Source organism: Etheostoma spectabile, unplaced genomic scaffold (genome assembly GCF_008692095.1).
Source record: "Etheostoma spectabile isolate EspeVRDwgs_2016 unplaced genomic scaffold, UIUC_Espe_1.0 scaffold00006964, whole genome shotgun sequence".
NCBI lineage: Eukaryota > Metazoa > Chordata > Actinopteri > Perciformes > Percidae > Etheostoma > Etheostoma spectabile.
Genome location: NW_022603437.1, coordinates 20,028 through 92,116, shown reverse-complemented (window position 1 = coordinate 92,116; position 72,089 = coordinate 20,028). Strand labels below are relative to the sequence as shown.

The 72,089-nt window shown below is 40.9% G+C and overlaps 4 protein-coding genes across 4 annotated transcripts; 3 read left to right on the top strand and 1 right to left on the bottom strand.

Moving 5' to 3' along the window:
* The first annotated feature begins 20,029 nt into the window (after positions 1-20,029).
* On the top strand, positions 20,030-20,956 carry LOC116678304 (olfactory receptor 11H4). Its single transcript, XM_032508267.1, has one exon. It carries the CDS (start codon positions 20,030-20,032, stop codon positions 20,954-20,956), a length of 927 nt encoding a protein of 308 aa, XP_032364158.1.
* Positions 20,957-39,911: 18,955 nt separating this feature from the next.
* Positions 39,912-40,844, top strand: LOC116678307 (olfactory receptor 142-like). Its single transcript, XM_032508270.1, has one exon. The coding sequence runs from the start codon at positions 39,912-39,914 to the stop codon at positions 40,842-40,844; it is 933 nt and encodes a 310-aa protein (XP_032364161.1).
* An 18,666-nt stretch (positions 40,845-59,510) lies between these two features.
* Positions 59,511-60,443, top strand: LOC116678306 (olfactory receptor 4D1). The gene has a single exon (XM_032508269.1). The coding sequence runs from the start codon at positions 59,511-59,513 to the stop codon at positions 60,441-60,443; it is 933 nt and encodes a 310-aa protein (XP_032364160.1).
* Positions 60,444-65,580: 5,137 nt separating this feature from the next.
* LOC116678305 (olfactory receptor 10A6) lies at positions 65,581-66,513 on the bottom strand. Its single transcript, XM_032508268.1, has one exon. The coding sequence runs from the start codon at positions 66,511-66,513 to the stop codon at positions 65,581-65,583; it is 933 nt and encodes a 310-aa protein (XP_032364159.1).
* Between the last annotated feature and the right edge of the window lie 5,576 nt (positions 66,514-72,089).

Genomic DNA, 72,089 nt, shown 5'->3' with positions numbered 1-72,089 from the left:
GAGCAGGCCGTCTGGATAATAAATGGGTCCCAGCTCCCAAATGCAGACAGATTGTGGACATTGATTATTATCATCTTAACACTTCATATTAACACTTCATATTAACACTCATCCAAGCCAGTTCTTCCCTGGTCCCACCTCACTGGCCTAATGTAGGAGTTGGTAAAAGACTCCACAGATTAGGAAAAACACTATACATATATATGTATAGTGTTTTTCCTAATCTGTAGAGTATAAATATATAGTTTATAGATTGATAGATAGATAAAAGATAGATAAAAAACATTTATTTCAAGAAAAGGGAAAGAAATGTCAATGTGCTGGAAAACATTCAGATATTTATTTAATACTAAATAAATTCTTCTTTTTGACACATTCATTGTTTTAAAAAAATTAGAGAACACCCCCCCCCCCCCCCGGGGGGGGAAAGACAATGAAAATAAACTATTAACAATTGGCCGTTGAACAAACAATAAAAAAAAACTAACGTTTCATGGCAAAATGGAGCTTCACTCCTGGATCCTGCAGGTCGTTGTTACTCAGGTCCAGCTCTCTCAGACTAGAGGACTGGGAGCTGAGAACTGAGGACAGAGCTCCACAGCTTCTCTCTGACAGGTTTCACCCACTCAGACTGAAGAGGAATTAGCAAAACATTAAAAACATGCACATTTTTGTCTAAATAAAGAAAAAAGAGCATTTAATCTGAATAGTTATGTGCACACACAGAGCTTTGTTGGAGGCTTTGACCACTGGCAGCAGCCTCAGAAGAGCCTCCTCTGAACCAGAGTATTTCTTCAGGTCAAACACGTCCAGATCTTCTTCTTGGTTTTGGACCTGACGAGAAAAGTTAAACAAGACCACACACACAGACACACACACACACACACACACACACACACACACACACACACATAGTGTGTTGCACTATCTTTGTGGGCATCATTGACATGTGCATTCCATCTCTTATTTTGAATTTATGGTCAATAAACCTCATTTATAGGAAATTATACCTAATGTCTGAGTTAGAAAAGCAGAAATTAGGAATTATTGAGACTAATATTAAAGGAATGGATGTTGATGATAATCACAGACTGGAATATGTCAACTTTTACTCAACACTATTTATATTAATACTACTTTATATATAAATACATATAATACTAATACTATTTCAACAACACTTCACTTTGTTTTACAATGCTATAAAATATAATAAGGCCCAAAATTAATGAAAGTAGAGAGTTGTACTTGGCAAAGAGCGTTGGAATCAATCATGTTATTTTGGGGAATTAAAAAGAACATTGATATAGGACAACATGAGGACAACATGGGGACAACATGAGGACAACATGAGGACAACATGAGGACAACATAGGGACAACATGGGGACAACATGATGACAACATGAAGACAACATGAGGGCAACATGAAGACAACATGAGGACATCATGAGGACAACATGAGGGCAACATGAAGACAACATGAGGACAACATGATGACAACATGAAGACAACATGATGACAACATGATGACAACATGAAGACAACATGATGACAACATGAGGGCAACATGAAGACAACATGAGGACATCATGAGGACAACATGAGGACAACATGATGACAACATGAAGACAAAATGAAGACAACATGAAGACAACATGAGGACAACATGAGGACAACATGAGGACAACATGAAGACAACATAGGGACAACATGGGGACAACATGATGACAACATGAAGACAACATGAAGACAACATGATGACAACATGAGGGCAACATGAAGACAACATGAGGACATCATGAGGACAACATGAGGGCAACATGAAGACAACATGAGGACAACATGATGACAACATGATGACAACATGAAGACAACATGATGACAACATGAAGACAACATGAAGACAACATACCGACAGAGAGGGGACAGAGAGCGGTCGGTGGGGGGTCAGAAGTGTGATGTCATGGTTCCTGTATGGTTTGACAGTAATGAGACCCCCGGCAGATCTCTCTGTCATTTCCAGCTTCTGCCACTTGGGTTTGGTCTGTCGAGGCCCCTGACCTTCCACACCCGACCCCAGCGGTTCCTCCCACAGGTGAGGAGCCACGTTACTTCTTCAGGCTGTACCCGGCCGGGCTCCGTGGCAAACCCGGCCACCAGGTGCTTGCTGACGTCAAAAGGGATGCCAATAGTCCTGACCAAGCGTGTTATAAGACGCTAAAGGAGAGGACCAAGCGTGTTATATGACGCTAAAGGAGACGACCAAGCGTGTTATAAGACGCTAAAGGAGAAGACCAAGCGTGTTATATGACGCTAAAGGAGACGACCAAGCGTGTTATATGATGCTAAAGGAGACGACCAAGCGTGTTACATGACGCTAAAGGAGACGACCAAGCGTGTTATATGACGCTAAAGGAGACGACCAAGCGTGTTATATGACGCTAAAGGAGACAACCAAGCGTGTTATATGACGCTAAAGGAGACAACCAAGCGTGTTATATGACGCTAAAGGAGACAACCAAGCGTGTTATATGACGCTAAAGGAGACGACCAAGCGTGTTATATGACGCTAAAGGAGACGACCAAGCGTGTTATATGACGCTAAAGGAGACGACCAAGCGTGTTATATGACGCTAAAGGAGACGACCAAGCGTGTTATATGACGCTAAAGGAGACGACCAAGCGTGTTATATGACGCTAAAGGAGACGACCAAGCGTGTTATATGAAGCTAAAGGAGACAACCAAGCGTGTTATATGACGCTAAAGGAGACGACCAAGCGTGTTATATGACGCTAAAGGAGACGACCAAGCGTGTTATATGACGCTAAAGGAGACGACCAAGCGTGTTACATGACGCTAAAGGAGACGACCAAGCGTGTTACATGATGCTAAAGGAGACGACCAAGCGTGTTATATGACGCTAAAGGAGACGACCAAGCGTGTTATATGACGCTAAAGGAGACGACCAAGCGTGTTACATGACGCTAAAGGAGACGACCAAGCGTGTTATATGACGCTAAAGGAGACGACCAAGCGTGTTATATGACGCTAAAGGAGACGACCAAGCGTGTTATATGACGCTAAAGGAGACGACCAAGCGTGTTATATGACGCTAAAGGAGACGACCAAGCGTGTTATATGACGCTAAAGGAGACGACCAAGGTGTATATGACGCTAAAGGAGACGACCAAGCGTGTTATATGACGCTAAAGGAGACGACCAAGCGTGTTATATGAAGCTAAAGGAGACAACCAAGCGTGTTATATGACGCTAAAGGAGAGACCAAGGTGTTATATGACGCTAAAGGAGACCCAAGCGTGTTATATGACGCTAAAGGAGACGACCAAGCGTGTTATATGACGCTAAAGGAGACGACCAAGCGTGTTACATGACGCTAAAGGAGACGACCAAGCGTGTTACATGATGCTAAAGGAGACGACCAAGCGTGTTATATGACGCTAAAGGAGACGACCAAGCGTGTTATATGACGCTAAAGGAGACGACCAAGCGTGTTACATGACGCTAAAGGAGACGACCAAGCGTGTTATATGACGCTAAAGGAGACGACCAAGCGTGTTATATGACGCTAAAGGAGACGACCAAGCGTGTTACATGACGCTAAAGGAGACGACCAAGCGTGTTATATGATGCTAAAGGAGACGACCAAGCGTGTTACACGATGCTAACGGAGACTTTTAGCATCAATAACAACGACAAAGGCACCTGACCAAGCGTCCGTATTTTACGAGATGGGAGTGAGGATGTGTTGATTCCACCGATTAACCGGATTACATCATCAGTTAAGTTTATGTCCTGGAGGCTAACTGTAGCACAAAGGGATTCTGACAACATGCTTCAAGACCTGGGTGCAGTGTTTACGGGGTAAATGGACTGTTTTTATAAAGCGCCTTTCTAGTTTTAAAGACTACTCAAAGTGTTTTTCCATAGTCCAGGAACCAGTCACCATCCACACACATTCACACACCGTACAAGGTGCCACCTGCTCATCAGATACACACTCACACACATCTATAAATAACAGAAAGTAGGTGATCACATATGTATAAATAAATCTTACATTCATCTGCTGTCTCTGCTCTAAAACTGAGATGAAACTCTGCGTCAGCTTCTTTTAAAGTCTTCTAGTCAGAGGGGGGGGGGGGCACATCAGCAGTCTGGCCTCATCACCCCGGGACACATCTAACTGACGTCTCAACTTCTACTCTCAGCGTGTTAAAAAACATCATATGTCAGTTAAACAAAAAATAAACAAATATGAATTGATTTAATAATAAAGTTATATATAGAAACTTTTATGCAAAAAGCTGCAATTCAATATCCATCCATCCATCTTCAGCCCTTTATCCGGTATCAGGTCCTAGGGCAGCAGCTCCAGCAGGGGACCCCAAACTTCCCTTTCCCAAGCCACATCAACCAGCTCCGACTGGGGCGGTCCCGAGGTGTTCCCAGGCCAGGTTGGAGATATAATCTCTCCACCTGGTCGACCACAGTCCCCCATCATCCTCCAGGACGGATCTTCTCAATCCCTGGGGCTTTGCCACTGTGGAGTTGTTTGACTACCTCAACAAGTTCCACCAGTGTAACTCACGACAATCCCCCATCATCCTCCAGCTCTGCCTCTACCACAGATGACGTGTCAGCTGGATTTAGGAGCTTGGATGATTCCCCCCTTCCCCCTCCTGAGGTGGCGAACACTTTTCCAGAAGCACATTGGTGCTGACCAAAAGTCCTTCTTCAGGTCTTCTCCAGGTCTTCTCCAACACCCGCTGCTTTACCTCTGTCACAGCAGAGGCTGCAGCCCTTCGGGCCCGTCGGTATCTTGCAACTGCCTCCGGAGTCCTCCGGGATAGCATATCCTGGAAAGACTCCTTCAGTCGGATGGCTTCCCTGACCACCGGTGTCCACCAGGGAGTTCATGGGTTACCGCCCTTTGAGGCACCTAAGACCCTTAGACCACAGCTCCCCGCTGCAGCTTCAGCAATGGAAACTTTGAACATTGTCCACTCAGGTTCAATGCCCCCAACCTCCACGGGGATGCCCGAAAAGCTCCGCCGGAGGTGTGAGTTGAAAGTCCGTCGGACAGGGGCCTTCTCCAGACGTTCCCAGTTTACCTGCACTACCAGTTTGGGCTTACCAGGTCTGTCCAGAGTCCTCCCCCATCCCCTGACCCAGCTCACTACCAGATGGTGATCAGTTGACAGCTCTGCCCCTCTCTTCACCCGAGAGTCCAAAACATACGGGCTCAAAATCGATGAAATATAAAATCGATCATTGACCTTTGGTCTAGGGTGCTCTGGTACCATGTACACTTATGAGCATCCCTATGTTCGAACATGGTGTTTGTTATGAACAATCCATGACTAGCAAAGAAGTCCAACAACAGACAACCGCTCCGGTTCAGATCAGGGAGGCCGTTCCTCCCAATCACGCCTCTCCAAGTATCTCCATCATCACCCACGTGTGTGTTGAAGTCCCCCAGCAGAACTATGGAGTCCCCTACTGGAGCCCCATACAGAACTCCATTCAAGGTCTCCAAGAAGGCTGAATACTCCGAACTCTTGTTTGGTGCATATGCACAAACAACAGTCAGATTCCCCCCCCATCACCCGCAGGCGTAGGGAGGCGACCCTCTCGTCCACCGGGATAAACTCCAACGCAGCAGCGCTCAGCCGGGGGCTTGTGAGTTTCCCCACACCTGCCCGGCGCCTCACACCATGGGCAACTCCAGAGCTGGACAGAGTCCAACCCCTATCCAGGAGTATGGGTCCAGAACCGAGACTGTGCATAGAGGTAAGCCCCACCAGATCTACCTGGTGGCGCTCCACCTCCCGCACAAGTTCCGGCTCCTTCTCCCACAGAGAGGTGACATTCCACGTCCCCAGAGCCAGCCTCTGCCGCCCGGGTCTGGTCTATCAAAGCCCCTGACATTTGTTGCTAAAAGGTAAGAAAGGTAGTAAAGTCCAGTCCAAAAAACTGGCTCTTTGGAGCAGATTAGAGCTCAAAACAGGCGCCTGATCATGCAATGCTATATATGTAAAAACAAGAACTTTAAACGGGGTCCTAAACATGATGGGAAGCCAACGTAACAAGGATAAGACAGGAGTGATGTGGGACATCCTGCTGGACCTGGTGACCAGCCTGGCATCACATTTCTGGACTAGATGGTCTGGGAGGACTTGCTAAGATAGGTGAAAATGGAGTTCTAGTAACTCTAAGTTTAGCTGAAAGAATCGTGCGGGTTAGTGATTTCATATGTTGGTCAAAAAGCATTCTGATCAAATATTACACCAAGATTTGAGAGTTTGGACTGTACCGCTGAAGAAAGGGACCCCAGAAACTATACTATGTAACTATGTAACAATAAGGATTCGGTCTTATCTTCATTAAGCTGCAAGAAATTGTTGGCCATCCAGTCCCTAATGGAAGAAAAACCTTTGAATAGCACTGACACTTTGTTAGTCTCTTCCAGATTAAAAGAAACACACAGCTGGATGTCATCAGCATAGAAATGATGACAGATATTTGCAAAGAGCTTAATTATGTAGCCTAGGGGAGGCTTACACAGCGCAAATGAAATCGGACCTAACACAGAACCCTGTGGCACCCCACAAGAATGGGCAGCAGTTTCAGCGAACTAGGCACCAATTGACACAGAAAAAGTTCCATCTGAAAGATAAGAGGAGAACCAGTCCAGGGTCCCAGAGATCCCAACCCTGTGCTTAAGTCTTTCAAGCAAGATGGCGTGGTCCACCTGAGGATGTCTGCAGAAGGCCCCTGTCTGACACATCTCTGGCATCCCTGTGGAGGTTGGGGGGATTAAACTCAAGGGGGCGATGTTCAAAGCTTCCATTGCTGAAGCTGCGACAGGGAGTTGTGGTCTAAAGGTCTTTGGTATCTCAAGGGGCGGTAACCCTTAAACACAGCAGTAGACCCCGGTGGTCAGGGAAGCCGTCCAACTGAAGGAGTCCTTCTGGAGGCAGCTGCAAGGTATTAAGGGGCCCAAAGGGCTGCAGCCTCTGCTGTGAAAGAGGCAAAGCACTGAGTGTGGATGAAGTTCCGGCACCAGGGTGATACTGGACCCCCCCCCCCCCCGCCACTCAGGAGGGGACACGGGGAACCATCATGTGTGTGTAGTCAGGGTGGGATGTGGTTGATCTCAATTGAGGAGGTAAAACATCGCTGAGCCAAAGGGGGCGGAGAAAAGCCGGATATACTCTGATCTCCTTATCTAAACTGATGTTAGAAGCTTTCATACGTCAACACGTCCACTAGGGGGGGCTCAGTCTAAAGAAAATAATCGGTCCTGTTTTAAGGACCTCGTGTTGCCGTCCCACATCATGCCAGAGTCGTGTCCCGCCCGCTGCGTATGAAGGTAAATTAGGTGCAAAAGCGAGAGCGCGTAGATGCGAAGTGAGCACTTATAAAATATGACTTGAGAGCTTGTAAAAAACATCTGTACTCTGTGTTTTTTTTGTTTTTCTTTCACTTGAGTCACTTTACCAACAACACAACTCAGTGATTCCAACCTCTGGAATCTGTCGCTGCAGCGTGCTCTCTCCATCACACAGCGGCGAGTCTGCGCTCTCGACTTTTGCAACACTTCTTGCGAAACATTTAGTGCAAAACTAATTTTTACCTGTGGACTTAGTCTGTGGAGCTCTGAGCCAACAGGACGTTAGCTAGCTAGCTTTGGCTAACATGCAGCCAGCCCGCTTCTAAATACTGTAAATACCTTTTAATTATCGCAACACTTATAACGGTCCAACTGATGCACCGGCGGTGAGCTCCAGGTCCGGCAGCCGCAGACGGGCCGCCGTCTATGGGGCTCGGCCAGCGTGGAAACATCGCTAGAAAGCTCCGCTACCGACCTCGACGTGATTGGATCTCCAGCGGGACACGGAGAGCTCCAGAACCGGTAGCAGCAGCATATCCCCCCCCCCGGACCCCACTGCCAGTGTTGGTGGAATAGCAAGCTAGCGAACTAACCCCGCTTGTAAATAAATACATTTTAGTTATCCTAACACTTTTAACAGTCCAGCTAAAACACTGCTGGTGAGCTCCAGGTCCTGCAGCCACGGAGGACCGCCGTCAGTGTGTATAACGCCTGACTTTTAAATTAAATTGTACTTATTTGTAAGTGTGTTGTTGCTTATTTCGCTAACGCTAGCTTGCTATTCCACCAACACTGGCGGTGGGGTCCAGGGGGGGGGGGATATGCCGCTGCTACCGGGTCTGGAGCTCTCCGTGTCCCGCTGGAGATCAGATCACGTCGAGGTCTGTAGCGGAGCTTTCTACGCTGGCCGAGCCCACAGACGGAGGCCCGTCTGCGGCTGCCGGACCTGGAGCTCACCGCCGGTGCATCAGTTGGACCGTTATAAGTGTTGCGATAATTAAAAGGTATTTACAGTATTTAGAAGCGGGCTGGCTGCAAGTTAGCCAAAGCTAGCTAGCTAACGTCCTGTTGGCTCAGAGCTCCACAGACTAAGTCCACAGGTACAAATTAGTTTTGCACTAAATGTTTTGCAAAACTCGAGAGCGCAGACTCGCCGCTGTGTGATGGAGAGAGCACGCAGCATATAATATGATATAATATAATATAATATAATATAATATAGCATGAGAAGCTGCAGCGACAGATTCGAGAGGTTGTAATCATTGAGTTGTGGTTGTACTGGAAAAGTGACTCAAGTGAAAAAAAAACACGAGGACAGATTTTTTTCACAAGCTCTCAAGTCATATTCTACAAGTGCTCACATTGCATCTACGCTCTCACTTTTGCACCAAATTTACCTTCATAGCTGCGCCTTCTCCCCATCAGCAGCTGCAGTGGCAGCCTAACATCTGGGAGCCTTATCGAGGTTTACTACTCGGTGCAGCGGTCGAGGGTTTGACTCCGACCTGCGACCCTTTGTTGCATGTCATTCCCCCCTCTCCCTCCTTTCATGTCTTCAGCTGTCCTTTAAATGTAACGGACGGTTGGTGAATGGCGGACCCAAAACACAGAGGCAGAAACTGAGGATATTTACGATGATTTAATGAAATACTCAAAAAAAACGCAGCACCACCTGGTGGAGAAACGTTGCGGTTCCTGATGCTGGATCTGGTCTATCAGACCACACGGGACCGGACAGAAGCTCAGCAGAGACCACACATCTAGGTCCCAACTCAGGATTATTCTCATTGTGGATTATTCTGTTTATTATTATTTTTTAAATCACTGATTTAAAAAACATGGATTAGGTCCAAAAGCCCGAGACGTTTGGTTTTGACATTTTTCAGTTTAGCGTCACAGAGGAGTGAAGAAACTCACTCAACACGACTCATCTAACAGGGACTCCAGACCTTATTTTCCATAAAAAATGACTCAAAACAATTTATCAATTATCAAAATAGTTGGCGATTCATTTAATACGAGAGACTATTTGAATAATAACAAGATTCCTCGTTTTAAATCTGCGGCCATTTGTTCCCAGACAGAGTCTCTAACATGGAGCTTTAAAGTTGAGACGGTGCTAATTACCAAAGGAAGTTGAGTTGATGTGTGAGTGATGCAACCTCTCCAGGTGTTAGGAGACGTTACATCACTGCAGCTCACTGATGAAGTCCCTCAGGTCAAAGGTCATTCCAGCCTGTCAACACCTCTGGTCCCTGAGGTCTCTTCACCTTCGCCACAGTCTCCACTCCTTCCCTCTGAAGGTAATTACAATCAGAGCTGCTGGCCAGGGGGACCAATCAGCACGCTCCTCAGAGACTGGGGGGGGGGGTGTTAAGGACCTCCCATCAGATTGCTCTGTCTCAACCTCAGGATGGACAGAAACATAAGAAAATATAGTACTTTTACTGGTGTAATTGAAATTTAATATTCATGTTTAAGTGTAGAATCAGAGGTCACTGTTGGGTTGAACTCTGCAAATATTAAAAGAATTTCTATAATCAGCAGGGCCACATGAAGTCTGCGAGCAGAATTCTGCAGAAATGTTTTGAAATATTTTCACAAATTCAAAACTAAAACTGAACTCAGAGTGTTAACCCCCCCCGAAAACTGTAGAAGAAGTGTGCAGACTGTGCTGGGCCCGACGACCAGGGACGGGTCCACACCACTCCTCGGCCCCTTTCACCCAGAACCTCTCAGCTGGATCCACGGCTGGTGGATCACATTTAGAAATCGGAATATAATTCATAGTAGTAGTAGAGCAGATATGTCAAACTCGAGGCCTGATGGCCAAACCTGGTCCCTCTCAGATTTTGATCCGTCCTGCATGTAAGATAAGATAAAACCTTTATTTGAAATTGCAGATATCAAATATAAATTTAGGTTCCCATTAAAGTTTGGCCGGCCTGGATGAGCCAAACCAAAAAGACGGGAGACTGTTTTCAAACTGTAACAATGCAAAACTCAAAGAATTTGGAAGATTTGACAACTGTGAGTCTAAGAAACGTTGACCAAACTGTAATAGAGGATATATTTGGGGGGTGGTGATGATGCAGTGGATATGACACACGCCTTTGGTGTGGGAGATCTGGGTTCAATTCCCACTGTGATAGATCAACCAATATGCCCCTTAGGCTAGGTGACTGTCCAAGAGAAGCATGGCCCATCAGGTGTCAGATCCATGGAAAAGAGATGGGAAACTGGTTTCCCATCTGGTTTGCAAATAACATTAATGACATCAAAGGGGGGGCAGGACCAGGTTGATGGACCAGAGTCTGGTAAGACCAGGTGTCTGGTAGGACCAGGCTAATGGACCAGAGTCTGGTAGGACCAGGCTAATGGACCAGAGTCTGGTAGGACCAGGCTAGTGGACCAGAGACTGGTAGAACCAGGCTACAGATTCACTCAGGAGGAATTGAAGTTTCACCAGAAACATGACTAAATGAAGACTCAAATGCAGATTCTATTTTTTTCTTCTTCTTAGTTCTGACAGTAAATTAGTTAAAATCACTCTAATATCAGCGTAGGAAAAACCAAACGTCAATCATCGCTTCTATCATCAACAAATGATCTGATCGCAATCGGCACAAGCCTGATTCTGCACTAGGTGCATTCATTTGTGTTTTTAAGTTTAGACTTGAAAAATGGACTTAAAAAATTCTTCATGAAGAGTCATGCGGAGAGTGGGTGTTTGTCCTGTTGAAGAAGTCCTTCCAGGATATGTTATCCCGGAGGCTTCCGGAGGCAGTTGCAAGGTACCGACGGGCCCGAAGGGCTGCAGCCTCTGCCGTGACAGAGGCAAAACAGCGGGTGTGGGAGACGTTCGGACAAGACATGGAGAAGGACTTTTGGTCGGCACCATGGTGCTTCTGGAAAATCATTCACCCCCTCAGGAGGAGGAAGCCGGGAATCATCCAAGCTGTATACAGTAAGGATGGGACGTTGTTGACCTCAACGAAGGAGGTAATATAGTGGTGGAAAGAGCACTTTGAGGAACTCCTAAATCCGACTGACAAGTCCTCTGTGGTGGAGGCAGAGCTGGAGGATGATGGTGGATTGTCGTCAATTTCCCTGGTGGAGGTCGCTGAGGTAGTTAAACACCTCCACAGCGGCAAAGCCCCAGGGATTGATGAGATCCGGCCAGAAATGCTGAAAGCTCTGGGTGTGGAGGGGCTGTCTTGGTTGACACGCCTCTTTAACATTGCGTGGACGTCTGGGACAGTGCCTAAGGAGAGGCAGACCAGGGTGGTGGTTCCCCTCTTCAAAAAGGGGGACCAGAGAGTGTGTGCCAGTTACAGGGGGTATCACACTTTTCAGCCTCCCTGGTAAAGTCTACTCCAAGGTGCTGGAAAGGAGGGTTCGGCTGATAGTTGAACCTCAGATTGAAGAGGAACAATGCGGATTCCGTACTGGTCATGGAAATATGGATCAGATCTTCACTCTTGCAAGGATCCTGGAGGGAGCCGGAGAGACTACACAACCGGTTTCAATGTGTTTGGTGGATCTGGAGAAGGCGTATGACCGGGTCCCTCGGGAGATACTGTGGGAGGTGCTGCGGGAGTATGGGGTGAGGGGGTCCCTTCTCAGGGCCATCCAATCTCTGTATGACCAAAGCGAGACCTGTGTCTGGGTTCTCGGCAGTAAGTCGGACTCGTTCCAGGTGAGGGTTGGTCACCAATACTTTTTGTAGTATTTATGGACAGGATCTAGCTCTCGATCTACCGGTCAGTGTTCGTTCCTACCCTCACCTATGGTCCTGAAGGCTGGGTCATGACCCAAATAACGAGATCCAGGGTACAAGCGACCGAAATGGGTTTCCTCAGGAGGGTGGCTGGGGTCTCCCTTAGAGATTCGGTGAGAAGCTCAGTCATCTGAGAGGAGCTCGGAGTAGAGCCGCTGCTCCTTCGCGTCGAAAGGAGCCAGTTGAGGTGGTTCGGGCAGCTGGTAAGGACGCATCCTGGGCGCCTCCCTACACAGCAAAAATTGGAGTGTTGAAATTTCAGTGTTAAACATTTCCGAGTTGATTTTCACTCCCAGAGTGTAATTTTAACACATTTTGATTTAAATGGTGTTCAGTGTTGGAGTTATTTGATAGAGTTGATCCGGTCAGTGTTAACCATAGAACGTTTTATACAGTCTATGGTGTTAATCAACTCCGCAGAGACGTAATTAAGCTCCGCCCATGCATTTCACTTCTACGGTTGGAGACAGAGGGGACAAGCCGGCGCCATTTTCTACCTCCCACGCAGTAATACACGGTAAGTCTAATTACCTCAAACTTACTGAAACAATTATCAATTGCTGCTAAGAATTTAGTATGAACAATGAAACTCTACAGAGATATGTGCCTTACAAAACCGTGTTTGTTGCCAGAACTGAACAGCAATTTGTCCTGGTGATTAGCTAGCTAGCAGTGTATGGTAAGATAGCTAACAGTTTGTTACCTAAACCATCTCCAACTTTATCAATGATGATTTAACAAAGGAAAAGCAAAGCGTTATGTGTTTTTACTGCATAAAATCTAGTTCGAGGCTGGAGCTAACGTCTTTTTCCCCCTTCACTTTGAACATCAAAGGGGCGCAAAAAAACATGTCCCAACACGCAGACGGTGTTTCACATGGTTAACTTAGTTGTCTGTGTGACCAGCATACCACTGTATTTGAGTGTACCTGCAGTGCTGGAAAAAGTACTTATTTACTTGTAAGTAAAAGTATGTATACCAGTTAATTGTACTGAAATTACTAAATTAAAGCTAAGTAAAAAATTAGCATAAAATCATCGGGCTGTGACTGATATTAACATGTATTAAACATTTAAGTGCATCATTAAATACTGATGAGACAACGCATAAGCAGCCTTAATATCTCAGTCACAGCCCCATTTTCACTGCAGGTCACAGAATCTGATGGGTCACCAAAATGGTGTAACACTGTCAACTTAGCTTTATTTTTGTTTATTTTTACTGTTTTTCTAAAATGTTAATTACTTTGTCAAGCTTCCTTGCATGTCTCAGTAAAAATGCTGGTCCAGGTGAAGTACAGCCAACAGCAGAAATATGTGAAGCTGGATGAGGATGAAGGACCGTTTGACTTTATGCAATTCCATGAAAAAGGTTAGCATGGCTTAGGAAAACGGATTTAAACCACATCCATTTCTTCACATGCCTTTGTCAAACTGTTTTGTATTGTAAATGGGGTTCAATTTCTAAACATTTTCAGTTCTGTAATTTGTGCTTCATAGAGTGTAAACGTAAATATACACCAACAGTATATATAAAACACCAACAGTCAAAAAAAGCCATTCATCAATTTTTTAATTGGATTTAAGAGGGAATGGATTGTGCTCTACATCTATTCAAGGATTATACAGTAATGGATGTATGTATTTAGCGTGCACAGTTATTGGCTATGAGAAAAGAACCGGTGCTTACATCAAAGGCACATTCAGTTTGACCTTACTATCTTTTCCAGTCATTGAGAGATTTTGCCTGCCACCTGATGCAAAAGTTATATACAAGGATGCAACAGGGACAGAAGTTGATGCAGAAATATTCAGCGACCTCGTTGGACAGGAAATGGGTGCTGACAGTTTTCTCAGATCAGGGTGAGATATCAAGGCAGGTATAATAAAGCACTCTACACCTTACATTATTTAATTATTTTAATTTTTCTATTCCTGTAGAATTCTCTGATTTCTCCTTGTCTTCTGCTTCTGAGACGTCTGACTCAAGCTTCAGCTCAAGTGCATCAACTATAATCCTAGATGAAGTCCCTAGGAAGAGACAAAGAATTGAGGATACATGTGATGCTGTGTCTGCTAAACAGGTTTCTTAATACTTTCACATTTTTTCACTCTGAGAAAAAAAGCTGTTTATTACCATGTTTGGTATTCTAATGTTCATGTTTTATTAGTTGATTGAAGCTGTGCTAAGAGGCAAGTCTGGGGGTGAAGAAGTACTACAGGAGTACCAAACAACAGAAACTCTAACAGATGCTGCAAGAAGAAAAATGGTTAACATCTGGTGGCTGACATGATTGACAAACATGGGTAGGTTGTTTACTTTATATTTATTTTTGCCAAATATCTGCATGCCATTGTATAAATGTACTGATTTAATATCTCCTCTCAGGTACCACCCCACTAAAGCAATCAGAGAAGATTATGCACGTGGGATAGTGATGTTGTTCCCTTCCCTCAAGGATCCATACTCCAAGAAGGGCTATGTAATAGGCATTTTTATTGTTAACACTTTCATGTCATGTTGTGACACAAAACTGTGGACAATATTGATATTTGATTCTGTGAGATTTCTCATAATGCATTTCTTTCTTTTTTTCATTTCAGGAACACTTCTATGATGCTGCAAGCAGCACAGGATACATTTCTTGGCGTCTGAAAACAGTCCAGAGGAAGATTCGTCAAGGATCTGCATTGCCCCCAAATAGCCCAATTGACTTTTCTCCAGGGGGGCCAAATTTCCAAAGGACTGTTAATGTTGAAAGGCAGCTTGATGGTGATGCTTGCCAAGAGGCCATGTCTTTGCTCAACCATACCACAGACAATTCTTGGTTTTCCAGAAGATGAGGGAGACCTTTCAGCACCGTCAGAAGCTTGTTAATGACCCAGGCAGAAGTGTTGATATCCTTCCAGCTTCCCAAGATTCCTGGATACACAAGGATTGGTACGTTGGGATGAGATGTTTATAAAGGCCTGAAAATTGAAAGTATTTCCTAAAGTAGTAGTAGTTAATATCTTCTTTCTTAAAGGTGGACCAAGCTTCACTCTCCTTTGATGACGAAACATCCTCCAGGCTGCTCAGAAATGGGATTTGTTCTTCAAGCCAAAGGTCATGAAAGAGGCTAAGCGGCTCACCTCAACACCAGAGTTGCGACGCTTGGTGCAGTCAGCAGAAAGTCCCCCAGGAAGTGATCTTGATGATGCAACAAGTAAGTTATTTAATTAATAAATCTGGTATAATTGCAGTTAAACTATAACTGCAATAATATTCATTTCTTTATTTGCTGCATCTCTGAACGTTGATCTGATTTTGGGATAAATGTGACTAATAGATGGATAACGGTTTACAACATTCTCGTGATGCCTCCCTGTACTCATTCAAACTTAAAGTATTCCATTTGAAGAGTTTTCATTTAATTCTTGTGACTCTTTGTCCTCAGCCTATGACCAAGACATGGCTTCCCTGTTGTTGCTGTTACATATGCTTCCACCACCTCCAGGGGGACTGAAGTCTCCAAAATTAGTGCATGTGATGCAGTTGAGAGACTTGTTGTCTTTCATAAGGTAATTATATAATTAAGATGATGATGATAATTTCTCATGTCACCTTCTTAGCCACAAATGTAAATGAGGGTTGTTAAAAAGTGGATGGAATTGTAAGAAGTCATCATTCCCATCTAGCACTAGCCAATGAAAGATGTTTGAATAATCTATTCTATAATGTAGTTTTCTCTTGGCTGCACAATTTTTTTTGTCTAATTTTCAGTTTTCTGATCTCAACCCTAGTCATGCTGCAGTTTGGAAGAGCATCTCCGCAACCAGCGGGTCAGCAGCCGTACCCTCCTCGCTGTTGGGCGACAGAAGAGCAAGATCGACAGGTTCTACATCACCATGGATAAGCGTCTCATCCCATGCAAGGCAAACCGCTCCCTTGGGGCATTTGATGAACTTTCAAAGCACATTTTGTGTTTAATTTGTCTTACGATGTGGCACTGTGAATTTTTACACATTCCTGCAGACACACAGTGTTAACATTGATGGGGGAAAATGAAGGAGTCACCCAGAGTTAAAGACTTGAGAGCAAGACTGCTTAAACCAGCCAGTAGCACTCTCACCCTGTGAGTAAGACGCTATAAATGTTGACCTGTTTCATGTGTCAGAAAAATTATCCCAGCAGTCAGCAGTTGATTTCACATTTAAGAGTTGAACATGGTTACTATCCTGGACCAAGTCAAATTGTTTTGTTCTCAGCAAGGCTGTAGGCATCAGTTCCTAACATATACAGGTTTTCGGAAGCACCTTAATAGTGTTCATAGCAATGTTCAGCAAATTGCTCAAACTTCAACTGCTGCATGTTCATCTAGTGAGCCAGTTGCAACTTCATCTCAGGCACATGCTTTGGAGGACAATTTTAATCCAAAATCAATGTAGCTCTTCCAGTGTTTCTTCTGAGAGTAATGATTCAGGACTTACTAAAGATCCAACTAAAGAAATGTGTGCATCCATCGTGGCCAAATTACAGGGGAGTGGGATTTCCAACAGTTTGGTATCCTCAATTGTAGGAGATTTGGAAGAACTAACAAGTGAGATTCGCTCACAAGCAAAGCATACAGCTATTTCTGCTTTACCTATAACTGACCCCACATATCTAGTATAAATGAATCTTTTGAAGATATGAAAACCCGTTTACAAATCTAAATACAGAATGGAAACGAAAAAATACTTCCACCAAAAATGGGGAGTTGTCGAGCCATTAGAAATAACACTGGGAGTGAGATATGACAACAGGCGAAATCAGAAATCTGGTACTTATGATCAAGTACCTGTGAAAGATACTTTTATATATGTGCCGATTTTAGAAACATTGAAGTTCATGTGCAGAATCCAGACATTTGTGTTTTGCTAAAGAGAGATTGTAGATCAGAGCCTGACACTTACACTGACTTTTTGATGGAAGTTATTTTAAAACCCACCATTTTTTTACAGCTAATAGACATGCATTACAAATCCAACTATACTATGATGATTTTGAAACAGCCAATCCCCTTGGCTCCAAACGTGGAATTCACAAAATGGCTGTTTTTTTTTGTAAGAAACTTGCCCCCTAAATTTAATTCGGTTTTGATGAACATCCATTTGGTAACACTTTTTCATACACAAGATCTGCACAAGTATGGGTTTGATGTTATACTACAACCGTTGATAAGTGATTTGAAAAAACTAGAAAGCCAAGGGCTAAGTCTTCCATTTCAGATGAGAAGGTATATGGTACAATCTGTCAGATCACTGGAGATAATCTAGGGATGCACACAATTCTTGGTTTTAATGAGTCATTCAGTAGCCGTCATTTCTGTCGCCTTTGTTTGATTGAGAAGAATGATTGTCAAACGGTATACAGTGAGGATGATCCAAAGGTGATCCTTCGTGGAAAAGATATGTTTGAAATGCACTGCCAGTCTCTCCAGGAAAACCACAATTGAAGTCACTTTATGGTTTAAAAAAGGTCTACACTTAATTCATTGAAGTATTTTCATGTTGTAATAACTATTCATTTGATATCATGCATGATCTTCTTGAGGGTGTTGTTCAGTATGAGATCAAATTGCTTTTGGATATCTCACACAACACTTTATATCAGAACAGGATTTGCTTTCCAGGATTTATGGTTTTGATTATGGATTTTTAGAACAAAAAAATCGTCCTACAAAGATTATTTTGGAGAGTGCTGGCAATGGCATTGGTTTGAATTCTATTCAGACATTGTGTCTTGTGAAGAACATCCCACTGTTGTTTGGTGACATTATTCCTGCAGGAAACAAAAACTGGAATTTGTTACTGTTGTTACTTCAAATAATGACATAGTTTTTTCACCTTCTCTCACTCTAGGTATGACAATATATTTAAAGCATTTGATTGTTGACCACCACAAACTATTTAAGCACTTGTATCCACATAGAAACTTGATACCTAAGCATCATTTTATGATCCATTACCCATCTTCTATAAGGAAAATTGGTCCCTTATTATATACGTGGTGTATGAGGTTTGAGGCCAAACACAAGCTGTTTAAAGATTGTTTTAAAAATTTCAAAACGTAACCAAATCACTTGCTAAAAGGCATCAGATGGCCATGCTTATCACTGGGAAACGTTAACCCTCAAGCAAAATGAGTATGGGCCAATTAAAACCTTTTTCTTCAGAGATGAGAATCTGATCAACAATGAAATGTTTGAAACGATCTTGTCAAAGATGTTTTCTCGACTAGTTGGGTTAAAGTTGATGGTGTAGTGTATAAAGCTGGACTAGTTATTTGCAGTGCAATGGAAGAAGACATGCCAGTCTTTTGTCAAATAAGTGATGTACTTCTGGTTGAAGATCAAATTTTCTTTTGACAAACAAGCTGTTTACAGAAAATTTTGATGACCACCATCATGCATTCAGGTATTACAAAGTGCGGAAAGATGTCTACTTAAAATGTCTGAGGTTAAATTCATAAACCGTTTGATATTCAAAGCTCATACAATCTTTCAGATGATATATGTACATCATACCTTCATTCACAATGTTTTAGTTCACTTGACTGCAAGGGACAAATAAATGTTTATGAAAATAATTGTTTATTGTGATTACTTCTTATTAATATAAGTATATATTTAATACATTTTACAATAAATTTTAACATTTTTTCAGAGTAAATAATTGACACTTTAGGGAGTGAAATTAACCCTACCCAAAAAGTTAAAAAGAAATTAACTCTGAGCAGTGTACTTGTCTAATCCCTCAGTGTTACTATAACTCTGTTTCACGAGTTAAAAAAGGAACTCTGGCCGAGTGTTAATTGTTTAACTATTTTGAAAGTGTTAATTTAACTCTGGAGAGTGTGGACCTATATAAACCCTCAAAAAGTGTTGAAATCAACTCTGTGGGAGTTAATTCAACACTGGACTTTTTGCTGTGTAGGGAGGTGGTCCAGGCACGTCCAGATGGGGGGAGGCCTCGGGGAAGACCCAGGACTAGGTGGAGGGATGTCCAGCTGGGAGGAGGCCTCGGGGAAGACCCAGGACTAGGTGGAGGGATTATATCTCCAACCTGGCCTAGGAACACCTAGGGATCCCCCAGCTGGAGCTGGTTGTTGTGGCTCAATAAAGGGAAGTTTGGGGTCCCTTACTCGAGCTGCTGCGCCGAGACTGGATAACGGATAAGCGGATGAAGATGGATGGATACTATGTTATCAACTACAGCCATATGTCATGGAAAGAATTAATCAATTCATCTTTCTTTATCTTTTTGTTTAACTGACCTGTGATGTTTTTTAACTCGCTGAGAGTAGAAGTTGAGACGTCAGGTAGATGTGTCCCGGGGTGATGAGGCCAGACTGCTGATGTGCCCCCCCTCTGACTAGAAGACTTTAAAAGAAGCTGACGCAGAGTTTCATCTCAGTTTTAGAGCAGAGACAGCAGATGAATGTAAGATATATTTATACATATGTGATCACCTACTTTCTGTCATTTCTAACCTGAACGTGGTAGATGGTAAGATGGAGAGTGTGTTGTTGTGGTAATTGATGTCTTTACTGTCTGCAGGCTGAATACTGCGTGTGTGTTGTTGTGATATTGATGTCTTACTGTCTGCAGGCTGAATACTGCGTGTGTGTTGTTGTGGTAATTGATGTCTTTACTGTCTGCAGGCTGAATACTGCTGTGTGTGTAATGATGTGAGTCTATGATAAGAGAACATTTGACATTTAAAACTAATTTGATTTCTGCAGATCTACAAAGTGTAACGTTGTTCATGCTGTGCTAACTAGAAAGGTTGTGTTGGGAACCAAACTCTAATATGAAAAACTCTACACAGGTTTCATATTTCATTTTTGGAGCATACTTTGATATTGGACTCTTTAAATACTTACTGTTTGTGATCATGATGTGTTTTTATGCTTTAATTATCTGTGCCAATGTGCTGCTGGTTGTGGTTATCTGTGTGAACAGGAGCTTACATGAACCTATGTACCTTTTTCTGGTCAGCCTGTTTGTAAATGAACTGTATGGTAGTACAGGGTTGTTTCCATTCCTTCTGGTTCAGATCCTCTCGGACATTCACACTGTTTCTGCTCCCTTCTGCTTCCTGCAGATTTATTGTTTGTACTCTTATGCAACTACACAATTTCATAATTTATCCATAATGTCTTATGACAGATATCTTGCTATCTGTTATCCTCTGCAATATAACACACGTATGACATCTAACAAGGTTGCCGTGCTTATTGCTCTGACATGGTTATTGTCATTTGTTGGAGTTTCTGTCACAGTTTCTTTAAGTTCCCCTTTACAGCTGTGTGGGAACATCATTAAAACAGTTTACTGTGATAACTATGCTATTGTCAAACTGGCCTGCTCTGACACCAGAGTGAACAACATTTATGGACTCTCTTACACTTCTCTTGAAGTCTTTGGTCTTCTCATTTTAATCCTCTACTCCTACATGAGGATCCTTAAAGTGTGTTTTTCTGGTTCTAAGCAGACGAGACAGAAAGCTCTCAGCACCTGCACCCCCCACCTCGCTTCCACTATCAACTTCTTCTTTGGTTCTTTCTTTCAAATGTTACAGAGTAGGTTTGATATGAGCAGTGTACCTGTGATGTTACGTAATGTTTTGTCATTATATTTCCTGACCTGCCAACCGCTCTTTAACCCTTTAATGTATGGACTGCAGATGTCTAAAATACGTATCCTGTGTAAAAGTCTTATCTTTGGTAAAATATAAACTGACGTGTAAGAGCATCTTGCTGGTTGGTGACCTCTGTGAATACATTTTTTGGATAATGATGTATGAACTAGAAATAACGGCCATCTGGGAGAAGCAGGCAGGTGTTTTTGCGAGTGACGGGCTAATGATACGTCACCTTTCACCATCACAGCCCCAGACCTCTGGAACACGCACACATCTGGATCTGACCTGACCTGGACAGGTCTAGATGATCCAAGCCCTCCCCTGTAATAAATCAAATGCCCCTGCTGTTATGTGCTTCTTTACTCTTTCACTTGCTATTTATGGGCTTTATTGTAACGTGTCTTTGGGTACGTTGACAAGTGCTTTATAAATTAAATGTATTATTATTGTTCATGCTGGGGGGGAGAGGATGCATGTTTATTAATACACAGAAGCCATGTGTCAATTATTTTTAAATACAAATTGCACTTGAGAATTTAGATTTTGTGTATTAGAATAATATCAGAAATAAGGAAAATAGAAGTGAGATGAACAAACAATGAAAATATCTTTTAAATATAAAACAGATGACATTATTTCATGACATATTTATATTAATTTGAAGGCAGTGGGCCACTGTTGTGAAAACATAAATATGAAAAGTTATTACTACTCTTACTAATGATCTATGGGTCCATTTTTCAAAGTACTGTCCCGGGTCTTTTTGTGTATTTGTCATCTTTAGAATATTTCTTGGCTCAGAATGAGACTTTAGGGGAGAGACATATTAAGAGTGGGGGGGGGGGGGTCTGGTGTTCTACCCAGAGAAACATTAAAAACTTTATTTCTTGCATCCTGATACATTTGAATCCTTCATCATTGAAATCGTTAATTATATTTTTAAAAAGAGCAATAAGGAAAAATTCATAACACTGGATATTTGGAACACACCAATTCATTATTTTAAGTCTAAAGCATTAAAATTACTTGACCTATTCCAATCTCAAAAAGCAGTAATTACGTTCAAGGTGAGAAATAATGTATTACCTGGCAACATACAGACAAGAGTTTCTGAAAGAGAGGGGGGGGGCACCTTAAGGGGAAAATCCAATTTCATGACTCCCAGTTTCCAAACTACAAGGACAAGTTCTGTTTATCTGACAGTGGCACTAATATGTGGAATAAACTAAATAATGATTTTATGTCTAAACATATTCCAATTCAATCAGATGTGTAAAGAAATTATATTCCAGAAACGCAGTGCAAATAATAACTTGGGCTCATATTGAATAATTTGTAGTATGTGTATAAATATCGTTGTGTATTAAAGACAGATTGTTGTTAACAAAGAAAGTGTTTCTGAACATCAATGACCTTCAAAACGGTGATAACTGAAACAGAGCTACAGTGGTGTGAAAAAGTGTTTACCCCCTTCCTCATTTCCTGTTCCTTTGCATGTTTGTCACACTTAAGTGTTTCGGAACATCAAACCAATTTAAACAATAGTCAAGGACAACACAAGTAAACACAAAATGCAATTTGTAAATGAAGGTGTTTATTATTAAAGGTGAAAAAAATCCAAACCATCATGGCCCTGTGTGAAAAGTGATTGCCCCCTTGTTAAAACATACTATAACTGTGGTGTCCACACCTGAGTTCAATTCTCTAGCCCCACCCAGGCCTGATTATGCCACACCTGTTCACAATCAAGGCATCACTTAAATAGGAGCTGCTTGACACAGTAAGGTCCCCCAGAAGATCCTTAAAAGCTACACATCATGCCGAGACCCAAAGAAATTCAGGAACAATTGAGAAAGAAAGTAATTGAGATCTATCAGTCTGGAAAGGGTTATAAAGCCATTTCCAAAGCTTTGGGAATCCAGCGAACCACAGTGAGAGCCATCATCCACAAATGGAGAAGACATGGAACAGTGGTGAACCTCCCAGGAGTGGCCGCCGCCCAAAATTACCCCAAGAGCGCAGCGACGACTCATCCAGAGGTCACAAAAGACCCCACAACAACGTCCAAAGAACTGCAGGCTCACTGCCTCAGTTAAGGTCAGCGTTCATGCCTCCACCATCAGGAAAAGACTGGGCAAAAATGGCCTGCATGGCAGAGTTCCAAGGAGAAAACCACTGCTGAGCAAAAGAACATCAAAGCTCGTCTCAATTTCTCCACAACACATCTTGATGATCCCAAGACTTTTGGGACAACATTCTGTGGACCGATGAGACAAAAGTGGAACTCTTTGGAAGGTTGTGTCCAAGTATATCTGGCGTAGAAGGAACACTGCATTTCATAAAAAGAACATTATACCAACAGTAAAATATGGTGGTGGTAGTGTGATGGTCGGGGCTGTTTTGCTGCTTCAGGACCTGGAAGACTTGCCGTGATAAAAGGAACTATGAATTCTGCTGTCTACCAAGAGATCCTGAAGGAGAATGTCCGACCATCTGTTCGTGTACTCAAGCTGAAACAAACTTGGGTTCTGCAGCAGGACAATGATCCTAAACACACCAGCAAGTCCACCACCGAATGGCTGAAGAAAAACAAAATGAAGACTTTGGAGTGGCCTAGCCAAAGTCCTGACCTGAATCCTATTGAGATGTTGTGGTGTGACCTTAAAAAGGCCGTTCATGCTCGAAAACCCTCTAATGGAACTGAATTAGGACAATTCTGCAAAGATGAGTGGGCCAAACTTCCTCCAGGACGCTGTGAAAGCCTCATTGCACGTTATCGCAAACGCTTGGTTGCAGTTGTTGCTGCTAAGGGTGGCCCAACCAGTTATTAGGTTTAGGGGGCAATCACTTTTTCACACAGGGCCATGATGGTTTGGATTTTTTTTCACCTTTAATAATAAACACCTTCATTTACAAATTGCATTTTGTGTTTACTTGTGTTGTCCTTGACTATTGTTTAAATTGGTTTGATGTTCCGAAACACTTAAGTGTGACAAACACACAAAGGAACAGGAAATGAGGAAGGGGGCAAACACTTTTTCACACCACTGTACAACACACCGTACAGTATGTGTACATAAATGTACTGCAAGCAGAACTAAGTACTACACAGATAACATCTGCCTCTGCACCACCAAAGAAAACATAAAATAACTTTAAAATATATGAATATATACATGCATATGACACTGTTGTTAAAACCCACGCAATCGACATAGACACACTTGCAGCCGGGATCTTGGAAATTTGTGATCAGTACTGTATGGTGATGTCCCATTTCATAGAAGGGGTTTTACCCCTAGCCCTTACCACTCGGTTTCAAGGGCCAAGGGCCAGGGGTAAGACAAAGGGGTTAGGGGTAGGACAAACAGGTAGGGGTAGGACAATGGGGTAGGGGTAGGGCAAAGGGGTTAGGGTAGGGCAAAGGGGTTAGGGTAGGACAAAGGGGTAAAGGGTAGGACAAAGGGGTACGGGTAGGACAAACGGGTAGGTGTAGGACAAAGGGGTAGGGGTAAGGTGACCAGATTTATTAACGGCTGGATGTGCCAGAACTTTCTGAAATTAAATGAAGGAAAAACTGAGGTGGCTGTTTTTGGAGCAAAAGAGGAACGATTAAAAGTCTGCGCTCAGCTTCAAACAACAATGTTAAAAACAACAGACAAAGCCAGAAATCTGGGTGTAGTCATGGACTCAGACCTGAACTTTAACAGCCTCATTAAGACAATTACAAAGTCAGCCTACTATCACCTTAAGAATATATCAAGGGTTAAAGGACTTATGTGTCAACAGGACTTGTAAAAACTGGTCCATGCTTTCATCTTCAGTAGACTTGACTACTGTAACGGGGTCTTTACAGGTCTCCCTAAAATATCAATCAGACAGCTGCAGCTGATTCAGAACGCTGCTGCTCGGGTCCTCACTAAGACCAGGAGACTGGATCACATCACTCCAGTCCTCACTAAGACCAAGAGACTGGATCACATCACTCCAGTCCTGAAGTCTTTACACTGGCTTCCTGTGTCTCAAAGAATTGATTTCAAAGTACTCTTGCTAGTTTATGAATCACTTAACGGTTTAGGCCCAAAATACATTTCTGATCTGCTACTACACTATGAACCACCCAGGCCTCTCAGGTCATCTGGGACAGGTCTACTTTCTGTCCCCAGAGTCAAAACTAAACAGGGTGAAGCAGCTTTCAGTTTCTATGCTCCTCATATCTGGAATAAACTCCCAGACACCTGTAGATCCGCTGCTACTCTCAGTTCTTTTAAATCAAGGCTGAAGACTTTTCTTTATGATGCTGCCATTCTTTAAATGACTGCTCATTTCTTTAACGAACAAACACGGGTGAGTGACGCACTGTTGGAAAAGTACACGAAAAATCTGCTGCAAGGGGCCAGATAAAAGCTAAAAGTAAAAATATAATTGATATTTTCCTTTTGTCAGGGACAGAACTGAGTGAGTGTACCTGGGGTACACTGTTGGAAAAGTGCACGAAAAATCTGCTGCCAGGAGCCAGATAAAAGCTAAAAGTAAACTGAGTGAGTGTACCTGGGGTACACTCTTGTAAAAGTGCACGAAAAATCTGCTGCCAGGGGCCAGATAAAAGCCAAAAATAAAAATATCATTGATATTTCCTTCTGTCAAGGACAGAACTGAGTGAGTGTACCTGGGGTACACTGTTGGAAAAACGACCAAAAAATCTGCTTCCAGGGGCCAGATAAAAGTTATGCTGCCTTTCTTGAAATGACTGCTCATGTCTTTAACGAACAGACACGGGTGAGTGACGCACTGTTGGAAAAGTACACGAAAAATCTGCTGCAAGGGGCCAGATAAAAGCTAAACGTAAACTGGGTGAGTGTACCTGGGGTACACTGTTGGAAAAGTAAACAAAAAATCTGCTGCCAGGGGCCAGATAAAAGCTAAAAGTAAACTGAGTGAGTGTACCTGGGAAACACTCGGAAAAGTGCACAAAAAATCTACTGCCAGGGTCCAGATGAAAGTGCACGGAAGATCTGCTTCCAGGGGCCAGATGAAAGCTAAAAGTAAAAAGATCATTGATAATTTCCGTCTGTCACGGACAGAACTGAGTGAGTGTACCTGGGGTACATTGTTGGAAAAGTGCACGAAAAATCTGCTGCCAGGGGCCAGATAAAAGTGCACGAAAAATCTGCTGCCAGGGTCCAGATAAAAGCTAAAAGTAAAAATATCATTGATATTTTCCTTCTGTCAGGGACAGAACTGAGTGACATAATTTCCCCAAGCGGGGAACAGTAGATGTGTTCTGAAACAATTAAATTTCTTATGCTGCACTGTAACTGTTATTCTTGTGTTTTATGTGTCCTAATGTTTCTATTTTGTTTTAGACTGTCCATTCATATGTTTTCTCTTTAAATTTCTTATGCTTCACTGTAACTTTTATTCTTATGTTTTATGTGTCTATTCATGTGTTTTATATACTTATAATTTTTAAGTGTTTGTACTTGTGTTTTAATTAACTGATTTTGTGTGAAGCACTTTGAATTTCCTTGTTGCTGAAATGTGCTCTACAGATAAAGCTGCCTTGCCTTGCCTTGCCTATGTAATTTATGTAATAAAAGATTGATACTTGCCCTCCGTGTACAGTATTGCCATTTAAAATAATGTGATACTATCCTGTATTTTTTTCTTCCCCACCCAGACTTGAAATGTTCTATATGTGTTTAGAAAGCTTACTTTTATGCTGACATTGATCAAACATAATTTTTAACAAGACCAAATATCAAACGGCCGATATATCGGGGGAACTACTTTAAAGTGTCTTTTTTCTGATACTGATATCGGTATTGGAACAGCTCTAATGGAAACCATTTAATTAACTTCTACAAAGTTTCCTTTTCGCTGACGTCAACCAAACAGAATCTTTCAATGGGACCTTTCCATAATGACCTCATCCTGCTGCTGCTGGGGGGGTCCTCCTTATTAAAAAGGATAAAAGACGTCGTAACAAAGGTTCAGCTCAGTTAGGACGGACTCAGTCTGACTACAGTGGGTATAAGCTCAAATATACACAATGTCACACCTGTTTTATTACTAATGTGTCACCTGAACATCATGTTGAACTAAATGGATCATTTGGGGGTGTTGGTTTAAACTGTTTCCATGATAATTAATATGTTTCATACTACATTGATGCATGTTCATGTGTGCTTGGTGTTTAACTCCAAATAACTAACCAGTGACATATAGTTTTACAAATTTAGAACAAAAGTTATTGTAATAATTTGTCTAATTGTTGTAAAACAAGGTGAGGACCATGATCAACTCTACACAGGTTTCATATTTTACACTTGTTGCTTACTTTGACACCGGGGTGTTTAAATACTTATATTTCCTGCTGATTTTGTCCTTATATGTCTTCATAGTGTGTGCCAATGTGCTGCTGGTTGTGGTTATCTGTGTGAACAGGAGCTACATAACCTATGTACCTTTTTCTGGTCAGCCTGTTGTAAATGAACTGTATGGTAGTACAGGGTTGTTTCCATTCCTTCTGGTTTCAGATCCTCTCGGACATTCACACTGTTCTGCTCCCTTCTGCTTCCTGCAGATTTATTGTTTGTACTCTTATGGAGGTAGAGAATTTTGGACCTTAGCCATCATGTCTTATGACAGATATCTTGCTATCTGTTATCCTGTACAATATCACACTCATATGACATCTCAAAAGATTGCCCTGCTTATTGCTCTAACATGGTTTTACCCTTTACTTATCCATATTTTGATAGTGTATGGTCTGACTGCTCCTTTACAGCTGTGTGGAAACATTATTAACAAAGTGTACTGTGATGGCTATAATGTTGTCAAGCTGGCCTGCTCTGATACAACTGTTAATAACATTTTTGGACTTGTTTACCTGTTTACAGTAATCTTTGGTCTTATAATTGTAATTCTTTTCTCTTACACGAGGATCCTTAAAGTGTGTTTTTCTGGTTCTAGACAGACCAGACAGAAAGCTCTCAGTACCTGCACACCTCACCTTTTGTCCCTGCTCAATTTTTCCTTTGGATATTTCTTTGAAATAATACAGAGTAGGTTTGATATGAACTATTTACCCAATATGTTGCGTGTTTTTCTGTCATTGTACTGGCTTACATGCCAACCACTCATCAACCCTTTACTGTACGGACTGAAAATGTCCAAAATACGCATCGTATGTAGACTTCTGCTCTTTGGGGGGAAAAGGTAACTTAACATGTTACCTGGCAACTAAGAGCTCTGCTCATCATGAATAATAAGAAATACATTTAGTTAATGAGATATATCTGACAGTACTTTTGTCAACAGTATCTATATAATGTGACAACCTGTAACTATGTTTTAATAAAACACAGACAACAAGGATGAGTTGAATGATTCAGCAAAAGGCTTTCTTTAAATCACCAGCAGGGGATTTATGCAATGTTCTTTATTTGGATTTTTGTAATATTGTTTTAGTCATTTTATTGTCACTCCTGTTGCCACTTTCCTCCTCTGTTCTGCAGATATTTAAATCAGCTCTTTTCCTTTTGCTCCAATGTTAATACTCATAAATAAAGCATTTTTATACACACTTATGAATGTTTTGTTCATAGTAAATAAGGCCCTCAAAAATAATGTTCATAAATAGATGTTTGACAATTAATAAATATAGCAAAAATAAATTGTAAATTAAATAATTTTCCCTTCATAAACTATCTACAAATCTTAGTAATGTCTTTGTTTATCTTTTGTAAAGCAGAGTTCCTATATTCATTCTAATCAGTAAAGCATTTGGAGATACATTTAGTAAATGGTTTATCAATAATAAGTTACCCCATGTGAAACTTTTACTAGTTGATTTTTTTATATATTCACGACTGATGCATTAATCACTTGTAAATTAAATAATTTACTATTATTAACTAGGTACTCTGGAATTTACGTATAAGATTGGTGAAAAACTAGGAAGTTAATGATTAACAGACAGTCTAGACCTACATTTTTTCATAAAATGTTATGATCTAGAAAGAATAATAATAATAATAATAATAATAATAATAATAATAATAATAATAATAATAAATTGAATTTATGTGGCGCTTTTCCCAAACTCAAAGCCTCTCATAAGTTAATTAACTGGGGTGTTATTACATTTATTCCAAATACTTCCCAACAATAAAACCCATGACTACTTCAGGAGTTCCTGCTAGTTAGTTACCTACATGCTGTGAGTCCATCTGAAGTCAGGATCTGCTGCTTTACAAAGCATTTCTAAATGAGTTGCTAAGGTTACCAGAACCTGGACACACACATGCATTGTTCAATTTGAACATTACTTTATAAATATGCCAATGGAAATTAGTGTGTTAATGCATCTTTAACAAGCACTTACCAACACATGGATTCATGATGAACTCGTGAGGTACTACTGATTAGTGTACTACACGCTTTTCAAAGCATTTGAAAATGAGTTGCAAAGGCTAGCTGTTACAAACAAGACACAAGTAAACAAGTATTTGTATCCCTGATTAGACGTAGTAAGAATGTACATTTAGGAAATAGCTCGTAGTAGTGTTATGTATTTGAATTTGGACCAGAACCAGAAGAGAACTAGATTGTTACGAACCAATTCAATTCAATTCAATTTTATTTATAGTATCAATTCATAACAAGAGTTATCTCGAGACACTTTACAGATAGAGTAGGTCCCAACAGTTCTAGTTTCCTCCAGAGCAAGCAACAGTGCAACAGTGGCGAGGAAAAACTTCCTTTTAGGCAGAAACCTCGGACAGACCCAGGCTCTTGGTAGGCGGCGTCTGACGGGCTGGTTTGGGTTAGAATGAAGAGTGGAAATAACAAAAATAGAAAAAATAGTAGTTTGTAGCAGTTCTTTGTAGTAGTTCATGGCTTAGCGGGTCACTGTGGGCACTACAAGGCACAGCAGGATGTAGCTGTGCACCGCAGAGTGTAGCAAGATGAACATGGCATCGCAGAACGTGGAGGTGGGGTTAGGATCAGAAAGGTCAAAGTGGGGGATGGGATACAAACCCTGGTTAGGGTAGGGGGAGAAACAGTTGGGGTTAGGGTCAGGAAGGTCAAAGTGGGGGATGGGATACAAACCCTGGTTAGGGTAGGGGGAGAAACAGTTGGGGTTAGGGTCAGGAAGGTCAAAGTGGGGGATGGGATACAAACCCTGGTTAGGGTAGGGGGAGAAACAGTTAGGGTCAAGAAGGTCAAAGTGGGGGATGGGATACAAACCCTGGTTAGGTAGGGGGAGAAACAGTTAGGGTCAAGAAGGTCAAAGTGGGGATGGGATACAAACCCTGGTTAGGGTAGGGGGAGAAACAGTTGGGGTTAGGGTCAAGAAGGTCAAAGTGGGGGATGGGATACAAACCCTGGTTAAGGTAGGGGGAGAAACAGTTGGGGTTAGGGTCAGGAAGGTCAAAGTGGGGGATGGGATACAAACCCTGGTTAGGGTAGGGGGAGAAACAGTTAGGGTCAAGAAGGTCAAGTGGGGATGGGATACAAACCCTGGTTAGGGTAGGGGGAGAAACAGTTTGGGTTAGGGTCAGGAAGGTCAGAGTGGGGGATCGGATACAAACCCTGGTTAGGGTCGACAACTAAGACGAGAAGCAGGTGGGCCGGGTTAGGCGGACACTGCGACTCCTCACTCCCTTACAACATTCAATTCTATGTCCTAACTATAAGCTTTATCAAAAAGGAAAGTCTTAAGCCTACTCTTAAATGTGGAGACGGTGTCTGCCTCCCGGACCCAAACTGGAACCTGGTTCCACAGGAGAGGAGCCTGATAGCTGAACGCTCTGGCTCCCGTTCTACTTTTAGAGACTCTAGGAACCACCAGTAACCCTGCATTCTGGGAGCGTAGTTCTCTCCCAGGGTTGTAAGGTACTATAAGCTCTTTAAGATAAGATGGAGCCTGACCATGAAGAGCTTTGTAGGTGAGAAGAAGGATTTTAAATTCTATTCTAGATTTCACAGGAAGCCAATGCAGAGAAGCTAAAACAGGAGAGATGTGGTCTCTTTTCCTGGTTCCTGTCAAAACACGTGCCGCAGCATTCTGGATCAGCTGTAGAGTCTTTATGGATTTTTTCGAGCAGCCTGATAATAAAGAATTGCAGTAATCCAACCTAGAAGTAACACATGCATGGACTAGTTTTTCTGCATCATTTTTAGACAGGATATTCCTGATTTTTGCAATATTACGTAGGTGAAAAAAGGCGATCCTTGAAATTTTCTTTATGTGGACATTGAAGGACATGTCCTGATCAAAGATAACTCCAAGATTCCTCACAGTGGTGCTGGAGGCCAGGGTGATGCTGGAGGCCAGGGTGTGGGGGCCAGGGTGATGCTGGGGCCAGGGTGGTGCTGGGGGCCAGGGTGATGCTGGGGGCCAGGGTGATGCTGGGGGCCAGGGTGATGCCATCCAGAGTAACTATCTCTTTGGATAGTGCGTCACGAAGGTGCTTGGGTCCGAGAACAATAACTTCAGTTTTATCTGAGTTTAACATTAGAAAATTACAGGTCATCCAGGTTTTAATATCCTGAAGGCACGTTTGAAGTTTAGCTAACTGATTAGTTTCATCTGGCTTGATTGATAGATATAATTGAGTATCATCTGCATAACAATGAAAGTTTATGGAGTGTTTCCTAATAATACTGCCTAAAGGAAGCATATATAAAGTGAACAGGATTGGACCGAGCACAGATCCTTGTGGGACTCCATGACTAACTTTGGCGTGCACAGAGGATTCATCATTAACATGAACGAACTGAGATCGATCTGATAAATAAGACTTAAACCAGCTTAGAGCAGTCCCTTTAATGCCAATTAAATGTTCCAATCTCTGTAATAAGATATGATGGTCAATGGTATCAAATGCAGCGCTAAGATCTAATAACACAAGTACAGAGATAAGTCCTTTGTCTGAAGCAATTAGGAGGTCATTAGTAATTTAACAAGTGCCGTCTCTGTGCTATGATGAACTCTAAATCCTGACTGAAAATCCTCAAATAAGCTGTTGCTATGCAGAAAGTCACACAGCTCTTTGGCGACTGCTTTCTCAAGAATCTTAGAGAGAAATGGAAGGTTGGATATAGGTCTATAGTTGGCTAAAACATCTGGATCAAGGTTTGGCTTTTTCAGAAGAGGTTTAATTACAGCAACTTTAAAGTGCTGTGGTACATAGCCTGTTAATAAAGACAAATTGGTTATATTCAGTAGTGAAGTGTTGACTAATGGTAAAACTTCTTTAAGTAGCCTAGTCGGGATGGGATCTAAGAGGCAGGTTGATGGTTTAGATGAAGCCTAGTCGGGATGGGGTCTAAGAGGCAGGTTTGATGGTTTAGATGAAGAAATAATTGAATTAAATTGATAAAGATCAAGTGAAGCAAAGCAGTCAACAACATGTATCTGGTTTTACAGCTGTTTCTAGGGTTCCTGAGTTTAGAGATAAGCCAGTTAAAGGCAGTTCTTGGTGAATTTTGCTTCTAATAGTTATATTTTATCATTGAAGAACCTCATAAAGTCGTTACTACTAAGAGCTCTGGGAATACTTGGCTCAGTAGAGCTGAGACCTTCTGTTAGCCTGGCTACAGTACTGAAAAGAACCTGGGGTTGTTCCTATTTCCTCTATCAATGACGTAGTACGCTGCTCTGGCATTACGGAGGGCCTTCCTATACGTTTTAAGACTACTTGCCAGATTAAACGAGAATTTCCAGTTTGGTGGAGCGCCAGATCTTCTCAAGTTTCCGTGATATCTACTTTAATTTGCGAGTTTCAGTATTATACCATGGAGCTAACCATCTTTGTTTTATTATCTTCTTTTTTAGAGGGGCAACAGAGTCTAGAGTCATTCGTAGCAAGCCTGCTGCAATATCAACAAAATGATCGATTTGGGAGGGACTAATAGCATAGGAGTCCTCCGATACTTTGGGACTTGGTAATGAATTAAATGCTAACGGAATCGCATCCTTAAATTTAGCTACAGCACTATCAGATAGACATCTTGTATAGGAGGTTTTACCTAACGGCGTGTAGTTCAGCAGTATAAACTCAAAAGTTATCAACAGTGGTCAGATAGGAAGGGATTCTGTGGAACACTATTAAATGTTCAATTTCACCCCATACACCAGAACAAGATCGAGGGTGTGGTTAAAACGGTGAGTCGGTTTATGTACACTTTGAGAGAAGCCAATAGAATCTAATAGAGAGATAAACGCAGTACTAAGGCTATCATTCTCATCGTCCACATGAATATTAAAATCCCCTACAATAATAACTTTGTCCGTTTTTAGCACTAGGTTCGATAGAAACTCTGCAAATTCGGATAAAAATTCAGAGTATGGGCCAGGTGCTCGGTACACTATAACAAATAGAACTGGTTCAGAGTCTGGACCAGGTGCTCGGTACACTATAACAAATAGAACTGGTTGCATTGATTTCCAACTTGGGTGTGAAAGACTGAGAACAAGACTTTCAAATGAGTTATAATTTAGTTTAGGTTTAGAGCTGATTAGTAGACTAGAATCAAAGATAGCTGCAACTCCACCTCCTCGGCCTGCGCCTCGAGGAATGTGAGTATTAATATGACTGGGGGGGGTGGACTCATTTAGACTAACATATTCTCCATTACTCAGCCAGGTTTCAGTAAGACAAAATAAATCAATATTAGAATCTGATATCAATTCATTTACTAGTACACCTTTAGAAGAGAGAGATCTGATGTTTAAGAGTCCACATTTAATTCTCCTATTCTTTTGAACTATTGCACTTGTGGTTTTAATTGTTATGAGGTTTTCATGCACAGCTCCTCTTCTGTTTACCTTTGATTTAAATAATTTTAATGGTCGGGGGGCAGACACCGTCACTATGGGATTTTTACTAGGTAACACCTGGAATAAAGGAACCAGAGAACAAAACTCCAATAAAGAGAGTAGGAAACCAGGATAAAGTTTGAGAAGCGTATTATTATACACAGAAATATGGAATTCAAGTATACAGATGAAACACAGGTATGAAAAACAACTAAAATAATAAAATGTGTACAAAAAAACAGTTCTTTCAGTTCTATGAGTTAAGTTGTTCTTTGGTGACAAGAGTTCAGAGGTGTTCAACATTGGGGCCCATATGAGTTTGGTTTCTGTTTGTCCCCACACCATGAAGAAGGAATCCACAACCATGAAGAAGGAATCCACATTTTTGAGTTCTGAGTTCAATTTCTCTAGCCACACCCAGGCCTGATTATTGCCACACCTGTTCACAATCAAGGCATCACTTAAATAGGAGCTGCTTGACACAGTAAGGTCCACCAGAAGATCCTTAAAAGCTACACATCATGCCCAGACCCAAAGAAATTCAGGAACAATTGAGAAAGAAAGTAATTGAGATCTATCAGTCTGGAAAGGGTTATAAAGCCATTTCCAAAGCTTTGGGAATCCAGCGAACCACAGTGAGAGCCATTATCCACAAATGGCGAAGACATGGAACAGTGGTGAACCTTCCCAGGAGTGGCCGGCCGCCCAAAATTACCCCAAGAGCGCAGCGACGACTCATCCAAGAGGTCACAAAAGACCCCACAACAACGTCCAAAGAACTGCAGGCCTCACTTGCCTCAGTTAAGGTCAGCGTTCATGCCTCCACCATCAGGAAAAGACTGGGCAAAAATGGCCTGCATGGCAGAGTTCCAAGGAGAAAACCACTGCTGAGCAAAAAGAACATCAAAGCTCGTCTCAATTTCTCCACAACACATCTTGATGATCCCCAAGACTTTGGGACAACATTCTGTGGACCGCTGAGACAAAAGTGGAACTCTTTGGAAGGTGTGTGTCCAAGTATATCTGGCGTAGAAGGAACACTGCATTTCATAAAAGAACATTATACCAACAGTAAAATATGGTGGTGGTAGTGTGATGGTCTGGGGCTGTTTTGCTGCTTCAGGACCTGGAAGACTTGCCGTGATAAAAGGAACTATGAATTCTGCTGTCTACCAAGAGATCCTGAAGGAGAATGTCCGACCATCTGTTCGTGTACTCAAGCTGAACGAACTTGGGTTCTGCAGCAGGACAATGATCCTAACACACCAGCAAGTCCACCACCGAATGGCTGAAGAAAACAAATGAAGACTTTGGAGTGGCCTAGCCAAAGTCCTGACCTGAATCCTATTGAGATGTTGTGGTATGACCTTAAAAAGGCCGTTCATGCTCGAAAACCCTCTAATGCAGAGGTCACTAATAGGCGGACCGTGGTCCGGATCCGGACCCAGCAGCCGTACTGTCCGGACCCGGATCAAAACCAATACATTATTGTGAATTATTGACTTTTGACAGAGCGTTTCTAATTTAACCTGCGTAGCCTTTCTGGCATTTATGGTACTGGTTCAGCACTCTGGCACGGCCCAGGAAACTCACAGACCAATAGTATGCGTTGTAAAGCATGTCACGTGACGCTATTAAGCCAATCAAATCTGTGCATTCCGATAACCACTGCAACTCGAGCGAGATATGCACACACACAGGGAGAGACGAAGCGAAAGACACCCAGTTTTACATGGCGTGCTCTAAAAAAAGAAAAGTGGACAGCGAAAACAGAGCTTTCAATGAAGAATGGACAGATTCTTACATGTTCATTCTTCCCACGGGCAGTTCAAAACCGGTATGTCTCATATGTTCAGAGACTGTCGCAATTATTAAAAGCAGCAATGTGAAGCGCCACTATGAGACAAAGCACAAATCTTTTGACCAAATATATCCACTGACATCGGGACCGAGGGCACAGAAAATAAACGATCTAAAAGCCCAATATGATCGATCCAGCAGAATCCTGACGCATTCATTCACTGCTCAACAACGTGCTAATGAATGTTCCCTTAAAGTTGCCTGGATTTTGGGTAAACATAAGAAACCATTTACTGATGGAGGGGTTGTCAAGGAGTGCATGAGTGCTGTAGCTGAAACCTTACTTGAGGGAAAACAAAAAGAAGACTTGTGTGAAAAAATCAAGCAAATACCTATGTCAGCATCATCAGCCACAAAGAAAACAGAAATATTACCCAGGATGTGCTGGCTCAGCTGGATGAAGCGATTCACAAGGCACCATGCATAGGCTTAGCTGTAGATGAGTCCACTGATGTGTCTGACAATGCTCAGCTGTTAGTTTTTGTAAGGTTCTTCAACAAGGACAAAGAAGAGTTCTGTGAAGATCTGTTAGGTGTCACACCCTTCAGACCAGTACAAGAGGAGAGGACATCTACCTGGCCATAAAGGAGATGTTAACAAAGAGGGCAATAGAGCTGAATCAAGTGGTTTCAATAACCACAGATGGAGCCCCTGCCATGGTAGGGAGAGAGAGAGGCGCTGTGGCAAGAATGAAAGAGGACAATCCTCAGCTCATCTCTTACCATTGCATAATTCATCAATCAGTCCTGTGCTCCACCCTGTCAGCCGAGTTTGCTGAGGTGATGAACACAATGATGAGAATGATAAACTTTCTCAGAGCATCCTCTTCCCATCAGCATCGCATGCTCAGGGAATTCCTCAGAGAAGTTAATGCAAATGCTGACGACCTTCTGCTACACAACAATGTAAGATGGCTCAGCAAAGGTAGGGTGTTGGAGCACTTTTGGTCCATCCGAGGGGAAATTGCAGCTTTCTTGGCACAGCTGAACAGCCAGAAGGCAACAACATTTTCTCTCTTTTTGAAGAATGTCAAGAAGATGGATATTGTGGCATTTTTGGTTGATATCACTTCACACCTGAATGAACTGAATTTAAAGCTACAGGGCAAGGACAGTTCAGTTTGTGACCTGATGACAGCTGTCCGCTCCTTTCAGAGGAAACTTGCGTTGTTTAGGGAAGACCTGCAGGGAGACTGTGCACACTTCCCAACAGTGAAGGAACAGGTTCAGGGTGAGAGAGATGTGTCTTCTTTTGTTGACTTTGTTGGCAGGCTGATTGTAAACTTTAGCAAGCGTTTTGACAGCTTCAGCCTCGGACAGCAGCTCACCCTGTTCATTCAGATCCCATTACTCATCACAGATGTCAGGGGGTTCTCAAATGAAGTCACAAAGCTCTTCAAGTGGGCAAATGCTGGGCCTCTCCAGATGCAACTGGTGGATCTCCAAGCAGATGTGGCCTTGAAAGAGCATTTTGGAAAAACTAATCCTGCCACTTTCTGGCTTCAAATGGTCTCAGAGACCGCTTTCCCAGGTCTGAGGAAAGTAGCCGTGTACATCTTTACCATGTTTGGCTCCACATACAACTGTGAGGCAGCTTTCTCCACAATGAACATTATTAAAAGCAAATATCGATCCAGGCTCACTAATGAGCACCTACACATGTGCATGAGAATGGCCCTGACACCTTTCCAGCCCAGATTTAAAATCCTGGCAGGACAAGCGAGGGCTCACTTTTCTCACTAAGGAAGATAAAGTGGGGAAGTGGGATATAAAAGGAAAATAAAGAGAAAAGGAGGTGTTAAAGCTGTTGACATTATAAATTTGTTCAAACTTAAGATGTGAAAGGGAGTTAACTAAAAATTAAAAGGGACACTCAAGCTATACTTTTTATTTAATTTTTATAAAAATTTAGCACTTTATTTTGAGATTTATTTATCATTTATTTTTAAATGCAGCCTTTATTTTATTAGAGTACTTATTATTTATGATCCCTACAGTTCAATAAATAAACTGACAATAAATATTGTTGAAATATTATTGAATTGTACTTTTATTTTGACAGTAGTTTGTTGACTAGGATACTTACATATTTTCATACAACTATTAAGCTGTGGTAGTGAATGATAACGCAAGTTAGTCATTGTGATATTGTGGACCTTTGCGTGACAAAATCTTCTCTATCTGGACCTCTTAGAAATTTAATTGAATACCCCTGCTCTAATGTAACTGAATTAGGACAATTCTTCAAAGATGAGTGGGCCAAACTTCCTCCAGGACGCTGTGAAAGCCTCATTGCACGTTATCCAAACGCTTGGTTGCAGTTGTTGCTGCTAAGGGGGGCCCAACCAGTTATTAGGTTTAGGGGGCAATCACTTTTTCACACAGGGCCATGATGGTTTGGATTTTTTCCACCTTTAATAATAAACACCTTCATGTACAAATTGCATTTTGTGTTTACTTGTGTTGTCCTTGACTATTGTTTAAATTGGTTTGATGTTCCGAAACACTTAAGTGTGACAAACATGCAAAGGAACAGGAAATGAGGAAGGGGGCAAACACTTTTTCACACCACTGTACAACACACCGTACAGTATGTGTACATAAATGTACTGCAAGCAGAACTAAGTACTACACAGATAACATCTTCCTCTGCACCACCAAAGAAAACATAAAATAACTATAAAATATATGAATATATACATGCATATGACACTGTTGTTAAAACCCACGCAATCGACATAGACACACTTGCAGCCGGGATCTTGGAAATTTGTGATCAGTACCGTATGGTGATGTCCCATTTCATAGAAGGGGTTTTACCCCTAGCCCTTACCACTCGGTTTCAAGGGCCAAGGGCCAGGGGTAAGACAAAGGGGTTAGGGGTAGGACAAACAGGTAGGGGTAGGACAACGGGGTAGGGGTAGGGCAAAGGGGTTAGGGTAGGACAAAGGGGTAAAGGGTAGGACAAAGGGGTACGGGTAGGACAAACGGGTAGGTGTAGGACAAAGGGGTAGGAGTAAGACAAATGGGTAGGGGTAGGACAAACAGGTAGGGGTAGGGCAAAGGGGTAGGGGTAAGGTGACCAGATTTTTGACATTTTCTGCTCAGAAGCGTCTATACCTCCAAAACAAGTCATGTTTTTATTTTTGTAAAACTTAAGGTCTGATCCTAGACTCACCCCTGCTGCTACTTCATACTGTACCACACTACACCTCAGAGGGGAATGTTTCAAGATAGAAAGTCATAATATTTCATAATGTTGTAATGTTTACTGAACTACTGACAGCTTTTGCTTTATTGCTCAAGGCTTGTTTCTGCAACAACTCATTGAGAATCAGATACAATAAAAACTACAAAGGAATATTTCCCTTTGACATTGATGTTAAACGAGATCGCTCCATTCGGCAGAAACAAGCTACAATGTAAGTTAACAGGATAATTGTCCAGCTTGTATTTACGTTCATAAAAGTGCTTGTTTAGCTGCTAACAGACTCAGATTAATACTCTAAGTGTCTGACAACATTATGGAAAGGATTTCTAAGGAGGTCAACCTTCCTGTTGAAGATTAAGATTCTTTTTAAAACATAAAAGTCCGCGAAATTGCGTTGGCTAAACCCACCAGACTCCATGTAAATAATCAGTGATTTTAGCATCGTAAAACACGGCTTCTAAAACCTCTCTGAGCACCGCGGGGGGACATCTGGTCACCCTAGGTTAGGGGTAAGACAAAGGGGTAGAAAAAAGGTAGAAGGTAAAAGTAAGTTTGAAGTTGTGCTAGTTAAATCAAGTGAAGGTTGTCAACAACCTCTGCCCCCCCCCCCCCCCGTTACCAACCAAACAGGAAGCAGCAGACTGGGTAGAGCCAGTGTTGTTCATGGTTTCATGGTGCTGTGCAAAACAGAACTGTGTTATTATTTTTTTTAACCATCTCGTAGAAACCAGCAGCTACTTGTTTCCACAGCGACCAGGTCCTCTGGTACTGAGGTCCGACCGCTGCTGTGGGCGTCTGCTCACTGGAAAAGGTTAAAAGACGCAGAGCAGAGGTTGGAGCTCAGTTAGACTGGACTCCCAGTCCCACTGAAGCAGATGAATGTTAGCATTCTCCCAATGTCATCAACTGTTGGGTAATGTCTGACCTTTAGTATTACAGCAGACACTTGGTGAAGGGCATGTTTGATGAACTCATTCTCTCCTGTTTGTTGATTGAATGCTGTTTGGGATCAATGTCTTATCTGAACACAGTCTGAAGAAAGCTGGAAATGTTGGACTAACCTTTCAGAAATCCTTTAATGAAATGTTACACAAGAAGTTTTCTGTTAAAATGTTATAATTTTGGTTTTTCAGAGTCAGGAGGATCATGGTAAATACTACGCAGGTTTTAATGTTCACACTAAGTGCCTATCTTGACACCGGTGGTCTCAAATATTTATATTTTATTATCATTATGTCTTTATACATTGTCATTATCTGTGCCAATGTGCTGCTGGTTGTGGTTATCTGTGTGAACAGGAGCTTACATGAACCTATGTACCTTTTTCTGGTCAGCCTGTTTGTAAATGAACTGTATGGTAGTACAGGGTTGTTTCCATTCCTTCTGGTTCAGATCCTCTCGGACATTCACACTGTTTCTGCTCCCTTCTGCTTCCTGCAGATTTATTGTTTGCACTCTTATGGAGCTATTGAATTTTGGACCTTAGCCGTCATGTCTTATGACAGATATCTTGCTATCTGTTATCCTCTGCAATATCACACTCATATGACCTCTAATAAGATTGCCCTGCTTATTGCTCTAACATGGTTGTACCCTTTACTTATCCATATTTTGATAGTGTATGGTCTGACTGTTCCTTTAAAGCTGTGTGGAAACAGTATTAACAAAGTGTACTGTGATGGCTATAATGTTGTCAAGCTGGCCTGCTCTGATACAACAGCCAATAACATTTTTAGACTTGTTTACCTGTTTACAGTAATCTTTGGTCTTATAATTGTAATTCTTTTCTCTTACATGAGGATCCTTAAAGTGTGTTTTTCTGGTTCTAGACAGACCAGACAGAAAGCTCTCAGTACCTGCACACCTCACCTTTTGTCCCTGCTGAGTTTTTCCTTTGGAGGTTTCTTTGAAATAATACAGAGCAGGTTTGATATGAACTATTTACCCAATATGTTGCGTATTTTTCTGTCATTGTACTGGCTTACATGCCAACCACTCATCAACCCTTTACTGTACGGACTGAAAATGTCCAAAATACGCATTGGATGTAGACTTCTGCTCTTTGGGGGGAAAAGGTAACTTAACATGTTACCTGGCAACTAAGAGCTCTGCTCATCATGAATAATAAGAAATACATTTAGTTAATGAGATATATCTGACAGTACTTTTGTCAACAGTATCTATATAACGTGACAACCTGTAACTATGTTTTAATAAAACACAGACAACAAGGATGAGTTGAATGATTCAGCAAAAGGCTTTCTTTAAATCACCAGCAGGAGATTTATGCAGTGTTCTACGTTTGGGTTTTTGTAATAAATGTTTAGTAATTTATGTAATTTTGTAATGTTTTACTAATTCTACTGTTATCAGACACAGGTACATGATTTATAATTAATAGATAATGAAATAACCATTAATAAATGAAATCATGTTCCTATTATGAACCAGTTGTAAACTATTACTAAATGCTTTGTTCTTCATTTGTAAAGCATTGCTCCTGTGTTAATTCTCATAAATAAAGCATTTTTATACATATTCATGAATGGTTTGTTCATAGTAAATAAGGCTCTCGAAAATAATGTTCATCAATAGAAGTTTGACAATTAATAAGTTTAGCGAAAACATTTGTAAATTAAATTAGTTTCCCTCCATAAACTATCTACAAATATTAGTAATTTAATTTACTTTTGTAAAGCAGAGTTCCTATATCCACTCTAATCAGCAAGCAGTTAAATACAGGACGGTTCCAGAGACCCGAGGGCCGAGGCCGTTTTAGCAGAGAAAGAAATACTATAGAATACTGTCCTGGGTCCTGGGGACCCGGAGGACGAGGCCGCAGTAGAAGTGAAATACTAAGCAACACGGGCCAGGTTCCGTAGGACCCAAAGGCCCAGGTCCGCGGTAGTAGACGTGACAGGAAATGATGGACGGGTCCCAGAGTCCCGAATGCTGGTGTCGCGGTAGTGGAAATATACAGTCGAACACAAGACGGGTCCCAGAGACCCAATGGCCGATGCCGCGGTAGCAGAGAAACAAATACTATTGAATACTGTCCTGGGTCATGGAGACCCGGAGGACGAGGCCCCAGTAGAAGTGAAATACTAAGCAACACGGGCCAGGTTCCCTTGGTCCCGAAGTCCCAGGTCTGCGGTAGTACACGTGACATGAGATGTTGGTTGCGGAAGAAGTGAAACACAGTCAAATGCCGGACGGGTCCTAAAGAATTGATCGCCAATGCCGCCGTGGAAGAGAAAGAAACACTATAGAATACTGTCCCGGGTCCCGGAGACCCGGAGGACGAGGCAGCGGTGGTGGAAAAATCACAAGAGATCTATTGCAGTTTATTACATTTTTCTAATTTAAATTTATGCACTGTTTTATCTAAAAAGATGAAATTCAATCTTTGTTCAACTCGATTCACTTTTATTTGAGCAACACGGGATTGTTGTCCTGTTAAATATCACGCACCGATATGTTCTCGCCGTTGATGTCTCGGCCCTAATATTTCTGACATGGCGAGATGTAATCCGGCTAAGAAGCAGCACTTTCCAGAAGTAGCGATTGAAACGCTGACCTCTCAGTCTAATTTGCAGTAGCGTGTGTAATATTAAGAAGCCTGAACACTGGTATTAAAGGCTGGAGACAGAGATCACTGACGGTGTTCCTGCATTAAATCAGACTCCAGCTGAAGTTTATTTAATTCACACATCCTTGAGAGATGAATGCTATAGCCCTAATAGTAATATTCAGGTTCATATTGCAGTCTCTTAGGCCTTCACGTAGGCGTACTTATATTTAAATAAACACACAGTAGCAGAGGTTATGCAAAGATTTTTTTGTTTTTTCATGGCTCAGAGCCAAACTACTCAGTAGGTTTTTATATGAATACATCGTCCAACATGTTCAGATATTTTATGGATGAAATGAATTACAGTATTTCTGAGTTGCTAAAACACTAAAATCCATTCGCAAAACAAAAGTTGCAAGTGTACAAACCACTTTATTGATTGAAGCACACAGTTTGTAGAACTTTAAACACTTCTCATGTGGTTAGACACAGCTAGCAAATCGGAATCGCTCTTTGTGCAAAACTGTAAACACATTGTCATTCAAAAAGCACATGTAGCATTTTGGTGCACTTCAACTCAGAATGGCACAACACAGCCCCAAAAGTGAAATACAAGTAACACACTGTTGTCATCGGTAACACACAAGCACTCAAAATTTAACACACCTGTTTCAAATCAGTAATGTGTTGCACCCAATCAGTAATGGGATATAAAGCCAGGTCAAATCCAAATGGGATGTGATTTACACAATGGAGGGCAGGAGAGAAGGTGGAAGTAGACGTGGACGTGGACGTGGATGTGGACGTGGAAGAGAAGGAAGAGGAAGAGAAGGAAGAGGAAGAGGAGGAGGAGGAGGAGGAGGAGGAGGAGGAGGAGGAGGAGGAGAAAGAGACAGAGGAGGAAGAGACAGAGGAGGAGGAGGAAGAGACGGAGGAGGAGGAGGAGGAGGAAGAAGAGGCGGAGGAGGAGGAGGAAGAAGAACGGAGGAGGAAGAGGAGGAGGAGGAGGAAGAGGAGGAGGAGGAGGAGGAGGAGGAGGAAGAACAAGAGCCATCATTTCCAATGAAATTAGAGCAACAATCATCCACCATGTTCTGGTTCATGGAATGAGTATGAGGGAAGCAGGACTACGTGTTCAAGCAGATAGAAGCAGGTTCTCTGTGGCCTCCATTGTCAGGACATTCAGAGAACACAACCGGTAAGTGTACTATCATTTGTGGTCCCTCAAACTTACACTACAGTATGTACAGTTGTGGAATGTCTCAGTAAATTACTTTAACATCTCTAAAAATTGGCCCTTTTCTTGCAGTATTACAGTAAAACTAATAATAGTATTACATAAAAATATATATTTTATGTATTTTACATATTTGGTTACATTGCATTAGGTCTGTCTGTACAATTCTAACAAGATGTTTTATTTGCTAGAATTGAAAGACTGCCACATGCCGGTGGAAGGAGAGGTATATTCTCACAAGAGCAGGAGACCATTATTGTCAATATGGTCCTTCAAAATAATCTCATTAGTCTGCGAGAAATACAACAGCGAGTTGAGGAAGACAACGAGAACTTTGAAGGAATCAACAGTGTGAGTCTCTCCACAATTGACCGTGTCCTGAAACGCAACCTGATAAGTCTCAAACACGTCTACAGAGTACCATTTGAGAGAAATTCTGAGAGGGTAAAAGAGCTACGATATCAATATGTACAAGTAAGTAATACGTAATGTCCAGAGATTATAAAGCACTATTGAGTTACTGTACATCTTTACTGTGTTGAATGTAATGCAGCACATGTATACAGAGTCATGAAGCCTGGAATGCTATGTCATTTACGTTATATCAAAAATGACTTTTTCTCATTTCTATAGAGAATGTTTCAACTGGATTCCATGGAGAGGCCTCATGAGTGCATCTTCTTGGATGAAGCTGGCTTCAATCTCACCAAGAGGAGAAGGAGAGGCCGCAATATATTGGTCAACGAGCCATTGTAGAGTTGCCAGGGCAGCGTGGTGGCAACGTGACCATATGTTCTGCCATCAGCAGCTACGGGGTTATTCACCGCCATGTGACTTTAGGACCTTACAACACTGCCCATCTATAACGTTTCTGTATGCTCTACCGGAAGCATTACTGAGACGTGAAGAGAGAGGTGATGAGCAGGCAGAGCATCCCATGTACGTGGTAATCTGGGACAATGTGAACTTTCACCGTGGTCCTAGAATTCGTGAGTGGTTTGAAAATAACCCACGTTTTATAAATGTGTGCCTCCCACCATACTCGCCCTTCCTTAATCCCATTGAAGAATTTTTTTCTGCATGGAGGTGGAAGGCTCTATGACAGAACTCCTTATGCACAGGAAAATCTCCTTCAGTCAATGGATGCAGCATGTGACAACATTGGAGTGGAATCGATTCAAGGTTGGATTCGTCATGCTAAAGGATTCTTTCCCCGTTGTTTAGCAAGGGACAGGATTGCCTGTGACGTTGATGAGGTCCTGTGGCCTGACCATGCCCAGAGGCATGATGCTGAGGCAGAATGATTCCAAGACATTGCTATTGATCTGCTGCATATTTTGTTTGTGACTATTTGTGTGCAGGATTGTGCAAGCACTTCATAATATATCAAATTTTTCCCCTGCTCTGCTTTGAGTGCAGTGTTCTGCATTTATCTCTGTAGTGTGTAATGACTGCTGTGTAGTGTTTATGCATTAGCTGGATGTGTGTGATATCTGAAAACAGTGTTTGGTTTTGGGTAAAGATAACATAGTTCTGAAGCAAATGTTTGATATAGCAAGACAAGTCAAAGGTTTTGACAGTGTAGCTTAAGTTTGGTGATTTGTGTTTAAGGTTTTGGGAAAGCGAGAGAAATGTTCAAAAAATGTGTTTTAGCAACTCAGAAATGAATTAATAATTAAAACTAATCATCAGTGTGTAACTTCAGGTGGAGAATGATGTGATTTGAAAGTTGCTTTATGCTGCCACATTGTGGTCTCACAGGATATTAAACATGCACTACACTCTGGGAACTGGATTCAGAATCAGACCTTGATTTAGGCTGCTTTGAATGGAAGGGGGGGGGGGGGTTATAGTTTTTAGAGTACCAGTTTTATGACTGACCAAATCAACCTTAAAATTCACTCATTGATTGTGTGAAATAAATAACAATGTCTCTTTTTTCCAGTCGCCTGGCCCCCGGCCCTGATGCCAGACCCCCCCCCCCCTTTCTGCTTTAAACTCAGTAACAACCATCATTAATAGATGGTAAATTGATTTAATTTAATTAATCTTTAGTTAATTGTCAACAGCCATGGTGATTTTTACAGACGTGTTTCTCTTCATTGTTTTTACTGCTGCAGTGTGTTCATGTTTAATCAAGAGTACTTTTTGTAACTGCTTTGGGTTTAATTTTAACATAAACATTAATTAATAATGCACCAGGTAAGAGGGCTCCTTGGAGAAGTAACAGTTTGTTTATACATTATGTGTATGTTAATATAACAAAAAAGTGTGATACACGTAGTGATGTAACTAGAATTAGCACATAATTACTCAGATTCTGTTTTAATATTTACAATTCATTGTTATGTTTCTAGATAAAAACCGCTTACATGCAACAATCTGGTAAAGTCAATGTTGTGTTGTTATAGGGCTTCAGGTGGGGTGGGGGTGGGGGGGGGGTCATAAGAGGTCTAATGCAATTTCTTAATCTTTATAATAGTTCAAAGTATGTCCCAGAAAAAAAAAAACGTTGTCAACATCTGTTTATCTAAAAAGATGACATTCTCTCTTTGTTCATTTCGTTTCACTTTTATTGGAGAAAAATGGGATTTTTATAAAGACAAACTGATGAAGAATAAATTTCACATGTTGAAATTTGAAAAAAGATACATGTGTAATTGATAAAATAATGCATCAATACTTGTTGTCCCTGTGTTGCTGCAGTATAGACACAGAAAATATTGTGATACTATGGTGTATAAATATGTTCCCCCACCCCTAGCATTAACAGTAATAATACATTTTATCTATAAACCCTTTTCAGGTTCCTCAAAGACAATTTACAACAAAGCACATTAAACATTTCTTACGACATAACTCAGCTTCTCACAGAAGGCCGATGCTTCTAGTTTCTACATCTTTATCTTGTAAAAACAAATTGATTCACTCTTAACATCAGTCTACATTTTACCAAAGATAAGACTTTTACATGAGCTACGTATTTTAGTCATCTGCAGTCCATATATTAAAGGGTTAAAGATCGGTTGGCAGGTCAGAAAGTATAATGACATGAAAATACGCAACATCACGGGAAAACTGCTCAAATCAAACCTGCTCTGAACTATTTCAAAGAAAGAACCAAAAGAAAAGTTGATGGTTCTGATGATTCGCTGTGTCTGAGTGCCACGCAAATGCACGATCACAAGGAGTGGCGTCCGCCAGTAACCCCGACGCCCGCAGCTTAGCGAAGGTACCGCCCACTCTGCTTGCAGTTTTAATTTTCATTGCATTTGTTTGCTTCTCATATTGCTGTGTTGTATTTAAAATAGTAGTATGGCGCTGTGGCAGACGTCTGCCTCTCCAGTAGCTCTCCAGTTTGTAGATCTTTTTCTTAGCTCTTTTACTTATTTAAACCTCTTTTTTTTATCTTTTTTTACTCTTCTTGTAAAGATAGTGTGTGTTCTACACATCTCATGGATATTTCCAATCTTAAAATGCAACCAGGAGTCAGTTTTCTCACTTACTCGAGAGAGGAATTGCTGGCCCTGTGCACAAAGGGACGCGCCGGGATACGGCCCCCTATCCCGTCGGAGCTGGGGAGGAGACCCAGGGGCTGCAAGGCCGGGGCGAAGCTAAAGGCCGAGCTAGCTGAGAATCGGAGGCGCCACGAGCCATTCATTCCCTCCGTAATCATGGGAACTCGCTGCCGAACAAGATCGACGAGCTGTCCACGCTGAACTACCAGCAGATTTATACCAGCAGCACACACACACACACACACACACACACACACACACACACACACCTGGACTTACATTAATACCTGGTCACTTTATCACTTTAACACTGGACTCAAGACTGACACTTTGATAATAACTTATGGTCTATTTTGTCTTTATTTCATTGATTTTCTCATTGTTATTATTATTTCTGTTATTTTGTTGTCTTTATACTTTATTTTTTATCCATTTTTTTCTTGCTAAAACTGCTGCTGGAGTTTTTAATTTCCTCACGGGAGTCATCCCAAAAGGATCAATAAAGAGAAGTCTAAGTCTTAAAATGTGTTTTTGTCTTTATGTTGTACTGAATAACACCGTGTAAGCATAGTGTTGAAAGGTGCTTCATAAATTGAGTTTACTTACTTATTACAAATATCATCTGACAACAGGAGGCTTTGCTCAACATCAATAAAAATACATTTGATGTTAAACGGTAACTCTGTATTACAGTGAAGATACAAAAATATGAACTAGTCCACAAAACACAGGACCTTGTTCCTGGATTAACTTTCTAGCTCCCGCCCCCAGAAACATCCGACCAATAAGAAGAGCTGACAGCGGACATTGTTGCGTGATTTTTAATGGTCCATTTTGTTACATTTGGATTTTTCCAGGTGTGAAACCAAACCGACTGAGGGCAAATTGCTCCCAGTTTACAAACTCACCAGCTGATTCGGACCAAAGCAAACTAACTACAGGTGTAAAAACGCCCTTAGACAAATGGATCACTTTAGAGGAACTAAGTTGGCGGAACAGAATATGTGAAAAGGAAAATCACCGAGCTTTGATGGGATCCCCTTGGAACTCTACGCTACTTTTCGGTAACAACTGGGCCCATTCCTTCTTGACATGATTACAGTTTTTCTCAATTGTTTACACACAAATTTTGGTACTTGAGACACAATGACCACAACATGTAACTCAGTCACCCCCCCCCCCCCCCCCCCCCCAACCAATTCTGCCAAACTACAAGCACAGTTCCTGCTTTACACTCAAATTGCAGTTCTAAAACACATTTTTTTCAAAACACTACACACAATTCTCTGCCTTTGGCACAATTTTCATGAGGAAAATCTCTTGTCTTCACAAGGAACACACTGCCTTTCAAATATGCACACTGACCCATCACAAGGGCAAACACCCGTCACCCCCTAGACCCCCGTCACCCCCCAGACCCCCGTCACCCCCCAGACCCCCATCACACAGCTTTACAGTTAGCAATCAGAGCTTTAGCATCAAACAGCAAAAGGTGAGCTCTTCTGTTTTGGAGGAATGGACGCCAACATTGGAAACAGAGTCAGAACCAGAAGATTGAGAGTAGTAGGAGGAGGTGGACGAGGAGGAAGAGGAAGAGGAAGAGAAAGGCCAAGGACTGTAATCTCTGGTGGGCAAAGAGTACAGCCAAAATGTGAGCAGGTGCACTGTAGCATCCATCATCACAAATTTCCGAAATGAGAATAGGTAAGAAATCTACTCTCACTAGAATATTGCAGTACTGCACAGTATTCCTACTTTGTATTCCTTCACAGTATTTACAGTATTTTACTATTTGTTTGGCAGAACAACACAAGGTGGTCGGGAACGTCTTCTGTCTATTTGACAGGAAACTGAACTCATGAATATGGTCCTAGAAAATAATGCCATACACAACACTACGGGAAATACAAAGACAAACAATGACATATTTCAAAATATTGATAGGATGAGCTCATCAACACTGGACCAGGTCTTGTTCAGAAATCATCTCAGGATGTAGAAGGTCTACAGGGGGCCATTAGAACGCAGTTCAGAAAGAGTCAAAGAATAGCAATATTACTAACAAACAAATTATATTTGGGACAACGGAAGTTTCCACCGGGCTGCTCTGGTTCATCACTGGTTCACTGCCCCCCCACCCAGGCTTTTAGTTGTTTATCTCCCTCCATATTCTCCATTCCTCAATCCTATTGAGGATATTTTTCTGCCTGGAGATAGAAAGTGTTTGACCGAAATCCACAAATGCGTTCACCTCTTCTCCAAGCTGTGGAGGACGCATGTGGACACATAGCAGCTGATGCTCTTTATGGCTGGAATAGCCATGGCGATATTTCCCCCGCTGCTTGGCCCGGGAAAACATTGCTTGTGATGTGGATGAGGTGCTGAGGCCAGACCGCATCAGAAGACAGGATGCAGCAGAGTAGTTTTGTTTTTATTTTTTACTGTAACTGTGTACAGTGAATTCTTCTGGTGTTTTGTATGTAGTGTATGTGCAACTTTGTGTTGGTTGCGAATGGGATGTACACTGTGTACTTGGTTTTTGTGGGACAAATAAAATATATTTGTTACTGTGTATTTGTGTGTACTGAGCATAAAAACAATATTCTCAAATATTTTACAACACACTTATGTATGTACTGTCTGTAGTAAGTGTAACACTGAACAAAAAAAGGCCTAAGTCACTCTAATAAATGGAGAAGAAGTGGTTTCCATCCATCATAGTGTTTTACACTGAGCACATCCGTGTTCAACTGGTTCTTATGAGTGTCTATTCAAATGATGGTTTGTGTGTGTCATTTGAAAACAAAATACCATTTTGAGAAGAAATAACACTGTTTTGAATGTAAAGTTTAGTTTTGCAGGAGAAATGAGGGGTTTAGCCCATTGTGTGTGTGTTTTTTGATTTGTGTGTAGTGTTCTGAGAACATGAGGCATTCTTTCAGAAAATGTGTGTAAACAATTGAGAAAAACTGTAACTTCTCTATTGAGAATGTTGAATACTCAAGGGATGTTAACACAGTCTTGATCCCCTTGCTCTGAGTGCTCTAGCTATCAACCCCTGAGCCTGCTTAACTCTGGAGGGATTCGTAAAAGCAAGACAAGCAGTATATGATGTTAGACGCGTTCTCCACATTGTTGATGCTGTATAAGACAGTAAGACCCCAATATCACTTCTCTCTCTTTAAGTAATGAAAGCCTTTAATATGCTTTAGTGGTCATTTCTATGGTCAGTCTTAGAGATGATGGGCTCTGGTAAAACTTTCATTGGTATGATTAAAGTTATGTATTCTACCCCATCATAACCGGATGCACCTCCTCTTTATGTCCAGTTCCTAGATCTTCGCGCCAAGGCGGCCCCTTGAGTCCTGCACTATTTGTCCTCTCCTTAGAGCCTCTGGCTCAAGCCATTTGCCAATCGATCATGATCTCACCAATACTTATTCACAATCTACAGAATCACTTCTCACTATTTGCGGGCAACATATATTTCTTTTAGAAAACCCATTTGAATCAAAATTGTAATTGAATCCTAACCTTAGAATCAAAACTCAAATAGAATTTTGAATTTTTACTATCATGACACCCCCTAACAAAAAGAGAGTACCCAGCTTCTTGGCCAACGTGTGCTGTGATAGGTCAGCTGAGCAGCACACATAAAAAGGACAAGGAAATATTAGATATTGGTAGAAATCATTTGTTTGTCTTCATGGTATTACTTCTTCAAATGTCTTGAAAATTCCGGATGTGCCCAACGATACAATCGTGATACAGTTATCATGAGATGATAGTACAATAAACATATTGAAATATTCTGAGATTAATTGCAATACATTTTATTTAAACAAAAACTGATTTTCTTATTTCTTTCTCTGTCTCTATCCTCCTTTTACCAACTTTCTTGTGAATGCTGACGTCACTGGAAAATAAATTCAACTCAGCCATGTAGCGGACTGAAAAACCAATTCATTTTATTATTCTATTACCTAAAAAGTTTAATCATCATATAAAAAAAAATAAAAAATGAAAACACACTAACACTAGCCTTACTAAACGTCAGGTCTTTGGCAGGAAAATCATTTTCAATCAATGATTTTATCATTAAGCACAATCTAGATTTTATGTTTTTAACTGAAACCTGGTTTACCATAATAACAGCGCTGCTGGTCTCATCGAGTCTGCCCCCCTAACTTCAGTTTTATGAGTAGAATGAGTGAATAAAGGAGGTGGAGTCGCCATTTTGTTTAATGACTCATCCACTGTATGCAATATGTTATGGAAATTTGTTTCTTTTGAATATGTTGCTCTTCAGCTAAAGTCTTCCCCTCAAGCAATATTTCTAAATATCTACAGGCCACCTAAATATTGTGCAACCTTCATTGATGACTTCACTGAACTGCTGTCTATAATCTGTATAACTTTAATTGTGTAATCATTGCGGGTGATTTTAACATTCATGTTGACCCCCCAGGACAGGGGGACCAAAGAACTGGGTTGTGTTTTTGAGATTTATGGACTGACTCAGCATGTGACGGAGCCCACTCACAATAAGGGACACACTCTGGACCTGATAGTCTCCAAGGGTCTGAACATTTCCAAGGTTGTGGTGACTGACGTTGCTCTCTCAGATCATTCCTGTGTTTTCTTTAGCGGCACTATCTCTGTGCCCAAAAGTGTCCAAACAAAGATAATCAGAAAACGGTATATCACTGAAAACACCAGTGACACATTTATACAGCTTTTCTCCTACACACCCGCCCTCTCTGGGCTCTCAGTCACTGAGCTTGTAGATAATTTCAACTGTAAAATTACAAATGTTATTGATGCCATTGCTCCCACTAAGGTCAAAGTTGTCTCTGGTAAGAAAAGATCTCCATGGAGAAACGTCCTATTGGTGAGAACAGAAAAAAGAGAGTGTAGGAAAGCTGAACACAAAACAAATCTCCTGGTCCATTATAACTCCTATAAAGAGAGACTTTGCATTTATAATTTGGAACTGAGGAATGCAAGAAGGTCCTTCTTCTCTGATATTATCTCTAGAAACAATAATAATTCACGTGCTTTGTTTGCTACTGTTGATAGGTTAACAAACCCTCCAGTACCAGTAGCATCTGAAATTTTATCTACCAAGGCCTCTAATGACTTTGCCTCCTTCTTCAAAGACAAAATTCAGAGGATAAGACAAACAGTCAGTGCCTCCATATCAAGTTCAGGACATGTGTTGTTACAGTGTTCAAGCAAAACTATTTCCAACATGACAGAATTTCATATAATCAACCATGAAAACCTGGAGAACATTATACAACATCTGAAAACCTCCTCCTGTTGCCTTGATATTCTACCAACGGGTGTTTTCAAAAATGTTTCGACTTGTTTGACTTCTGATCTTCTACAGATTGTGAACTCGTCTCTTCTTTCAGGTATCTTTCCACAGGCCCTGAAAACTGCAGTAATCAAGCCACTCTTAAAAAAGAACAATCTAGACACATCTCTAATGAGCAACTATAGGCCAATATAAAACCTTCCGTTGTTAAGTAAAATCATTCAATTCAATTCAAACCTTTATTTAACCAGGATAAAAACTCCTTGAGATTAAAAATCTCTTTTACAAGAGTGTCCTGGCAAGTGGCAGCAGCACGTTTCAGACAGAGACACTTACATGTAAATACATAAACACACTTTCACTCATATTCAAACAACAATGTCATCATAAAATACCAGGGTCCTAAATCAATTTAAAAACAGTGACATACAGACTGCCCTTCTGCCAGGTCCTTTAACAAGCCTTTAAAAGAATAAAATGAGACCACTCCTTCAAATGGAGTTCATTTTGAAGCTGATTCCATGCAGATGGGCTGCAAAATTAAAAGCCCTTTTGCCAAAGTCAGTGCGGGCTTTAGGGACTGTCAATAAAACCAGATCCTGTGAGCGCAGGTGATATGTCCCTGCAGACCTCGGGACGATGTAGGTGTTCAAATAAGGAGGGAGAAGTCCTAATACTGCCTTATAAATAAAAAGATGCCAGTGCATCCAACGCCGAATCGAGAGTGAAAACCACCCGACCCGAGAATACAGCAAACAGCGATGAGTGAGAGATTTTAAGTTTGTGATGAATCTCAAGGCTCCGTGAGACACAGTGTCCAAAGCATGAAGACACTGGGAGGTTGAATGCATGTATAAAACATCACCGTAGTCCAACACAGACAAGAACGTTGCATTTACTAGTAGTTTTTTGATTGATTCTAAAGAAAAAACTTAACTTCAATTTCAGTTTTTTAACTAAATCTTGGATATGCATTGTAAAAGACAATGATTGGTCGATGGTAATACCCAAATATTTGTAATGTGACACTTCTTCAATTTCTGTACCAGAAAGTGTACAAATGGTTGGGACATTATTCTTAGTTGATTTTCCCAGAGTGAAAGTCATGACTTTAGTTTTTTAGAGTTTAGAACCAATTTTAAAGAAGCCAGATTATGTTGCAAGATATTAAAGCGACTGTAAGTTTGTGATTGCTTGACCTAATGTGGACCCAGAACAATAGAGAACAGTGTCATCAGCGTAGTAATGATAGTTGCATTTTTTATATTATTGCAGAGGTTGTTTGTATAAATGATAAAAAGAAGAGCCCAAGGATTGAGCCCTGAGGCACCCCTTTTGAAATATTTAAGGAGGCAGAAGTAACACCATCTACTTGCACACATTGTGTTCTCCCTGATAGGTAACTGTTAAACCATCCCACTGCTTGTTCTGATAGTCCAATAGAGGTGAGTCTCTGAGGAGAATTTTATGGTCCACTGTGTCAAAAGCTTTTGACAAATCAATAAACAGTGCTGCACAGTGCTGTTTATTGTCCAAAGTCTTGACTAGGTCATTAACAACTTTCGAAACAGCTGTTATTGTACTATGTTGTTTCCTGAAACCGGATTGAAATTCAGTCAGAATATTGTTATTAATTAGATAGTCTTTTAATTGCATGCTAATGAGTGATTCCATTAATTTAGCTAATACTGACAATTTAGAAATAGGCCTATAGTTTTTAATGTTTGCAGGATCACCACCTTGTGAAGGGGGAGAACATTGGCAGATTTCCAGATGGCTGGTACCTGATTTGTGGCTAAAAAAGGTTAATTAGATATGTAACTGGATTGGCTATCAGATCTGCAGCTATTTTTAAAAAATTGGTTCCAATTTGTCTGGACCCGATGATTTTCTTTGGATCTAAATCCTTCAAGGCTTCCTTACTTCTGTACGGTTACTGTCTTGAAATGAAATGGTTGAGCTGTGAGTAACTGATCAACAGGACATACCGTGGGAGAGCTGGAGATTGAATTATTTAGTGTTTCATAAGGAGCTAGCAGTAATGAATGATTATTGAAACTATTGAGAATTTTGTCTTTGTCAATGATTTTTTTGTCATCACAACAATACAAGATGTACTTCTGTATCTGTTTTTGTTTCAGTTAATAATTTGATTGTTTTCCAGAACTTGAGAGGTTTATTAAATTTTTGGATGTTTCAGAAGAAAATAAGCAGATTTTGGCATTACGAATATTGACAGTACATAGATTGCGTAACCGCTGAAATATCAACCAATCAGACTCAAGCTTTGACTTCCTACTTGAGCCCAGGCCTGATTTCGCTCCAAGAAGGTCCAGACAGTTCATTGTTAAACCAAACATTATTTCGCCCTTTCACTCTTGTCTTTTGAGGGGGGCATGCTTATTTACCAGGCCTGTGAAACCATTATAAAAAAATGTCCAAGCATTTTCCAACATCATCAATAAGACTAATCTTCCCAATCAAAATCATACAGATCACGTAAAAAGCCTTGCACTGAGAACTGCTTCTTTGCCCTCTTAAAGATTATGCGCGGCCTTGTTTTAGGAATTCCGTGTTCCTTACAGATGCTATAAGACATGATCGCTTATATCATTGCAAAACAGAGGCACAAGAGTATTTGTGAGGGACATTTGTAAGAATAAGATCAATTAAGGATGATTTTTCTGGATGTTTTAGGTTTGGTCTGGTGGGCTATTTACAATCTGAAGAGATTAAAAGAATCACAGAAAATTTAAAATGATCAACATTGGCAAAAGCCAGTTCCAATTAAAATCTCCTAAAAAGAAAATTTCATTATATTAAGACTTGTTAAAAACTCCCTCAGAGAAGAAGAGTGCTACTATCAGCTGAGGGGGTCTAAACACCAAGAACTGTGATGTGAAGAGTCTAGAGACTTCTAAATCAAGGGCCAACAATTCAAATTGTCTGCTTATTGACTTTGAGACAATAACATTCACAAGAAATGACTTTTTCACATATTGGCAACACCTCCACCCTTTTTAGTCTGTCTGTTCTGAATACTTTGTACCCACCTACAGACACATCCTTAATCAGAAATAGATTGTTGGAGCAAGTTTCACTTAAACAAAAACATCTGCATTAGTTGAAAGTGCCCAGATACGAACCAGATCTATTTTGCCAACCAGACTACGAACATTCAAATGACAAAATCCCAAGCCCTTTCTGCATTAAAGCTTTCAGGAGTGTCATATGATATATTTTGCTCTGGGCCTGGATTTGGGTGGACATTACCAGAAATCAATAGCAGCATATAACCAAAAGTCTCTGTTTAGGCGTTTATAATGACGGTGGTTGTGATGACTGCCAAATTAAAAAGGGCTGCTCCTTTAGACCCCAGATAGTTTTGCAGAGCCATAAGACAGCTTAGCCGTTGCACTTCCAATGTGCCAGAGGTGAAGCGCAAAGGCTGGGTTGAATGACCGCAGCCAGCTGATGGCTTGTTTCGCTCCTCCCCCGGAGTAAACAATCCGGAAATGAGAGCAACGTGTTTCCATGGCAACGAGGGAAGATTCCAATAGAGGCACACAGCGCTATCAAGTACAGCCCAGTAAGAATCATCCGCGTCTTTAATTCCATTTGTTTCAAAGATTTTAATCAACATCCATTAAAACTTAGATCCTCTTTTTCGAGTAGAGTGACTCCACCACCAGCTCCGCCCCCTCCGCAGCGACCTCCAGTGACGCGGTGCCGTGATGCAGGAAGCGAAGCTGAATGAAATAATTACCGCGGATAAACAATGCGTTCCAAAGTTGCATCAACCCCGAGAAGGTCAAACAACAATGCTTAATCCAGGATGGTACTATCCCTGGACCAACCAAGACGTCATTTTCCACTCTTCCACCGCAAAGCTAGCCGTCTTCACAGCAGCACAGATAGATGGAAGTTGTTTTGCTCTGCTCCAATCCAGAAAAGGGATCACACAACGCAGATGAATAGGATTAGTAAAGTAAATCCAAGCATGCACACAGCTACGGCATGTGCATTCATAATAATGAAACACTGTCCGCTTGCGTTGCGCTGTTCGTAGCTGTAGCTGTAGCTGGTAGCCCGTAGCTGTAGCTGGTAGCCAAAAAGCATCCACTATCTTGATCAGTTAATCAATCCCATAACCCAGGACCATCATTACAGGATTCAATATGAATTTAAACTGAGTGTTTAATTCATAAGAGTGATGACAATGTCTATAAACTCACTCACTCACTCAAACAATCTCTCAGAGCGACAAACAGGCGTGCTGCCACTCGGTTGCATCAAGTCAAATTCTGAAAAAGCGGTTTTTCTACAACTCAGCCATTTCATGTCAATAAACAACAGTTTTGATACCTTTCAGTCGGGTTTCCGACCACACCACAGCACTGTGACGGCTCTCGTCAAAGTCTTTAATGACAGATGATGGCAAAATTTCAATCTTAGTATTACTTGATCTCAGTGCTGCATTTGACACGGTCGACCACGACATACTACTAGACCGATTGGAAAACTGGGTAGGACTTTCTGGCTCAGTACTAAACTGGTTTGAATCCTACCTAAAGAATAGGGATTACTTTGTGTCAATAGGTAATTATACATCTGAGCATAGAAATATGACGTTCGGAGTTCCGCAAGGCTCCATTCTGGGGCCTCTTCTGTTTAACATCTACATGCTTCCACTGGCCCAGATTATGGAGAAAAACAAAATAAGTTACCATAGTTATGCGGACGACACACAAATTTACATAACCTTATCGCCAGGGGACTATAGTCCAATACAAAAACTGACTAAGTGCATTGAACAAATTAACGGCTGGATGTGCCAGAACTTTCTGAAATTAAATGAAGGAAAAACTGAGGTGGCTGTTTTTGGAGCAAAAGAGGAACGATTAAAAGTCGGCGCTCAGCTTCAAACAACAATGTTAAAAACAACAGACAAAGCCAGAAATCTTGGTGTAGTCATGGACTCAGACCTGAATTTTAACAGCCACATTAAGACAATTACAAAGTCAGCCTACTATCACCTTAAGAATATATCAAGGGTTAAAGGACTTATGTGTCAACAGGACTTGGAAAAACTGGTCCATGCTTTCATCTTCAGTAGACTTGACTACTGTAACGGGGTCTTTACAGGTCTCCCTAAAAAATCAATCAGACAGCTGCAGCTGATTCAGAACGCTGCTGCTCGAGTCCTCACTAAGACCAAGAGACTGGATCACATCACTCCAGTCCTCACTAAGACCAAGAGACTGGATCACATCACTCCAGTCCTCACTAAGACCCAGAGACTGGATCACATCACTCCAGTTCTGAAGTCTTTACACTGGCTTCCTGTGTCTCAAAGAATTGATTTCAAAGTACTTTTGCTAGTTTATAAAACACTTAACGGTTTAGGTCCAAAATACATTTCTGATCTGCTACTACACTATGAACCACCCAGACCTCTCAGGTCATCTGGGACAGGTCTACTTTCTGTCCCCAGAGTCAGAACTAAACAGGGTGAAGCAGCTTTCAGTTTCTATGCTCCTCATATCTGGAATAAACTCCCAGGAACCTGTAGATCCGCTGCTACTTTCAGTTCTTTTAAATCAAGGCTGAAGACTTTTCTTTTTGATGATGCCTTTCTTTAAATGACTGCTCATTTCTTTAACGAACAGACACAGGTGAGTGACGCACTGTTGGAAAAGTGGACGAAAAATCTGCTGCCAGGGGCCAGATAAAAGCTAAAAGTAGAAATATCATTGATGTTTTCCTTCTGTCAGGGACAGAACTGAGTGAGTGTACCTGGGGTGCACTGTTGGAAAAGTGCACGAAAAATCTGCTGCCAGGGGCCAGATAAAAGTAATGCTGCCTTTCTTTAAATGACTGCTCATTTCTTTAACGAACAGACACGGGTGAGTGACGCACTGTTGGAAAAGTGCATGAAAAATCTGCTACCAGGGGCCAGATAAAAGCTAAAAGTAAACTGAGTGAGTGTACCTGGGGTACACTGTTGGAAAGTGCACGAAAAATCTGCTGCTAGGGGCCAGATAAAAGTGCACAAAAAATCTGATGCCAGGGTCCAGATAAAAGCTAAAAGTAAAAATATCATTGATATTTTCCTTCTGTCAGGGACAGAACTGAGTGACATAATTTCCCCAAGCGGGGAACAGTAGATGTGTTCTGAAACAATTGAATTTCTTATGCTGCACTGTAACTGTTATTCTTATGTTTTATGTGTTTATTTTGTTTTTAACTGTCTATTCTTGTGTTTTATATGCTTGTAATTTTTAAGTGTTTGTACTTGTGTTTTATTTAACTGATTTTGTGTAAAGCACTTTGAATTGGCTTGTTGCTGAAATGTGCTCTACAGATAAAGCTGCCTTGCCTTGCCTATGTAATTTATATAATAAAAGATTGATACTTGCCCTCCGTGTACAGTATTGCCAGTGAAAAGAATGTGATACTATCCTGTATTTTTTTTCTTCCCCACCCAGACTTGAAATGTTCTATATGTGTTTAGAAAGCTTACTTTTATGCTGACATTGATCAAACATAATTTTTAACAAGACCAAATATCAAACGGCCGATATATCGGGGGAACTACTTTAAAGATATTTTTCTGATACTGATATCGGTATTGGAACAGCTCTAATGGAAACCATTTCTTGTCTTGATGTTTCTGTTCTAATTAACTTCTACAAAGTTTCCTTTTAGCTGACGTCAAGCTGAGCTCATCCTGCTGCTGGGGGGGGGGGCGGGTCCTCCTTATTAAAAAGGATAAAAGACGTCGTAACAAAGGTTCAGCTCAGTTAGGACGGACTCAGTCTGACTACAGTGGGTATAAGCTCAAATATACACAATGTCACACCTGTTTTATTACTAATGTGTAACCTGAACATCATGTTGAACTAAATGGATCATTTGGGGGTGTTGGTTTAAACTGTTTCCATCATAATTAATATGTTTCATATTACTACATTTATGCATGTTCATGTGTGCTTCGTTTTGAAGTCCAAATAACTAACTAGTGACATATACTTTTACAAATTTAGAACAAAAGTTATTGTAATTATTTGTCTTATTGTTATAAACCAAGGTGAGGACCATGATCAATTCTACACAGGTTTCATATTTCATACTTTCTGCTTACTTTGACACCGGGGTGTTTAAATACTTATATTTCCTGCTGATTTTGTCCTTATATGTCTTCATAGTGTGTGCCAATGTGCTGCTGGTTGTGGTTATCTGTGTGAACAGGAGCTTACATGAACCTATGTACCTTTTTCTGGTCAGCCTGTTTGTAAATGAACTGTATGGTAGTACAGGGTTGTTTCCATTCCTTCTGGTTCAGATCCTCTCGGACATTCACACTGTTTCTGCTCCCTTCTGCTTCCTGCAGATTTATTGTTTGTACTCTTATGGAGGTAGAGAATTTTGGACCTTAGCCATCATGTCTTATGACAGATATCTTGCTATCTGTTATCCTCTACAATATCACACTCATATGACATCTATTAAGATTGCCCTGCTTATTGCTCTAACATGGTTTTACCCTTTACTTATCCATATTTTAATAGTGTATGGTCTGACTGCTCCTTTACAGCTGTGTGGAAACATTATTAACAAAGTGTACTGTGATGGCTATAATGTTGTCAAGCTGGCCTGCTCTGATACAACAGCCAATAACATTTTTAGACTTGTTTACCTGTTTACAGTAATCTTTGGTCTTATAATTGTAATTCTTTTCTCTTACATGAGGATCCTTAAAGTGTGTTTTTCTGGTTCTAGACAGACCAGACAGAAAGCTCTCAGTACCTGCACACCTCACCTTTTGTCCCTGCTCAATTTTTCTTTTGGAGCTTTCTTTGAATTAATACAGACTAGGTTTGATATGAACTATTTACCCAATATGTTGCGTGTTTTTCTGTCATTGTACTGGCTTACATGCCAACCACTCATCAACCCTTTACTGTACGGACTGAAAATGTCCAAAATACGCATCGTATGTAGACTTCTGCTCTTTGGGGGGAAAAGGTAACTTAACATGTTACCTGGCAACTAAGAGCTCTGCTCATCATGAATAAAAAGAAATACATTTAGTTAATGAGATATATCTGACAGTACTTTTGTCAACAGTATCTATATAACGTGACAACCTGTAACTATGTTTTAATAAAACACAGACGACAAGGATGAGTTGAATGATTCAGCAAAAGGCTTTCTTTAAATCACCAGCAGGAGATTTATGCAATGTTCTTTATTTGGATTTTTGTAGTAATGTTTTAGTCCTTTTATTGTCACTCCTGTTGCCACTTTCCTCCTCTGTCCTGCAGATATTTAAATCAGCTCTTTTTCTTTTGCTCCAATGTTAATACTCATAAATAAAGCATTTTTATACACACTTATGAATGTTTTGTTCATAGTAAATAAGGCCCTCAAAAATAATGTTCATAAATAGATGTTTGACAATTAATAAATATAGCAAAAACAAATTGTAAATTAAATAATTTTCCCTTCTTTATATCTACAAATCTTAGTAATGTCTTTGTTTATCTTTTGTAAAGCAGAGTTCCTATATTCATTCTAATCAGTAAAGCATTGGAGATACATTAGTAAATGGTTTATCAATAATAAGTTACCCATGTGAAACTTTTATAAGTTGAATTTTTTATATATTCATAACTGATGCATTAATCACTTGTAAATTAGTAATTTACTATTATTAACTAGGTACTCTGGAATTTACTATAAGGTTGGTGAAAAACTAGGATGTTAATGATTAACAGACATTTTTTCATAAAATGTTATGATCTAGAAAGAATAATAATAATAATAATAATAATAAATAATAATAATAATAATAATAATAATAAATTGAATTTATGTGGCGCTTTTCCCAAACTCAAAGCCTCTCATAAGTTAATTAACTGGGGTGTTATTACATAACTTCCAAATACTTCCCAATAATGAAACCCATGACTAGCTGTTACAAACAAGACACAAGTAAACAAGTATTTGTAACCCTGATTAGATGTAGTAAGAATGTACATTTAGGAAATAGCTCGTAGTAGTGTTATGTATTTGAATTTGGACCCGAACCAGAAGAGAACTAGATTGTTATGAACCAGAGAACAAAACTCCAATAAAGAGAGTAGGAAACCAGGATAAAGTTTGAGAAGCGTATTATTATACACAGAAATATGGAATTCAAGTATACAGATGAAACACAGGTATGAAAAACAACTAAAAAAATAAAGTGTGTACAAAAAAACAACCTTTCAGTTCTATGAGTTAAGTTGTTCTTTGGTGACAAGAGTTCAGAGGTGTTCAACGTTGGGGCCCATATGAGTTTGGTTTCTGTTTGTCCCCGCACCATGAAGAAGGAATCCACAACCATGAAGAAGGAATCCACAGTTTTGACGGCCTCAAAATATACAAGAACTCACAAAAGATGGCTCCCACATAAACACCCGGGAGCTACAGTGGTGTGAAAAAATGTTTGCCCCCTTCCTCATTTCCTGTTCCTTTGCATGTTTGTCACACTTAAGTGTTTCGGAACATCAAACCAATTTAAACAATAGTCAAGGACAACACAAGTAAACACAAAATGCAATTTGTAAATGAAGGTGTTTATTATTAAAGGTGAAAAAAAATCCTAACCATCATGGCCCTGTGTGAAAAAGTGATTGCCCCCCTTGTTAAAACATACTATAACTGTGGTTGTCCACACCTGAGTTCAATTTCTCTAGCCACACCCAGGCCTGATTATTGCCACACCTGTTCACAATCAAGGCATCACTTAAATAGGAGCTGCTTGACACAGTAAGGTCCACCAGAAGATCCTTAAAAGCTACACATCATGCCGAGACCCAAAGAAATTCAGGAACAATTGAGAAAGAAAGTAATTGAGATCTATCAGTCTGGAAAGGTTTATAAAGCCATTTCCAAAGCTTTGGGAATCCAGCGAACCACAGTGAGAGTTATTATCCACAAATGGAGAAGACATGGAACAGTGGTGAACCTTCCAGGAGTGGCCGGCCGCCCAAAATTACCCCAAGAGCGCAGCGACGACTCATCCAGAGGTCACAAAAGACCCCACAACAAACGTCCAAAGAACTGCAGGCCTCACTTGCCTCAGTTAAGGTCAGCGTTCATGCCTCCACCATCAGGAAAAGACTGGGCAAAAATGGCCTGCATGGCAGAGTTCCAAGGAGAAAACCACTGCTGAGCAAAAAGAACATCAAAGCTCGTCTCAATTTCTCCACACACATCTTGATGATCCCCAAGACTTTGGGACAACATTCTGTGGACCGCTGAGACAAAAGTGGAACTCTTTGGAAGGTGTGTGTGTCCAAGTATATCTGGCGTAGAAGGAACACTGCATTTCATAAAAAGAACATTATACCAACAGTAAAATATGGTGGTGGTAGTGTGATGGTCTGGGGCTGTTTTACTGCTTCAGGACCTGGAAGACTTGCCGTGATAAAAGGAACTATGAATTCTGCTGTCTACCAAGAGATCCTGAAGGAGAATGTCCGACCATCTGTTCGTGTACTCAAGCTGAAACGAACTTGGGTTCTGCAGCAGGACAATGATCCTAAACACACCAGCAAGTCCACCACCGAATGGCTGAAGAAAAACAAAATGAAGACTTTGGAGTGGCCTAGCCAAAGTCCTGACCTGAATCCTGTTGAGATGTTGTGGTATGACCTTAAAAAGGCCGTTCATGCTCGAAAACCCTCTAATGTAACTGAATTAGGACAATTCTGCAAAGATGAGTGGGCCAAACTTCCTCCAGGACGCTGTAAAAGCCTCATTGCACGTTATCGCAAACGCTTGGTTGCAGTTGTTGCTGCTAAGGGGGGCCCAACCAGTTATTAGGTTTAGGGGGCAATCACTTTTTCACACAGGGCCATGATGGTTAGGATTTTTTTTCACCTTTAATAATAAACACCTTCATTTACAAATTGCATTTTGTGTTTACTTGTGTTGTCCTTGACTATTGTTTAAATTGGTTTGATGTTCCGAAACACTTAAGTGTGACAAACATGCAAAGGAACAGGAAATGAGGAAGGGGGCAAACACTTTTTCACACCACTGTATGTGAGACTCTTCCGCGATTTAGCCGATACCTGTAAGGGGGCTACTTAGCGCCCACTAATGCGTGGGAAGGCCTTAACTTGGATGTAGTACTTGGACTCCAATCTTCACCAGATTTGATATTGCTCTAATCATTGTGGACATATTTCCCACATTTTGACTTTATGAATTGTCATGTGTTTTACATTCTTACGAACTCCTCCTAGGCCGTGATTGCAAAAAACGTTATTCTGATTTACATGAAACTTAGAATGTGTGGTCTACTTGTGATATTGAGCCGGTCCTTATACTCGAGCCACACCCATGTCTATAGACCACGCCTCTCTCATATCTTGTGAACCGTTTAAAGGCTGTAAAAGGGTTAAAACCACCACTGGGTGAAAGAATCACTCAAGATATGCATGTTATTTTAAAAAAAATGTCTCAAAATAATGTTAAAGGCCAGTTTCCTTGTCATTTGTAGCATTCACAGGTTTTTACCTCAATACGTTTATGACGTCACATAGCCTCGGTCTCAGAGAGTAGCCTCAGCCTAGTACTAGAACGATGGCGAGTGACTTGGATGAGGAAGAGGTGGAAAGGCCAGCAGCTGTGTAATTTCAAACCTGCCAGACTTGAGAGGGGAAATGAGAAATTGCAGAGAGTCGGGGAAGTCTCCTGGTGAGTTGCTATAGCAACGCATCAGTGCCAGTGCAGCGGTGCAGACAATACTAGAAACAGAAGGCATCATGCTCTCTCCTTTTTATTTGACAAAAATGCTGAAGTTTAAAAATGCATCCATATGGAAGCTTGTTAAGTAAAAAGCAGGTTAGGTCCCACACAGACAAAAAGCACACACACAGATACACACACACAAATACACACACACACACACACACACACACAGATAGCTTCAGCAAAATCAATCTTTGGCTCTGCAGTGTCTGACTGTCGCGCTAATGCAGAAGAGTACAGTAGATTATTTCTGTCTTCTATCCTGGAGAGGACCACACTTCTGTCTTAAGTTCAGGTCCTGGAGGCGTTCTGCAGCACAAAGGGGTTCTGACTGCATTCTTCAAGTCCTGGGTGCAGTGTTGGGCCTGTCAGGCCCAGGGTGAGACTCTGCTCCAGGGCTCAGGGAGACCCTCCTGAGGTCATGGGCTGGTGGTCCCCACACAAACACACTGCTGCTGATCAGAAAAGCTTAAACACATTTTACTTCTATTAGAGCCCTGTAGGATGAGATTGCTACCTTTCCACTGTGGTGTGATGGGGCTTTAGGGAGGGGCGAGTATCACTAGAGGTATTTTGTAATTTAATAACTTTTTCCAACTTCTACTTATGTCCCCAAAGAAAATCTTTGTCAACATCTGCTTTGTTAAATTATGTTACACATAATCTAGTATTTCAAATGATTAACTTTCTTTTTTTGCACGTCTCATTTTACTTTTATTTGTGCAAAATGTTATTTTTTGCCTGACCAAAGATGTCAAGAAACCCTGTCAGGAATCAATGATCAATTCTCAAAAAAGATCCATTCTCATTTGTAATATATAAATCTCATTTTTTAGATATATAAAAAGGACTGTGTTTGGTTAGAGTACTGCCACAGTAAATATCGTGATACTAGGGTGTGCATTGAATATATTTCCATAGAGCAGTAAGGGTAGTGTGCACCCCCCACCAGTGAGGTGCAGGGCAAACTGGAGCATCCCCCCCCCCCCCCTACCCCTAGCAATAACGATAATATTTCATTTGATTTGTATTTCTCTTTCAAGTTACTACAAGAAAATTTACAACAAAGCACATTAAATAAATTCAAACAATAAAAGCAGCAGATAACAGCAGGAGAACTGTAATATTATGAGAGAGTGAAGGCAGATCTTAAGAGGAAGGGTTTGATGTTTTGATGGGTTTGATGAAGTGATCTGAATGTGTCCAGGTCAGTACCTGTCCTGTACTGTAAGATTCAGGTTCTTACAACTCAACTACATTTCTTGCAGATTGTCATTATTTCTATGTCTAGTTTCTAAATCATTTTCCTAAAAATGTGTTCACAGGGGTCACCAACCATCACGATGCTTTTAAGCATCAGTCTACATTTTACCAAAGATAAGACCTTTACATAGGCTACGTATTTTAGTAATTTGCAGTCCGTATATTAAAGGGTTAAAGAGCGGTTGGCAGGTCAGAAAGTATAATGACAAAAAAATTCGCAACATCATGGGTACACTGCTCATATCAAACCTGCTCTGTAATATTTCAAAGGAACACCCAAAAGAGAAGTTGAGGATAGAAGCGAGGTGGGGGGTGCAGGTGCTGACAGCTTTCTGTCTCGTCTGCTTAGAACCAGAAAAACACACTTTAAGGATCCTCATGTAGGAGTAGAGGATTAACATGAGAGGAACAAAGACTACAAGGCAAATGGTGATAAGTCCATAAATGTTGTTCAGTGAGGTGACAGAGCAGGCCAGTTTGACAACAGAGTAGTTGTTACAGTAAACTGTGTCAATGATGTTCCCACACAGCTGTAAAGAGGAACTTAAAAACAACGGGACAGCAATCGCAAAATGTGGAAATAACCATGTCAGAGCAATAAGCACGGCAACCTTGTTAAATGTCATACATGTGTGATACTGCAGAGGATAACAGATAGCAAGATATCTGTCATAGGACATGACGGCTAAGTTAAAAAGTTGTACACTTGCATAAGTATACACACAGAAGATCTGCAGGAAGCAGAAGGGAGCAGAAACAGTGTGAATGTCCGAGAGGATCTGAACCAGAAGGAATGGAAACAACCCTGTACTACCATACAGTTCATTTACAAACAGGCTGACCAGAAAAAGGTACATAGGTTCATGTAAGCTCCTGTTCACACAGATAACCACAACCAGCAGCACATTGGCCCAGACAATAAAAGCATAAAAACACATCATGATCACAAACAGTAAGTATTTAAAGAGCCCAATATCAAAGTATGCTCCTAAAATGAAATATGAAACCTGTGTAGAGTTGATCATCATCATTCATTTTGTTCAAAACAAAACCTTTCAAGTATGCGCACATTAAGGATTTGAGATTTGCAGAAAAACTAGTTTACATGTCAAATGCTCATTCTGGACTCACAGCATCAACACACACACAGTATTCAGCCTGCAGACAGAAAAGACACTGGTTGTTACAAAAACACTTAATCTTCAAACTTACTATTTACCTTTGTTAAATTCAATATAACGTTAATGTTAGAAATGACAGAACACAGGTAATCACATTGCATAAATCCTTACCATCCGTCTGCTGTCTCTAATCTAAAACTGAGATGAAACTCTGCGTCAGCTTCTTTTAAAGTCTTCTAGTCAGAGGGGGGGGGGCACATCAGCAGTCTGGCCTCATCACCCCGGGACACATCTACCTGACGTCTTAACTTCTACTCTCAGCGTGTTAAAAAAACAACACACTGTAGGTCAAACAAGACACAAAATAAGTATAAAACATTGAACAGATTATATCTTCACCATTACATATGGCTGTAGTTATAAATTAATTAGTTGATCCAAAAGCAATTGATCATAATCTATTATTTCAACCGAGTATCTATTTGTCAGTATATACCGTGATTCACATACAATGATAAATACACGTCAAAGGACAGATGAAGAAAAAGGACAGTTAAGATTGAGACTGTCCTCCACACGCAGTACTTAGGACCCATATTGACATTTATTGGTAGGCAGCGTCGTCCTCCAGTGTCATTTTATTATTATTATTATTATTATTATTATTATTATTAGGGCCCGAGCCCAAGTACAAGGAACCTATTGTTTTTGTAGGAATTATTGTTATTATTCCACACCTCTCCCTTCTCTCTCATTTTTGAGCATCTTAACATATGGGAAAACTCACCAAAACTTGCACACATGTCAGATCTATGAATAATCACAAAGTTTGGTACTGATTGGTCTCGAGCGATGACAAGGGGCTCCATAGCGCCCCCTAATGTGCACCCAGAAGAGTAATAATTTATCATGCTGACTTCTTGAGGAACATGCGCATCATTTGGAACTCTGTCAGGCTAATTTTAGAAAAGAAATCACAACATTTCAAAATGTACTTGAATTTCGTGCAAAATTTCTCCTTTTATAAAAACTTGCTTGAGGAAGAAGAGGAAAGTCAGCTGTGAAATAGTTTTTTACTGTCAGTGAACAGCACCGAGTGAAAGTCAACGTTTTCTTTCTCTCTAGTGACAGAGATCATGTCGTTAGTTCAGATTAGTTCTGGTACACTGATCTAGATCTAGGAACAGAAGGCCTCATGCTCTCTCCTTTTTGTTTGAAAGAAAGAGCAGGTTGGGTCACACACACACACACACACACACACACACCAAATACACAGATAGCTGCAGCAAAATCAGTCTTTGGCTCTGCAGTGTCGGACTGTCGCGCAAATGCACTGCTGCAGAGATCGGTGTCTGCCAGCACCACGACCTGAGAGGAGCTTTAATTACTATCAGTCCGGTCCGTCTCTCTCAGTTTTGAGGGTTTTAGCATAAGCGAAAACTCACAAAAACTTGTACACATATCAGGCGGCTCCAAAGAGCCCGCTAACATGCACCATGAGTAAAACAAAAGTAAAAATTCATCATTCAAACTTCACAGGGAACACGTGTATCATCTGGAACTCTATCAAGCTATTTTAGAAAACATTTTGTTTTTAAATTACGATACGTTGAGTTCCGTGTGAAATTTGTCATTTTAGGAAAGACTTGTTTAAGGACTTTAGGATCTTGCAGCAATTTGCAACAAAATGACATTCTTTTCATCTGAATTCACATTTAGGCTTGAGAGTGGAATGGTTGCTCTATAGCGCCCCCTTAATTGGTTTGTGCGCTTGGGTACATTTTTGATAAAACTTGCCACCCACATAAACACCGGGGTGCTTTGTGAGACTGTTCAGCAATTTGGTCCATACCTGTAAGCGGGCTCTATAGCAATCCCTATTGCGTGGAAGTCCTTGGACTTGGACATAGTTACTTAAATTTTCACCAGATTTGATATTGATATTGCTCTAATCATTGCGGAAATATTTCCCATTTACCTCCATTAACTCCGCAAGGCGGCCATTTTGACTTCATGAATTTTCATGTGTTTTACATTCTTTTGAACTACGCCTAGGCCAAAATTGCAGTCTTCTTTAATCTTTGCAGGTAGTATCTACTGACACTCATGGCGAAAAGTTCTCCAAAGATTTTTCATAGTGCAAAAATGTGCAAGTTATAACAACTTTCAGGATCTAGAAACTGGAAAAAAAAGAGGAGGTGCGTCCCGTTCTGACTCGGGCAGATGGGTTAGAATACATAATTTAAATAATACCAATGAAAGTTTTACCAAAGCCCATCACCTCTAAGACTGACCATAGAAAAGACCACTTAAGCATAATAAAGGCTTTCATTTTTTCAAGAGAGAGAAGTGACATTGGGGTCTTACTGTCTTCTACCGCATCAACAATGTGGAGAAGGCGTCTAACATTACAGTGGTGTGAAAAAGTGTTTGCCCCCTTCCTCATTTCCTGTTCCTTTGCATGTTTGTCACACTTAAGTGTTTCGGAACATCAAACCAATTTAAACAATAGTCAAGGACAACACAAGTAAACACAAAATGCAATTTGTAAATGAAGGTGTTTATTATTAAAGGTGAAAAAAAATCCTAACCATCATGGCCCTGTGTGAAAAAGTGATTGCCCCCCTTGTTAAAACATACTATACCTGTGGTTGTCCACACCTGAGTTCAATTTCTCTAGCCACACCCAGGCCTGATTATTGCCACACCTGTTCACACCAGTCTAACTGAGCTCCAACCTCTGCTCTGCGTCTTTTAACCTTTTCCAGTGAGCAGACGCCCACAGCAGCGGTCGGACCTCAGTACCAGAGGACCTGGTCGTTGTGGCAACATGTGTCTCTGACAGTGGAATTGGTTTGAGAGTAATTTGGTGGAAGGTTGGCCTTAGGTGCAGAGGAGGCTGGAGTGACAGGTTCAGGATCACACAACCAACTTCCACTGAAAGAAGTCCTCTTAAACAACCTCAGGATGAGATGATGGTGTCCCACCTCATGAAGTCTGGCTCGTCTCCAAAAGAAACTTCCTAATCACCTTGAAACCATGGCAAGAACATGGGTGGCCGCGAGGCAGCAGTGGGGGGATGAATTTACAAATATATGTAAACTATTACATGTTTTTGATGATAATGACATCCGTATAAAGACTGCAAACTTGCCTCAAGAAAAAGAAACCGTTTTTTAGGGGTCCAAACTTGAGGGGGGTGGCAACTTTTGCATATCGTCCGATTTCACTATTAACTATTTTTTAAGAAATAGGAGCCTTATTATGCCAATAGACTTAAAACAGGCCTTGGTGATATCATCTTATTCTTATAGATTTCTACAAGGCATTTGATACTATTGAGCATACCTTTTTTTAGACTATTAAACTGTTTGGTTTTTGTGATGCTTTTCTTAATGTTTTTGAGATGCTGTATAAAGACAGTAATAATTTTACCCTTCTCTCTATTTGTTGTTGAGTTATAAAAAGTTAAAAACAAAGTATCGAAAAGAATGTATTTCTGTTTATGTATGATGCAGCCATGTTAGTAAAAGATGCATTTTGTCTCTGTGAAGAGGTCAAGACGGCCTACTGTCTCTCACCTTCCCGCTCTCTTCCTCTGAATCTAAAGAATTGCTCAGGTCAAGTCTGGCATCTGACATATAGAAAGAAGCCTTGTCCTCACACCTGTGAGTAACCTTCTGTCTCCTACCCCCCTAAAGTCTTAGACTAGGCTAAGTCAATAGAATGTTGATTAACAGTATTTTTGTTGAATTTCTCATTAACATGATAGAACCCTTTTTTAAATTCTCGATAGGACCTTCAGTCTCTCTTTGTCCTCATCAAATCAAGGAACACGTGATAGTAAGATTTTTCTAACATTATTAATGACAAAACAGTTAAAGAGAATAATAAAATCTTTCTCCACTTCCTCTGAAAAATGAACCTTACAAACTTAAAAAGGAGGTTCTTTCTGACTGTAAAGCACAGGGTGGTTTAGACTTTTTGGACTTCACAGACACCGTACACTCATTTAGAATTGGTTGTATCAGGAGATGTATTACATATTCCTATTCCTTGGGATTTTTATTCCTAATCATATATTTAACCTTGTTGGTGGTCTTTCCTCCCTTTTAAAACGTGACTACGTTCCATCCTAATCACCTATCAAGTCATCTAAATTTCAACAACAGCGTCTTCTGGCTTGGAAACTGTTTCATTCACAACTTTTATCTTCATAATCCAAATATTTGGAACATTGCAGACATTACAGTTAAAAACAAATCCCTTGTTTTCTCCAGATGGTTTGAATGTGGCATCCATGACATTATTTAATTATTTGATAGTACTGGCGCCATTTTAACATATGACATTTTTTTTGTTGCGTCATGGCTTCCCATCCCCATTTAGGGAATTTAACACCCTGATTAAAGGTCATCTGTCTGTTTTGTTGAAGAGCGTAACACAACATAAGTTAATAAAGTACCAGCTTACATCGTCTCTGACTTCTGTACAGGCGACTGCCGTAATAAAAATAACACGTAGCCATACCTAACGTAGCTGTAACTACACAGTCTCTGTAGCATGAGGAATTCACAACAATGGGGTTAGTTTGCTAGATGAGAAATATAATAAACATATTCATCAGATCTTTCAGTTTAGAAAAAGAACAACTCCTAGAGGGAAATTCTACTGGAGATCTTTAATTCCTGGTATTAACTGGAAAAGAGCTTGGTTGTTAGTAGTAGTAAATACTGAATTACAAAAAAAAGTAGACAAATTATAAAAAAAGGGTACAAGTGGTCGAAATGGGTTTCCTCAGGATGTGGGCTGGTTTCCTCAGGAGGGGGGCTGGCGTCTCCTTTAGAGATAGGGTGAGAAGCTCAGTCCTCCGAGAGGAGCTCGGAGTAGAGCCGCTGCTCCTTTGAGACGAAAGGAGCCAGTTGAGGTGGTTCGGGCATCTGGTAAGGATGCCTCCTGGGGGGGTCACTAGGGAGGTGTTCCAGGCACGTCCAGCTGGGAGGAGACCTCGGGGAAGACCCAGGACCAGGTGGAGGGACGTCCACCTGGGAGGAGGCCTTGGCGAACACTCAGGACTAGGTGCAAGGATTATTTCCACAACCTGGCCTAGGAACGACTCGGGTCACCCAATTGGAGCTGGTTGATGTAGCTCGGGAGAGTTTGAATCTTGTGTTTTAAAAACTATTTTATTATTATTACAAAAACTACATAAACTCTTTAAAAGATAAGTTTTATTTGTTTGTTCATCTTATAACAGTTCCCAAACACAACAGGCAAAGGAAAAGTATATCGCACAAAAATTAAGGAAATGGGCGGCTCTCTGATATCAATAAAACAGGCTATAAACAACCTACCCCTGCTACTTAATTAAACCGCAACTACGACATCCACCACAACCCCTCTGAATAATGCTTAATGAGATTAATAATCCTGCCCATAGACAAAGGAAAACATTAATTAGAGTTTCACAAAGTGTATTGAACCAA

Coding starts and splice junctions, on each gene's coding strand:
- LOC116678304 (XM_032508267.1), top strand. CDS start 20,030: ATGAAAAACTCTACACAGGTTTCATATTTCATTTTTGGAGCATACTTT.
- LOC116678306 (XM_032508269.1), top strand. CDS start 59,511: ATGATCAATTCTACACAGGTTTCATATTTCATACTTTCTGCTTACTTT.
- LOC116678307 (XM_032508270.1), top strand. CDS start 39,912: ATGGTAAATACTACGCAGGTTTTAATGTTCACACTAAGTGCCTATCTT.
- LOC116678305 (XM_032508268.1), bottom strand. CDS start 66,513: ATGATGATGATCAACTCTACACAGGTTTCATATTTCATTTTAGGAGCA.